The sequence below is a fragment of the Ochlerotatus camptorhynchus genome, unplaced genomic scaffold (genome assembly GCF_037179485.1).
Source record: "Ochlerotatus camptorhynchus isolate MF236.1 unplaced genomic scaffold, CSIRO-AGI_Acam_v1.1 ptg000282l, whole genome shotgun sequence".
In the NCBI taxonomy this organism is placed as follows: Eukaryota; Metazoa; Arthropoda; class Insecta; order Diptera; family Culicidae; genus Ochlerotatus; species Ochlerotatus camptorhynchus.
This window is the reverse complement of record NW_027040771.1, coordinates 2,841,437-2,902,384: the sequence shown is the minus strand read 5'-3', so window position 1 is coordinate 2,902,384 and position 60,948 is coordinate 2,841,437. Positions and strand designations below refer to the sequence as shown.

At 39.6% G+C, this 60,948-nt stretch overlaps 2 protein-coding genes across 2 annotated transcripts; both read left to right on the top strand.

The window, feature by feature from the left end:
• Nucleotides 1–19,722: 19,722 nt before the first annotated feature.
• NdufV3 (NADH:ubiquinone oxidoreductase subunit V3) lies at nt 19,723–20,212 on the top strand. The gene has a single exon (XM_065228118.1). It carries the CDS (start codon nt 19,815–19,817, stop codon nt 20,124–20,126), a length of 312 nt encoding a protein of 103 aa, XP_065084190.1. The 5' UTR covers nt 19,723–19,814; the 3' UTR covers nt 20,127–20,212.
• Nucleotides 20,213–20,654: 442 nt separating this feature from the next.
• LOC135706503 (protein FAM177A1) lies at nt 20,655–26,631 on the top strand. The gene is made up of 2 exons (XM_065228117.1): nt 20,655–20,962; nt 26,024–26,631. The coding sequence occupies exons 1-2, from the start codon at nt 20,759–20,761 to the stop codon at nt 26,381–26,383; spliced, it is 564 nt and encodes a 187-aa protein (XP_065084189.1). The 5' UTR covers nt 20,655–20,758; the 3' UTR covers nt 26,384–26,631.
• The last annotated feature ends 34,317 nt before the right edge of the window (nt 26,632–60,948 follow it).

Here is a 60,948-nt window from a genome sequence, read left to right as displayed (position 1 = left end):
GAATTAAATGGAAGATAACCTTTTTTGCTGTTTTACGTAGCATTCCGCCAACAACCCAATTTCATTACTTCATATTTTATTACGTTTCGCAATGATTTCGATGCGTTTCATTTCCAGTGGCTGGGGTTTTGGAAAAATTCTTTAGAGAGAGTGAATCTTTTTTCCATGCTTACTTTTATGCTTGTGCCAGCTCCGCAAATCATCAATTACTATTAGAGATTTGCATCTTACTGATACCGGTGGTATTGGAAACTCTTTCGCTCGAAAGCATAACATATTACAAGCACATCATGATGCGCGCTTGGATATGTGATTGTTTTCTCAAATGTTTCTGTTGCGTATAAAGTGGTAATGATTGAAAATCGGAGCAATCACAAACAATCGCAATATAATGATGATGACTTCGAGGATGTTATCGTCTTTCCTCGGCTGATCATCAAAGTTCGCGTTGACATCTGTCATGCTGACACCTGTCAGTTAATGAGCCCTGATGGTGAAGTTGGCGGGGAACTCCCAACAGTTTCAAAGTGCACTCAAAAGATGGCACTGAGATCACATAAGGGTGGTCATTATATGACTTGTATGAGGATGATTAGTGGGATATCTTGTTAATAAGATATCTTTGCTTTTGCTCAACACAATAAAAACAACCATAAACAAACAACAATATCCATCGCTTAAAACACGCAGTACACTCAGTTTTTCAACTTTCCTTTCGCAAATATAAACAATTAACAACGCCATTGACGTCAACATTGATTCCGGCATCACCGCCAGCCAGATTGATGCGATCCCTCTGTCCTTTTTATTGCACGATTGCTACTGTCAAATCGACCAATCAGAAACTGGCTCGGATTTGACAGTAAATTGGCTCGAAATCGCTATCCCATTGTCAAGTCCATGGTGTTTTGTTTCTCTCACCCAGTTAAAGTTTTATAGAACTGGCTCGACACATTCCTTGATTCTAGTAAATTGAATATATTAGCTAGTGATTTTAATAATAATTGCCGTGACAACTTTATTTCGAATCGTTTGAAGCGTTTAGCTGATTTTTTCGATTTGAAACAAATGGTAGATGAATATACACGAGATATACGCGTATTTCCACACTGAACGAATTTGACATATTCGTGTTATGTGGAAGTCTAATAAATTTGCGCTATAAGATAATCCATTGAAAATGATATGATTGAAAATGTGTCAGGTAAATTCTATATGAATATCTGATACATTTACAATGCTGATAATTTGGTAACTTTTATATGATCGTCATATGATAAATGAAAATCGATCAAATTATAATAATTAACTGAAATGGATTTGAAACCCATAAGCATAAGCTATACTTTTCACCACAATATAATATATGTGTCATAAATCAATCGAAGTAAAGTTTATGTGAAAATAACATGAAATTTACTTCTTCTTTTGACACATACATTTAATCGATTTCTAAAAATAAATTCGAAAAATAAACATCAGGCAGTGGGGGAGCTTTCACAGTTGTGCCTTTTTTTTATTGTAGCTGATTTGGGATTCGATCAAGATCTGTTGAGGTGTGATGCTTTCGGTGTCTGTGCTCGATTCCACTGGGCCACGGCTGACTTCAAGATTGAGCTCGTTCAAATAGCATGAAGTAAGAACAGCTCTCCCGACATGGAATGTAGTGCAACTTAATGCTCGTTTTGCTAGACTGGAGACAAATAGCACTGACAAATTTATGGTTCGTTTCGGTGGTGTGGTTTGTTCAAATCTCTCTTAATGCACCTGTGTGCAATAAATCAACGACTAAATTATATGATTTGATAGAACTGGCTCATGAAGTTCGAATACTACTTAGGGCTGGAATCTGAATTAGCCGTGTAGAAGCCAATTAGAATCATAGCAAAGTAAATATTACAGTAGAATCATTTTTTTTTCAATCTCAATACATTCTTTTCTGGAACCAATTATCATATGAAACAATAACAAACAAATATTATTCAATACAGTATCATTGTTGTTAGTAGTATTTAGTTCAACTAATCATTTTAATGAGTGTATGTTAACATCGTTGAAAATTGTTTCAATAATTTATAAAGAACAATCATGTAAGATGTATTTTATTAGGAGCGATATTCATCCCAGAAAAAAACATGCAAAAACAAATGCTTGCTGTTGGATTTCTTAAAAGGCATTTCTATATGACTATTTAATGATTGGGATAGATCTGTTTACAATCTTTAAACGTCAAAAATCAAAGCAAGCTATTACAATGAGATATACATGTTTTCCTATACTGCAAAGTTAAATGACAGTCCAATAGTTTCTACATGTCTATTTACACGCGACATATCAACAAACGTCAAAAATCAGTAAAAGCAACTCCAATAAAATATACATGATTATCTTATAAGATATATATTTTAGTGAGCAATATTCATCATGAAAACAGGTATATTTTACTGAATTTTCTCATAGTGCAAACTTATATGATTTTCCATTAGTTTCTAGATGTCTGTTCCCACCCATGACATATCAACAGTTTTTCACCATGAAATATATACGACAATATTCATATACATCTTACCTATCGCTAACCACGTTCGAAGCAAAGTTTTATCAAGTACTAAGTATGTGAAATTACGATATAAATCATTCCATATCGCAGTCATAGTTTTTAAGTGATAATCCGATGGAATCTATCAATCATCACATAGAATGGATAAATCTGCTGACATTGCTATGTTATAAGATGGATCCAATAAACGGTACATGTCGATTTGTTTCACAGTCGAACTTTAAAAGCTGTTGTTTTTTTTTCTCAAATCTCAAATGGTTTTAAGAAATGATTCCTTTTTTATTTAACGATGAGCAGCTCTATCTACAGGGAGCCTTACTGATTTTGAACAAGCAATAATCGTTTGTTTGCATTTTGTAATTAGAGCATCTCAATCCTCAGAAAATTCTCTACCTAATTCTGAATAAATTTTGTAACTAGCTTTTTTTTTAAAGATTTTGAATATTTCATCATCAGTTAAATCTCAGACATACGAATCAAAATTAAATTTTAGAAGTTAAAATTTCATAATTTTCTAAAATTCTGATTACATCGTAATAATGGTAATAGCAAGTACTGAATTTTCCGTAAAATAACAGCTTGACGGTGAATGACTAAAACTCAGTCAAATAGAGTACCGGGTTTAAAGTATGCATTATGTTTCCATTTACTGATCTCAACCGTAAATCAACTAGCTTGCGCCTTGCGTCCGAACTTGTTTGGAAATCTCTGTGTGATAATAGAAAATCTTTGTGAAAATTTATGCACTCCTGCATTTTGATTTTGAAGTTGAACAATTCCCTAACATTGCCTGTTGTTGAGCTCCAAACATGGACACGCAATCTGGCACACGAAGAAATCTACCAACCAGCTGAACCACCAGGAAGCGCTAAACATGTTAATCTCAGTCCCCAAATAAAAATTGTGAAAAATTAGAAACATTTTAACACAAACGAAGTGACAGACGGAGCGGCTCGAAAACTTTGGTGACGCACCTGCTATTGCAATTTTTCAGTGTACCACATGGCAACACCACTACTACTGGATTGTACCACATGGCAACACTACTAATGGATTGTACCATAGAGGTAACTCTAAGACTAGTAGGTCCCGAAGAAATGTGCTCAACTTTTTGGCTCAGCTCTGGTACTATCTTCGGTCCCAAGCTAATCGATTCACCCCTCGAAACATAGGAAAATCGAATAACCCCTAATTTTATCTGTCAAACTTTCATAGCGAATCAAAACAAACATTGTGTAGTACTAGAATTTTGACTAGAATGGGGTGCGTTAATCGATTTGCTTGGGACCAATAGGCTAGTCAAGTAGTGAGCCAATTTAAAATCGTTAGTTTCGTATTGATTGTTGATTGTACCACATGGCAACACTAAATGTACTAGAATGTTTTGGTTCTATCTCTTTCACTCTACTCTAAACTGAAATGCATAAAAAAATGACAAAATGATACACTCTTTGCAAACTGTCAAAGATCATATTGCACACAAAATCAACTATGTTCAAATCAAAACAAAAATACTAGTCCATCTGGTGGCTGATGGCACAAGCTACTAAGAAAATTCTATTACAGCGAACCACATTATTTTAATTGATTTCTTCACCAGTTAGTCGTCTGTCACTTCGTTTGTGATTTTAATCCTACCCATCATATGAAACCCAAAAAGAAATCATTACTGCCAGTAATAAACTTTTTTTGATGAATTTAATGACTTATTCATCAAAATACTGACATAAAATACTGAATCAGCAATTTCTTTACTGACTTAAACAGTAATTTTTGACAGTTCAGAGATTCTGGGATTTACGGAGTTTTCAGTTAAATTAAAAACTACTGGGTTGATTGCTGAAAACTCAGCTGTTTGAAAACCCACTAAAAATTTTACCGACTTCGGTAATCTAAGCTCTGTGTGCATGTGGGCTACAGCTCGCTGCCTGCGGGCAGGCTTTCGTTGTGTACTGAAGAACAATGTTCAACGCTACGTACCGAAAGCACTGCTGCAGCTGCTGCTGATGATGACCGACCGGACAGCACCACACACGGTGCTTGAATATGCACCGTTTGGCGAGACCGGATGGAATTCAATTTTAAAATCTGTGTTAGAGAAAGCGCTTTTTGCAGGCAATCGGTGATAGTTTTGATGACCATTGCAACAGTTGGGCATTTGTGTAATTTTCAATAGTGACCTATTGAAAATTGATAGTGTGTTCATTTTAGCAGAAAAATTTCCAATCGATTGGCTTGTTTAGAATTAAAATCCATCCGTTATTGACAGAGTTATATCATAGAGGTAACTCTAAGACCACTGGGTCCCGAAGAAAATCATTATTATTTTTGGCTCACTCAGTACCAGAACAACGGTCCCAAGCAGTCCCAAGCTATTTCACTCACCCCTGCATGTTCTGCATGAATCCACACACCCCTGATGTTATCTGTCAAACTTTCATAGCGAATCAAAACAAACATAGTGTAGTAATAGAATTTCAACTAGAATAGGGTACGTTAATCGTTTGCTTGGGACCAATAGGCTACTAAAGTGGTGAGCCAATTTAAAATCGTTAGTTTCGTATTGATTGTTGGTTATATCATAGAGGTAACTCTAAGACCACTGGGTCCCGAAGAAAATCATTATTATTTTTGGCTCACTCAGTACCAGAACAACGGTCCCAAGCAGTCCCAAGCTATTTCACTCACCCCTGCATGTTCTGCATGAATCCACACACCCCTGATGTTATCTGTCAAACTTTCATAGCGAATCAAAACAAACATAGTGTAGTAATAGAATTTCAACTAGAATAGGGTACGTTAATCGTTTGCTTGGGACCAATAGGCTACAAAAGTGGTGAGCCAATTTAAAATCGTTAGTTTCGTATTGATTGTTGGTTATATGTGGTCAAAACCGAGGTCAAAACTTAACCACTTTTCGTAACGTGGTCGATTTTGGTTTTTAGACAATTCTACGTCAAAAATTTCGAGTAGTCTACAAAGGTTTGCGTGCGTGCGTATTACGGATATAGAGGACTGAATTTAACATTTGATAAAAAAATGCAACTTTGAAGTTTATTTCGAAGATACCTTGAGTTAGTAGTAGTAGTGGCAAATGTCGGGGGTTCGTGACCATTCCTGACATTGCTGAAAATTATGATAGCATCAGATTGCGGGGTTGCTAGTGCATAGGATGCTTTGTTGATTGTTCATTACCTCTTGATCGCTTGCAACACTTATGAATATTTGAGGTAGACAAAAAGGCGAACTAAGAGGGGGACTCGTAAGTTTTTTTTTTCACATTTATATCGCTGTGAAGCAACTGCAAACTCTGTTGGAAATTTATATCTGTAATTGTAACCAGTTCGTTTTTGTTTGCTAACCTGGTGTCATACTTAATAATCTTAAAGACTACAGTGGATTGCGTGTTGATAGCAACCTGACAGAAATAATACAAAGAGACGCGCATCGGGAAACGTGGATCGAACAGGTTGAAGAAGACCTGCAAATGGCGTATCTGGCGACATGCAGCTTGAATCGAGTGGAATGGAGTTGGCTTCTTCGTACAGCACAGGACACCCGGTCCTTAGCCTGAATATGGTGCAGTAGTAAGATCTTTCATCTGGTTTCGAGTTTTGTAAACACTTTATTGTTCCAAAATAAAATAAATTTACATGATCGGAAAAACTCAAATCTCATGCATGAGTTTATTCGCCTATGAATTTTGCCTTACAGAATTCAACCATAGAGGTAACTCTAAGACCACTGGGTCCCGAAGAAAATCATTATTATTTTTGGCTCACTCAGTACCAGAACAACGGTCCCAAGCAGTCCCAAGCTATTTCACTCACCCCTGCATGTTCTGCATGAATCCACACACCCCTGATGTTATCTGTCAAACTTTCATAGCGAATCAAAACAAACATAGTGTAGTAATAGAATTTCAACTAGAATAGGGTACGTTAATCGTTTGCTTGGGACCAATAGGCTACTAAAGTGGTGAGCCAATTTAAAATCGTTAGTTTCGTATTGATTGTTGATTCAACTGCGCAAAATTCATCGATGAGTTTTCAGGTAAAAAAATAATAATCAATTATCGACTTCTTGCCGCAAGATTTCACCAATACAACGTTGCTAGTGTAGCCGTATAAAATCGATTTGTTTATTATTTTCAACCACGAAATCAGCTGTCAAAGTGTTCAACTTGACAGCGGTTTGTTTTTTTTTTATTTTGAACCAGTAAAACGCTTGTATTAGTGAAACTGCTCACTTATACCAACAATCAATACGAAACTAACGATTTTAAATTGGCTCACCACTTTAGTAGCCTATTGGTCCCAAGCAAACGATTAACGTACCCTATTCTAGTTGAAATTCTATTACTACACTATGTTTGTTTTGATTCGCTATGAAAGTTTGACAGATAACATCAGGGGTGTGTGGATTCATGCAGAACATGCAGGGGTGAGTGAAATAGCTTGGGACTGCTTGGGACCGTTGTTCTGGTACTGAGTGAGCCAAAAATAATAATGATTTTCTTCGGGACCCAGTGGTCTTAGAGTTACCTCTATGCTTATACTAGCGGTGGTAGAGAACTCTATTGTTTTATATTTTGACGATTGTTATTACTGATGTTTTAACCATATGCCATATGGAAAACTAACACAGCATGCATGAGCATTACACTAATATACAATTTGAAATTTTCAATTCAGACGGTTCCAAGTCAGTCAAGCCCAATGACATTTATATAAGGTCTGGGCCAACATGCAGCTTGCTGGTGTTAGAAGCAAAAATGTTGTAAACATTGCTGGACATCTGCGAACAGATAGATATACGTCACTGCCGACATACTGAGAACAGATAGAAATACGTCACTGCCAACAGCTGTTTCGTGTAAAAAGATAAACATTGCAATATAATACGAACACCACTAACCATTTGCACATTTCACTAACACCCCAACAAACAATTTGAGCTGAATAATAGCTGAATAAGCCATTTTTTAGCTGAAGAAGCATATTTTTGCCTGAATAAGCTCTTATTCTGAATGCAATGTTTGTTGGGACCCCGAATAGAAATTGTAATGTAGGAAACATCAGCAGACATCTTCAATACATTAAATTTTAACGTGTATTGCTGTAACCTTAATGTATTCAGACTTCAGTGTGACGTCCAAGTACATAAAAAATACATTAGCCTCAAACGTTACATCAGAATCAAACGTCTTGACGATGTAAAATTTGACATCAGAATACATCCAATGATAACAGAACCTAACGTTACATTAGAATCAAACATCATCACGATGTAATTTGTTGCACGCATAAAACATCAGAATACATCCAATGACAACAGAACCTAACGTTACATTAGAATCAAACTTCATCACGATGTATTATGCGTGTAACCGAATAAACCGAATACGGATCCCGATGGGAAAACCGAATACGGGTCCCAATGGGGAAACCGAATACGGATCCCGATGGGGATTCCGTAGACGGATCCCGACGGGGAAACCGAATACGGATCCCGATGGGGAAACCGAATACGGATCCCGACGAGGGGGACGACTCTATCTACGATGCAAAAAAGATTGTGTTTTGCTGTGGCTAGCTGCACGCACGCTGAGTAGATAGAAAGAAGATTGATGACGATTCTGAAGATTTCCTGCAAAAAATTGATGAGCGATGCAAGTAGATGCGACAAATGAAAGAAGATTGTTCGAAGATTGATTCGCTAGTGTGAGATTTGTTGACCATCTAAACTTGAGATTTAGATGTGTCGCCCCCCTCGGATCCCGATGGGAAAACCGAATACGGGTCCCAATGGGGAAACCGAATACGGATCCCGATGGGGAAACCGAATACGTATCCTGATGGGGAAACCGAATACGGATCCCCATGGAGTAACCGAATACGTATCCCGATGGGAAAACCGAATACGGGTCCCAATGGGGAAACCGAATACGTATCCTGATGGGGAAACCGAATACGGATCCCGATGGGAAAACTGAATACGGGTCCCAATGGGGAAACCGAATACGGATCCCCATGGAGTAACCGAATACGTATGCCGATGGGAAAACCGAATACGGGTCCCAATGGGGAAACCGAATACGGATCCCCATGGAGTAACCGAATACGTATGCCGATGGGAAAACCGAATACGGGTCCCAATGGGGAAACCGAATACGGATCCCGATGGGGATTCCGTAGACGGATCCCGATGGGGATTCCGTAGACAGATCCCGATGGGGAAACCGAATACGGATCCTGATGGGGAAACCGAATACATATCCTGATGGGGAAACCGAATACATATCCCTATGGGGAAACCGAATACGTATCCATTAGTTTTCGTTTCGTGTGGAAAACCTGGAATTGGGTTGTATAATTTCGAAAAACAAACAAATTTTTATACATCATCTGAACGAGCTTCGTTTTCTGATCACAAATATATTTTTATCGTTCCCATAGACATTCATCTTGATTTGTAAACCAAGATTTAAATTGTCGATAAATTGCATTAGATGACATTAATATCCTTTTGAATGACAGTTCGCTCTATGGCGAGGGCCGCTAAAATGGTGATGTTTGTAAATGTAATAAAACTGATTTATCATAGTTCACGAGGGAGACGACTCTATCTACGATGCAAAAAAGATTGTGTTTTGCTGTGGCTAGCTGCGCGCACGCTGAGTAGATAGAAAGAAGATTGATGACGATTCTGAAGATTTCCTGTAAAAAGATGATGAGCGGTGCAAGTAGATGCGACAAATGAAAGAAGATTTTTCGAAGATTGATTCGCTTGTGTGAGATTTGTTGAGCATCTAAACTTGAGATTTAGATGTGTCGCCGCCCTCGATAGTTCATGTGAACCAAAATTTATGAAATTTTGGATTTAGGTTCCATTTTTAAACCATTTTTTCAACCTATTAATATTGGATTCAGAGAGCCGCAATAATGGCGGTAAGCTCCAACTCGGATTAACTTTTAATACCGTCCCTGTTTGGATGATCTACGAATTGTTTGCATAGCATCGTGTTGAATAACTCTGATGTCGACATCAAAGCAGCCGGACATTCTTGATCGGGATTTAATCCGAGGATAATACCGATTGGAGCTTACAGCTTAATGAATAATTCGCTGATTGCGACTCTCTGAAAACTAAATGCACAGGTTTCATACGTCAAACTCATCCTTTGCAACGTCCTCTTGTAACTTAAAAATACAAAATGTCGTAGGGTAGAGAACTACTTTGGCCTAATCGCCCGTTTTGGGCCTATCGAGCAGAAAACTTTAATAGAAATCCATTATTTCAGAGTTCGTCAATTCAATTATGCATTTGGTACGATACTTTAGTTAATAAGCTACGGAACGAAGTCAATGAGAACACGTGATATGAAGGGTTGCACCCATTATTCCCAAAAACAAAAGAAGCGCTCCGACCGAATCAATTTTTATCTTCATTCTTTATTCTTTATTTCCATTTCGTCAAGCCAGTGTATACTACATACAATGATTATTACAATGTTTAATCTTCATCCGATAGGCGGAAGTGAATTCATTGGCGTTTCAATGGCGTTTCAATGCGCTAGGACGAGTTTAGAATCCGTAGGCCGAGTTTGGTGTCAAGAAGCAGTGTTAGACTTTTGACAATATCTCAACGATTGGTTTCTCTTTATCAAATCTTACGGTACATACGGAAAGGTAAATAAATTTGGAAGCCATCAGTAATAATAACATTCCGTTTGGTGCTAAACTACGCTAGATAAAGAAGGACTAAGTGCGGGTTGTGCTTAATAGGCCGAAAATGGGGTAGTTAACCCTATAATGACTTCATAATTCCGAAAAAAAACATGTTTCCGGGTGGAATAAGTTTCATCAAGCCTTATGATGGTACACAAGATGGGTCGAAAGTTTATATAAAATTTAAAGTGTGGTTCGCAATCAGGGAAAGACTGAGATTTAAGAATTCTAATGTAAATTTTTCATAAATAATGCCAATTTAGAATTCTGTACTATCTAATAACTATTTCTTCGAACTTTTAGGCAGTTTGGATAACAATTTAGCCAACGTATAAGATTCTTACCACAGACAAACAGACATAACACATTGAATATTTCTCACTGTAAAACATCGTCGTTAAAACATTACCGCCCTCTGTTGAGTACACTGTGGTGGGTAGTACGCTGAACAGATGGCGGTAGTGTGGAAACGTCAAACGCAAGGGAATTGACTATGCGCGCCACAGGTGGCGGTACTACCAACTAAGATACTTTTAAATTGACCGATAAATGCTTGTTCGATGAACATCTTGCGAGTGTTATGTCTGTTTGTCTGTATACTTACTTTACTTTTGCTGATCCGACGTCCCTCGGAACCTAACCTGTATAACAAGTTGCGCCAACTAACTCGGTCCCTGGCTGCTTGTCTCCAATTTCTCGAGCGTCCCACACAGGCATACCAAAAGTACCGCCTCATGACAGTATTCCAACGGCTGTCGCTTTCTTTTTCCTACGACAGCCTTGAGATTGAGCTATAAGCGACAGCCCACAGTGAGGCTGTTATACGACATGCAACGTTGCCGTCTTGTGCAGTACACGACAGCTCGTTCTTAGTCATGTATTTTGTTCGTTCGGCTATGACAGCCTCGGATGGTCATTCGTAACGTTCCTCGTACATACAACAAGCAGTCCGTCAAACTGCCGATTCGTTGCTGCTGGCTTTGAAATTTTGTTTGTATGTCGTAAGACTGCTACTACACTACCAGTGTGGCGCCGGAGCTCGTTCGGTTGATATCACGTTCGTGCTGCCCATTGCAAAATTTTCATCCGATATTTTTTTAAAAACGCACGGTCTCCGGCGAAAAATATAAGCCTACCCGACACCAACCTGACTTCTACCAAACCCCAACCCGATGTTGGCCCGACATTGACCAGACATAAACACATAATTGACCCGACATCGACCCGACATTTGACCGACGTCGACCGTAAATTGACCTTACATTGATCCGACATCGGGCCGACATATCTGTTCGGGATCATTCTTCTGGATTTCTTCCATACTCTACTGCCGTATATTAATTGTATATAATGTCTCGTGACAGCCTTTTCGTGACAGCCACTTGGGTAAGCTGAGGGATGTCGTCGGTTTGTGAAGGCTGTTATTGAAGAGGGTTTCGGATGGACCAGGAGGAATAAAACGATTAACAACGCGATTTACAAGAAGCGATAAAAAGGATAATGTGTATTCTCTCGTGTTTTGTTTACAAGTGATGAAAAATGAATAATGAACACCAGCAAAAGAAACTACAGTGGTGTAGGAAAAAGAGGGGCACCAAAGGTGCAGTGGTTGCCATCTCAACACCCCTGCTCAACCACAGCATCGTCCTAGTCCTAGCAACGATCGTAGATGCTTGAATGGTGAGGGCGGAAGTCCCTTCGTCATAATATCAGCCTGTTGCTCCGATGTTCCGACGAATTTAATCTTCAGTACGCCCTGGTGTATCAAGTCCTTCAAAAAATGATATTTGGTGTCAACGTGTTTTAGTCTGCCATGATCACGACAGTCCTCGGCGATACGAATGGTAGACTGATTGTCTTCATGAACCACTATCGGCTCATCGATCTTCTGGCCCAGATCCCGTAGCAAGCGTATCAGCCACAGCGTGTGACAAGCTGCTGTGCACAACGCCGACAACTCGGCCTCGGTCGATGATAATGACACGGTGTGCTGCTTCCGTGTTATCCAGCTTATAGTGCAACCGAACAACTTGAAGATGCAACCGGTTACGGAACGACGATCAACCAAATCGTTAGCCCAATCTGAATCCGAATATACTTCCAACACTGGCGAACACTCATCATCCCGGAAGATCAGTCCAACATCCAGAGTCTCCTTGACGTATCTTAACATCCGTTTGAGGTGAACCCAATGATTCTCGTTCGGACAAGACTGGAACTGACTAAAGTAGTTCACGGCTACTGAAAGATCCGGTCTCGTCGTTAGCGAAGCGTACATTAAGCAGCCAACGAGCTCGCGGTACGGCTTCGACGTCCTCTGTTCTTCGATTCCTCGCGTCAGCTTCAACCGATTCTCCAAAGGCGTGGATATCGGCTTGCTGTCATTCATCTCGAAACGTTGCAGCAAGTTTTCGAAATAGTTGCGCTGATGAATCCGCATGATCCCGTTCGGCGCATCTCGTTCCACGGAAATTCCCAAGAACTGCTTTACTTCTCCTGCATCCGTCATCTCAAATTCCGCCGAAAATCCACGCTTCACAGCTTCCAAGACTTTCAGAGACGAGCTGGCCATCAAAATGTCGTCCACGTAGAGCACAACGATGACTTTGTTTTCCCCTTCGCCTCGTACGTAAAGACACTGGTCGTTCTCGCTGCGGACGAAACCCATCTTCACTATGAATGTGTGGAACCGTTCATTCCACGCGCGGGACGCTTGCTTCAAGCCATACAAGGAACGATTAAGACGACAAACGAGGCCTTTCCCCTGCTCAAACCCATCTGGCTGAGCCATGTAAATCTCCTCGTTGAGTTCTCCGTTCAAGAACGCAGTCTTGACATCCATTTGGTGTAGATGCATGCGTTCCTTATTCGCCAAGACCAAAACAGCTCGAAGGGTATCCAGCTTCGCCACTGGAGAATACGTCTCGGAATAGTCGAACCCTCTCTTCTGGCTAAAGCCCCTAGCCACGAGTCTGGCCTTGTACCGGTCGCCCGCTTCGCCGCTTCCATGCTTCACTCGAAAGACCTATTTGCAGGTAATCGCAGTTCGGCCTTCAGGAAGTCGCGTCAGCGTCCAGGTGTTGTTGCGCTTCAACGAATCCATCTCATCTTCAATCGCCTCCTTCCAGCGACCCCAGTCTTCGCGCTTCCGCAGATCAGCAATCGTGCTCGGAATATTATCGATATAGTTCAAAGCACTCAATGCGAATCCCGCGTACTCGACATCGAAATCGTCGTGCCATTTTGGTGGTTGCCGGTTACGTACCGGCCGATTTCCATCAACTAGCGTAGACTCCTCCACCGGCTCTGCTTCTGCATTCGAATTCGCATCTTCCTCAGCTGGATCTTCCGAAAAGCTTCCGAATTCATCATCCGATCCTTCTTCATCCGATTCTTCTTCATCCGTTTCAGCGTTCCGACTTTCCAGATCCTCATCCAGTTCTTCGTTCCGGCTGCGAGGCAAAAACAAGAATTCGCCCTCGGGGTTTGCCCGGCCCTCGGTCCGGCCATCAACCTTCGATGGTGCTTCGGTCTCCACAAACACCACGTCTCGAGCCACAACGATTGCTTCCTTCTTCGGGTCCCATACCCGATAGCCATTCGGAGAGTAGCCAACGAAGATGCCTTGCCACGATTTCGGATCCAATTTCCTCCGCAGCTCTTTCGGAATGTGAGTAAACACTCGACATCCGAATACTCGAAGTTTCGAAATATCCGGCTTTCGCGACTCCCACAATTCGAACGGAGTTCGGTTCGAATCAAGCGCACTGGTCGGGCTCCTGTTGATCAGGTACGCAGCCGTCTGGACCGCCTGACCCCAGAAAACCTTGCTTATTCCCGAATCCTGCAGCATCGCTCTCGCTTTCTCGACAAGGGTCCTGTTCATGCGCTCGCTAACCCCATTTTGCTCCGGGGTGTACGGCACAGTGAACTCTTGCTGGATCCCTTTCGACCTACAGAACTGTTTGAAACGCTTTCCGCAGTACTCACCACCGTTGTCGCTTCTCAAGCGGGAAATCCTCCTCTCGAACTTGGCCGTCACCATGGCTTCATACGCCACGAAACACTCCAGCACCTCATTCTTTGACTCCATCAAGTACACGGCGGTAAAGTGGCTCCAGTCGTCGATGAAGGTCACGAAGTATTTCGATCCATACAGCCCTGCTGGCGTAACCGGTCCACATACGTCCGAGTGGACCAGCTCGAGCACTCGCGACGAACGCTTTTCACCGCGCGACGAAAACGGTTGCCGGGTTTGCTTCCCTTCGACACAGGGTCCACACACGATCATGTCACTTTTCTTATCCGGGTTCAGTTTTAAACCCACTACCGATCCGTTCCGAGCAAGAACTTTGAGATTCTTCTCACTGATGTGGCCGAACCGGCGGTGCCACAACTTGAAGTCTTTGCTGATTCGACCGCACGAAAGCAACGATGTCTCACACGCACTTTGGTCCAACGAGTAAAAATCCAGTTCATAAAGCTTGTCCCGGCGCGCACCACAAGCTACCAGTTCGGAGTTGTTGAAGATTTTAGCTTTGCCGTCTTCGAACACTACCCGCATGCCAGCTTTTTCCACCTTCAACACCTAGAACAAATTGCACCGTAGCTGCGGAACGTACAGCACATCGTTGACAGTGCAATCGATCGACTTCCCGTCCACCACCGATACCACTTTCACCGTACCGGACTGTTTCGCGACGATCGATTCGCCGTCCTTGGCCACAGCGATCTCTACCGGCTTCTTCAACGGACGTAGCTCGGAAAATAACTCCCGGTCGCGCACTAGGTGGTCAGACGCACCGGAATCAATGAACCACCTTGTCTTCTGCGGTTCCATCCCGCCACTCACGCCAACAAAACTGACACCATTTCAGTCGGAGCTTTCCGCAACGTTCGCCTTCGTTTTCTGGTGACCACTCGGACCGGAACTCTTCTTCTTCTTTTCCGGACACTCGGCCATCTTGTGGCCTTCCTTCTTACAATAGAAGCACTTCAGTTTCTTCGGTTGCTTCACTCCCGACTTCGTACCGGAAAACGCCGCAGTATCACTTTTCGCGGTAAACAATTCCATATCTGCTCCCTTCTGCTTGGTCTCTTCGTCCAACAGCCGGCACTTGACGAACTCCATCGTCAGATTGTCCTCCGGCATCGTCTCAAGAGCAGTCACAACAGTAGCGAAATTCGGTCCAAGCGTCAGTAACAAGTGGCACACTACGTCCAAATCATCCATCACAGCACCTGTGCCGCGGTACTCCCGAACCAGTCTATCGAACCGCAAAAAATGCTCTTAGAGTTGCCCACCTTCGAAACGCATACCAAGTATCTTCCGTTTGATGTGCATCCGGCTGGCAATGCTCTTCCGCTCGAACACTCTCTTCAGCGCGTCCCAAACCTCCTTGGGGGTACGCTTGTCCTGGACATACTCCAGCTGGGAGTCGTGGATCCTCGATATCAGGAGAGATTTACACTTCTTCTCCTGCTTGGCCCGTTTCTCACGGGCGGCCGCCTTCTGCTTCTTCACTTCTGCATTATCACCGGCTTCTTCTTTGATTTCAGCAATATCAGCCAACTCCCGCTCGACGCAGTTGAGCAAGTCGTACTCCTCAAGCAGCACCGTCACGCGAAATTTCCACGCCGAATAATTGCTTCCGTCGAACAACGCCAGATGATACCGATCGTTCTGTATTTCCTCCACCATCGTAACACCGTTACACTTTACTCGGTTCCCGACACTTCCGAAGCGACCTGGGCCCACAACCTAAAGAGGGTTTCGGATGGACCAGGAGGAATAAAACGATTAACAACGCGATTTACAAGAAGCGATAAAAAGGTTAATGTGTATTCTCTCGTGTTTTGTTTACAAGTGATGAAAAATGAATAATGAACACCAGCAAAAGAAACTACAGTGGTGTAGGAAAAAGAGGGGCACCAAAGGTGCAGTGGTTGCCATCTCAACAGTTATGACGACAGAAACATTGAGAACCTGGTCATAAAGAATTGTATAAATACAGCCCATTCGGTTCACTACGTTCCAAGCACGATGATTTTAGCAAAGCGGGTATAGATGCGACTGTTCTAATACAGCTTTCATTCGTTGGTGCGTGCGCTGTTGCCAATACACTTCGAATTCAGGTCTGAACGTACGGTAGCAAGCGGTAGTAAATCACACAATGCAACAGTCAATTCAGGTATAAACCAACTGTCGCGAGGAGGCTGTACTTTTTGGAAGCCTGGTCCCACACTTCCTACATCTTACTCCACTTGGTCTAACCACATAGCACGCTGTGCTTTTCTGCGTCTTGTACCGGCCGGATTTGAGGAAAACACCATTTTTGCGGGATTGTTGTCCCGCCCATTGTACCCTTCCACTTTTAGCGACTTTCTGGATATTGGGTTCGCCATAAAGTTACGCCAGTTCGTGGTTCATTCCTAAATAGAGCTGGAACTAGGGCGTAACAGCTTTTGTGATCAATGACTTCTCTCGATGATTTCTCGGAAGTTATGGCTCTCCCAGGCGAATCGACATCACCATCGATTAGAGAAAGACTTCTACTACCCGATGGATATGTTGGTTTGTGTAGGCGTGTCTTGAATTCCGAGAAATCAACAAGAGAAGTCATTGTTTACAAAGGCTGTTACGCCCAAATTCCAGCTCTATCTAGATTCTCCTACTCCATTCACCATTTTCATATACCCTCTGCCAAAGATGGTCCTAAGCACGCGTCGTTCGAAAACTCCCAGTGCTCCTCGAGCATTGTCCATTGTCATATTTTTCATGCACAATAATTTTGTTTATTATATATTTGCAGTTCGTTTGCAGCAATTTTTGGAGCGATCCGTGAAGGGGAAGGCTTGCCACTTGTATATCCGAACAGTGGACCAAACAAGCCAGCAACCCCGTCCAAAGTGTCATGCATTATTGACAAATTGGCACAGTCCAGTGTGCAGTGGGTCGATTTAAAGGGAGATCTGGAGGCGCAGCGATCACATTGTCATGATTGTCTGGTAGTTCACTCAAAAATGCTATAACAATCACCAAGCTCGCTGTAATGTCACCAAGTGCCTCGTCACCCACGAATAGGCGTCTATGTCAGTGGTCTAATAACTCTTAGCGCGCTAATGGCATAGTTCCCCTGCCGCATAGAGAGTTGCCACAATGCTATTAGGTTAGCTAAGGTCAGTTAACTGACTGGTGGGAAACGGGAGCTTAAGCAATGGCTATTCTTTATGCATTTAAGAGATAGTCTACCAGAATGGATGACTTTTTTTTGTACAATTTTATGTTTTCTGCTGGTTTCGGTTGTGCAAAACATGAGAATTAACTTTTTCAATACTTTCAATTGTACAAAGCATTAGAGCTAGAAACAAGATCTTTTAAACACTACGCACCTTAACTGGTAGTTTGCTAAAAAAAATGCTGCAACAATCGTCAAGCTCGCTGTAATGTCACCAAGTGCCTCGTCACCTACAAATTGGCGCCTATGTCAGTGGTCTAACAACTCTTAGCGCGCTAATAGAGATTGCTAAAGTATGATTGTGTAAGTGATTTGTTTTCATCGGGAAAATTTTCCGCTATGAAGTTTTTTTTCCCGATGAAAACATTTTGCGTATACGTATACTTGACGCACACTACGTACGACAAACGTCAGCAATCTCTATGGCATAGTTCCCCTGCCGCATAGAGAGTTGCCGCAATGATATTAGGTTAGCTAAGGTCAGTTAACTGACTGGTGGGAAACGGGAGCTTCAGCATTGACTGTTATGTACGCATTTTTATGATGTAATCTAACAACAATGGTGTGTAGTGTTTACACGATCATGTTTCTAATTCTAATGTGTTGTAAATATAATTGAAAGCATTTGAAAAGTAAGATTCTAGTGTTTTGTATATCTAAAAACATTAGTAAACATCTACATATGAAAACATTCAAACAACGTTTACTTTAAAAGTTTTGTACACCTGAAAACATCAGAGAACAACAAACACGAAGTACAATTGAAAAAATCCGAACAACGATTAGTTCTAACGTTGTGTACATCCGAAAACATCCAAAAAAGTTTGGTTCCAGCATCGGGAGGCATCTACGTTAGAAAACATCAGAATACATTTACATATAAAAACATCCGAACAACGTTTAATTCTAACGTTTTTTACATCCGAAAACAACCGAAAAACGTTTGATTTTAACATCAGGAAACCTCTACATAAGAAAACATCAGAAAACGTTTACATATAAAAACATCCGAAAAACGTTTAGTTCTAACGTTTTTTACATCTGAAAACATCCAAAAACGTTTGTTTCTAACATCAGGAAACATCTACATTAGAAAACATCAGAAAACGTTTACATTTAAAAACATCCGAACAACGTTTAGTTCTAACGTTTTGTACATCTGAAAACATCCTTAAAACGTTTGGTTCTAATGTCAATAGATTGAAATTTTTGACGTCAGACCGACATAAGAATGGCAAAATTTTGTTCCAAAATTTCTGATGTATACACCATGTTACATTGCTTAAATACAACTAAATCATAATGTTTCCTAATGTTTGACATCAGGCATACATTTGATTTCGATGCTGATGTAGACATCAAAATCAAACGTTGGGCTAATGTAAATTTCTATTCGGGACCAATAAGCCCTTTGGCCCAGACCTTATATAAACGTCATTGAGTCAAGCCGACCAAAATTGTAACTCATTTGGTAATAAACTGACTTGGCACGAACCATTTGAAGTTTATATAGAATTTACTATGGGAATCTAAACTTTTTGTTCATCGTGTTCTAGCCTTTTTGTATATTGCTTAGCTACAACTTTGCGGAAGATACATTTGTTGTTATCTGCAGTGTGATATAGCAGCCATGATTATTGTGATCTATGCTACGAAGCAGAAACACCAATGTTGCCTTCTTGATTGAGCATAATCATAAGACATCAGTGACTTGAATCATTAATAACTTTCGTTCCTTAAATTTAATAGAAAAGTGATGTTGCACCAATTTGTAGCTGATAAAATTCCTGCAAGTACACACTTAATTTTTTTACTGAGATTGGCACCACCGAGCAGCTCGGCATTTTATTTTGCTTGATCTCAGTGAAAAACTTGCCGATATTCAGCTAGCAAAGCGAAGTTTTGCTGATATCTCAGTAAAAATAAATGCCGAGCTGCTCGGTGGTGCCATTTTCGGCAAACAACTAAGTGTGTATCTGATGTATTCTGTTCGGTCGGTGGAGGCGAACCAGCCCAAGGCTGAAAGCCTCCCTAATAACGATAAATAATAATATTCTGTTCGGTATGTCCAAAGTAGTGCCTGCCCTACTCGAGATAAATTGCGTATTAGCTTAAAGGGCCCATCTCATAAATTCAACAACATTACTTCTTCGTTCACGCCGTTCAGTGCGCAAGAGCTGATGTATATAGGCCTTTGACAGCTCAGTTGCAGTGATTGAATAACCGCTGCTTTATTTTCTTTTTAGGTGGTTATCGGAACACGGTTCCAACGAGACTGGAAAGAAAATGATCCGCCAAATCCTGCTGAAAAACGACATCCTCGTCCGGCTGGTGGCTGCCCGTGCCTACAGTCAACCTCCAACGGCTGGAAAACCCGGTGCGGCCACCCAGGCCGGTGCACCAAAACCACTCAGTGGCGACGTTCCAGGGCTGAGTAGCAAGTGCGTTCACAGCAAGTCGGGACCCATCGGTCCGGGTGCTGCCCACGATGCCGACTACAAGGTTCCGGAGTACTATTGCTACGACAAGAACAGTTACTTTGAGGCCGAAATCGAAATGGAGAAATTCCGGTTGCCGCAACCGTCTGCCAAGCAGTGAATCGATGCCGAACAGTAGCAGTGAGAAGTGTTACGGAGGTTAACGTGTATATAGAATAGAAAAATAAAACTGAAAGTTGATGAAAATTATGGTTTTCTCGTTATTATTGTGTTCTTTATCTGTTTACTATTAAATAAAGCCAGATCATTTTAAATGTCATTCAATAGAGTATTTTTAAGGATCTTTATGCGGATATGTATCATACAATGAGAATGCGGTTGAAAATAAATTCATGTATAAAATCACGTTGGAATTTGAAAAATTATTCATAAATTTAGCCTAAATGTTTTCAGCCAAATTAAGTAATTCCCACAAAATTAAATAACTCAGTTAGAACTTCTGAAACAACTCACATTTCCTTTCATTTCTGTTCTTGTCAAATTTTGACACATACATATTTGACATCTCCACATAATGAGATCGTTGCACCATAGTTTCCAAACAATAACAAAAGTAATATACGGAGAAAACGACGTCGCAGGATATATTGCAATTTGCAAGTCGTGTCCTTGGAGGGTCTAGTCAATCAGCTTTGCTATCAAAAGTTGGAAGCATTTATATTTAAAAAAACGAGTTTTGTGCATTTAAGAACACATAGGTATCATCAGCAAACGAAACATATTTGGGCAAAGATGACCAAAGTGGACATACCGATGAAGAATAAGGTTGAAGCGTCGGCCAATTTCATCCAAAATGAAAAAGACGTAGAGGTCCAGGTGCGAGCTCCGAAAAGGGTGTTGCATTTCAGCGATGGAACAATGGAGGAATTCAGTGACGATGAGAAGGACAAGGTGGATGCTGCTGGATCGGAGGGAGGAGTGAAAGATGTCGATGAGGTAGGGATAATCATGTGTGGTTTTGAGAAAATCTCTTACTTAATGATGAATTTTCGTTCAAGACGAATGATTCATAGCAACCATCAAGGTTGTTTATTTATTTTTCAACATGAAAATTAGTTGAGTGGTAATCCACTAGGGGGATGGGATGGAGAAGAGTGTTACGGTTTAAGTCTCGGGAGCATTGTAATGAACTGTGTATTCTTATTGGAAATATTAAAGTTGTAATTCCTTGCCTCACTGAAAACGGTCCTACTCAGAAACTGAGTAGTTTAGTTTAGTTTTCTTTATTAACGAGACTTTCAGCCTTGGGCTGGTTCGTCTCGTAGGAAACTGAGTAACTTTTACTAATTCATATGGTTAAATTTCAAAATATGTAAGCTACTCATGCTCTGAGTGACCTACACACTAAGATTTTATTTCCGTGTTCGGTACATTTTACCGAAATCAGAACAGCTGAACGTTCGGTAAAACTTTGACCTTCATTTTAAAGGCTCTTGAATTTGAAAATAATTTCAAAACATGTTCAACTAAATGATCAAATCTTGTCATTTAAGTGGATATTTAGTATCAAAGTAGCTGAAAAGTAATTGAATTGAATTGCATAAATTTTACCGAACAGTTCAGCTGTTCAGATTTCGGTAAAAATTACCGAAGTCGGTGATAATTTCCAAAAGTGTACGTCTTTAGAAATTTCTCCTGTGTGCTGTTGCATCATAATTCTTGATTATACTTCTTGCATGGCCTTAATTTTCTGCACAGATTGGGCGATTGCATGATTTTCAAAAGATTGTAAAATATCAAAATTAAAAATCTGAAGCAAAGCCTCTGAAAACAGTTCATCCGAAGAAAAAAAAGGTTGCTTATGAACAATAATTATTTAAGGAGAATATTAAGCAAAGCTACTTTGTGTTTTGAGGGTAGCAAATCTCATCGTTCAGTAGCTTTGCAAACTAGCTCAGAGAGTGAGTCACTTTTACTCAGTTATGAGTAACTGTTAGTCACTCGTATGGAGAAATTTATAAAAGCATAGGTCACTCAGAGCGTGAGTAGTCTACGGTTTTAGAAATTTCTCCATACGAATGAATAAAAGGGACTCACTCGTTGAGTAAGATTAGTTTTCAGTGTTCTGAGTGACCTACACACTTAGATTTTTCTGCCGAGATTGGCAACACCGAGCAGCTCGACATTTTATTTTGCTGGATCTCAGTGAAAAATTTGCAAACTGCGTGTGCATTAAACGGATGTATGTATGAATGTTCAGATGGTGGCTATTGGTGGACATTTCATGCTATGGTTTAATTCTGTGGATATGTACAATTTTTCAACTCAATACAGGGATGAGCCAGCCAAAGGCTGAAAGTCTATTTAAAAAGAAACTTGAACCAGCTCAGAATAACAAAGATCTTGTGATCTTTAAAAAACTCAACGCTTTTAAAGATGATCTATTGCTAAGAGAGCTATTGAACAATTGCTGAAACATTCCTTGATCTTATTCATAACTCAAAAACATAGTATGTTTCACCAACTTCGGTAATAGTTTGAACTGTTCGGAAAATTTCAGGCATCTTGATTAATTAACTTAAAAAATTCAAAACCATGCAAACTCCTTTATGATATAGCTGACACATGCAAGTTCCACTTCGAATTCTGGCACTAAGCTCTGCTTGTTGACAGTCATGAGCCTCGGTTTTGAAATTGGAAACAAGAAAAGCTTCGACCAAGGGTTCTGGTGCATTATCAAATATCAGTATTGATTGGTGAGAAGGCGTGTATTTGGAGAGATCCCAGAATTTTTCAAATTACTAGGAACATCACGTTTGAAAGAGGATTCTTGTGAGACCTATATTTTGACTGATGAGTAACATTTGAAAAGAGCTTATCAGCTTTTGTAAACAAAACTTGTAACATCCTTTTCACACGAACTGAACTTTACCCACATTCCTTTATCTTTTTGACTACAGTCACCCCAGTATTATGGGTTACCCACAATTATGGGCACTTTCTTTAGATTAACACGCAGAACTGACTGACCCATAATAGTGACTAGCTGGCCCATCATACTGGGATCTGGGATGACTGTATTTCTTGGTTTTATAAGTCTTAATATCCTTATGAAGATGCTCTTCACAATTGACAATGTTTTATCCCAAGTAACATTGCAGGTTTTATCGAGGTTTTATAGCATTCTACAAGTCCAAATCATGGTCTACAGAACCCTCATAAAACCAAAATTGTTATTTGGGTAGCCACGAGATTTTACAGTGAAAAATATTCAATAAAACATAACTGTTTGGAGTTGGTTGGAAATGCTAACATGAAGCTTTTTTAGTGTGATGATTTATTAGCTAGAGAATGATCTTTAGAAGAGGGTAGGTGGATAGTTCCGTTAGAGTACGGCAGTATGAAAATTGAATAGAAGTTGAAAATGAGCGAAGGACCATTAATGCGACAGTTTTTGAAGATAGACGCACATTTTTGCCTAACCCGTACGATGTACGCGGGGACTTGAAGTATGTCTCCAAGTCCACAGGCTGTTTGTCTGTGATAAAAGTATCCTAAACTAAATAAATTAAATATTGCTAAATTATCGGTGCATTTCATATAGGGAAAAAGTTGGCTTCGGCAATACCTTAACCTATTATCGTCAGGGGGGTAAACAAAGTCCTAGAGCACTCAAATTTGGCCAATAGTTTCTCTGAAACACAATGTATCCATATGCCAAAATTGAGCTCTCAAGGACGCTGTTTACCCCCTGACGATAATAGGATAAGGTATTGCCGAAGCCAACTTTTCCCCTATTTTGTTCTTTTCTGTGTGAATTAATAATAGTCAAATTTTAAGTTTATGTGCATTGATGTACAAGTTGTGCAAGGTACATCTTAGTTGCAAATTTATTGAAATCTTGAAGATAGGTGAAATGGAAGTAATGTCGGCCTAAATGCGACTAATTTGGGCCCATACATAAAATCAGCAATCGCCGAAATTTTCAATAGCGACCAAAAATATCCATTAGTAACGTCCCAATGACGCGTTCATCTAGATAAAATTGATAATAACAGATTTTTAGCGATGGGCCCAATCTTAGATCCATAGGACATCATTAGAGCCATTTCCCCTATATAGCTAATTAAGAGAATGATGTCCAATTCCAATTCCATAATTCTCGCGTAACATTTGAAAACTGCCTATCCTCGTTGATTGATTATCGTCATCGACTTTCTCTTTGGTTTACCACGGCAACATAAACGAATTTCTCGCTAAGGGTACGGTCAGGGAAGACGCGATTCGCGACCAATTCAAAAGAATCTTATTATTTATTATTATTCCTTGCGTGAGTCGCATCGCGTCTCGTCGCGTGTCGTTCGACAGAAGATGATGTTAGCTTGCGCCTGAATCAACACACTGAATGGTAAATTCATTTGCAGTAGGATTATTCGCGAAAGAGAAAATCGATGAAGAGAATCGATCAACAATGATAGGCCCTTTTCTCGCCTTGCGTGAGAATTATCAAAATCTCAGAAGTTTGTCATTCAAATTGTGTGAAATTTGAAGAACTATTTAATTTGATATTCAAAGGTTTTGGTGATGGTATGATTTTAGCTGGTTCTATTGTTTTGACACCCACTGTATCGCAATTAATTATATGATTTGAGTAGTAGCTATACTGAAGATCCGCGAGATGTCGCCCCTTCAGTGGTAGGAAAATCATTTTTGCAGTATGGAGAATATCAGAAAATCCACGATATGTGACTAAACATGCTTTCACAGAAGGAAACAAATAAACGAGTGTTTACCTTATCACCATAGTAATGTTCTCGTGCAATTTTTGTGCATCTAAAACTGCCCATAAAGACGATAATGAATAAAATCTGAAAATTCTCATGCATTTCCAAATGGTTTCCTACCATTCCCATACATTCGAAGTGACTGGCCCTCTAGATGTGGATGATGTCAAAAACAACCAAACATAATTAATTGATCATGTTTTGATGTATTTGATATCATCCACATCCATAGGGCCAGTCACTTCGAAATTATGTGAATGGTAGGAAACCATTTGGAAATGCATGAAAATTTTCAGTTTTTATTCATTATCGTCTTTATGGGCAATTTTAGAGGCACAAAAATTGCACGAGTACATTACTATGGTGATAAGGTAAACACTCGTTTATTTGTTTCCTTATGTAAAAGCATGTTAAGTTACAAATCGCGGATTTTCTGATATTCTCCATGCTGCAAAAATGATTTTCCTATCACCTAAGGGGCGACATCTCTCGGATCTTCAGTATAGCTACTACTCAAATCATATAATTAATTGAAGACAAGGTTGGTAGAGTCCTTGAATGGCTGTGTCATGACTGATTTTCCATGTAAAATCAGCCATGATTGTGGCCATTTGTGGATTGTATTAACTTGTCCTTAATTAAAGTTACAATTCTAGATAGAGCTGGAATTAGGGCGTAACAGCTTTTGTAAACAATGACTTCTATAAATGATTTCTAGGAATTCAAGGCACTCCCACGCTGACCAAGAAAACCATCGGATAGGGAAAGTCTTTCCCTACCCGATGAGGATATTGGTTTGCGTGGGCGAGCCTTGAATTTCAAGAAATCATCAAGAGATGTCATTGTTTACAAAAGCTGTTAGGCCCTAATTCCAGCTCTATCTAGAATTTATCCTAGTAGACGAGCCTGAGATTGAACCCACGGTAGCGAGCAGAAGTAGAAACTCGACGTACTCCCTGAAACCGTTCCCTTCACGATCGACAGATATAGATGTTTTTTTTTTTTTTTTTTTTTTTTTAAATCAGATTGATAGTCTGAAGTTATTTCAAGAAAAATAATTCTTTAAATTAAAACCAACAATTCTAACAAACGCTTAAGCAGATGAAATTTCAGTTAAATTTGTCTTAATTTGGTGATGTTATCTGAGTGCGTGATGGAAATCAGAACTTTTTCGGCCATATTTACTCCCATAACTACAGACTTCAAAAATGTCCAAATGAAGTTTTGCCAAACATCTATATTTCTAACTCATCCTCTTACCTCTTCCAAACAGTCCAAAATGAACTGGAGCGACTGGATGTTGCACAAAACGTGCAGATTGGGCAGCTCGGTTCTGGCAGGGTGCGATTACGTTGGTGAAGGCCTAGCTTCGTTTCTCGGCATCACTACACCCAAATACAGTTTCGAAATCGAAGAATTCAAACGAATGCAAGCGGAGCAAAATGCGGAAGATCATGCGATCAAGAATTTTGTCGAGCAAAATCGACCGACCAGTGGAGCCGGCGGAGCTGGTGAGCCATCGGAGGAGAGCAGACCAACTGCAACGACGATGGCGCTCACGACGACCAATTCCGTTGAACAGAACGCGGTAGGCACGCGCGTTGGAATTACCAATGACATTGAAAAATACTAATTTTATAACTTATTTTTAATGCTGAGTAGATTTAATTTAAGACACCAAATGAGCACACATTTAAGTCAGTTGTAATCATTTAGTTATAAGGAAACAGAATGTAGAAATTATATATTTATCGAAAAATGAATATATGAAGGACAGAGCAATTTGCTGGCAAGCTGAGCATGATATGTTTTTCAGATGAAATATTGTAAATTATCTTTGATATGAGTATAATAAAGTTTTATTGACTACTTATGAAGCATTATTTTATGATTCAGTTCAAGCAAAAGCCATGATTTTCGTCAATCTTATCATTTCTTCATTCACGAATCTAAATACTAGGTTGACCACGCTATACTGGAAAGTTCGGCGTTTCTCAGGGGTTCACGTCGTATACACACTAAGCTTTTGTTTCCGGGTTCGGTAAATTTTACTGAAATCAGAACAGCTGAACGTTCGGTAAAACTTTGACCTTCATTTTAAAGGCTATTGAATTTGAAGATGTTTCAAAACATGTTCAACCTTGTTTAAATGATCAAATCTTGTCATATTAGTGGAGATTAAGTGTCAAAGTAGCTGAAAAACAATTGAATTAAATTGCATAAATTTTACCGAACAGAGCTATTCAGATTTCGGAAAAAAAAAATTACCGAAGTCGGCGATAATGTCTAAGTGTGCATACGCATACATTAACAATCGTGAACTTTTTGAGATTTCATAACGTACATATCACCGTTATAACTGAAACGTTCCTTAATCCTTATTTCATTTATCAAAAATATATCTTGGTGGAGCCGGTGGTGGCGTTGTAATCATATTTGTTCGTAGACGTATCAAACATCATATTCTTTCTTCTGTAGAATCAAAATTTGGACAACTTGCTGCCTATTTGGCATTCCAATGCGTAGGCCAGAAAATTTATTTCAGAACTTACCCGTCATGATTTTAATGCAAAACATTGCTCATGGAATAATGCTCAAAGCAATTCCAATGGCAATATTCTGTTTGATGATTGCACTATGCAGGTTATTGCACTATTCAATATCAAAACAACCCAACATGCTGTTCTTCAGCAAGAAATCCTTCAACTATTGATTTGGTCTTAATTGATTCATGTCAACTTTGTAGCCAATTGGTTACCAATGCCCTATTTTGGCTCTGATCACCTTCCAGTAACTTTTGAAATATCCTAAGAAATAATTTCTAACAACAGCTCTACTTTCAATTACCATTGAGCTGATTGGAAGCAATATCAAACATTTATGGAATATAACTTTAATCCAAATATTCCTTTGCAAACCAGAGATGACGTTAATTATGCTCGTGACGCAATAAACAATCACAAACATTGCTTCCTTAAACAGTAATGCTGTTTACGCTTGGATTGTCAGGTGAAGAAAAGTTAAATCAGAGACACTTTTATGCATTTATTAAACTATTATTCAACTGCGGGAAATTTAACCCGAAAACAGAACGGAAGACAGTATTGGTTGTTTCTTTAGTTATTGTTTTCATTTTTCTGACGAAGCATGCATCACACACATATATAGATTTTTATTACATACATATCCCAAGCAACACACAAGTTCTATAACAGTTTATATAAGCCTTTTATAACTGAATATGGTGGTAAAGAAGTTTACTCAACAAAATTGCATAGAGTTGTTACTTGGGATACATGTCGTTGCATGAGATTCGAACTATGTACCTTCGAATCAGCTATCCTAGAATACATCATATGGGCAGCTCAATAATCAATAAAAGCTTGCTTGAAAATGAATACCTATCAGCACTCCCGGTTGCAACTCTACAGCTATATCTCTTTCAACGTGCAATGGGAATGATCAATTCATTCATCGTTGTTTTAAATTAGACCAATTACACCACTTCACCTCTCCAATTTCCAAGGAAAGAATGATGGGTTATATTTTCAACTAGATCAGTAAATTCATTGTCTTGAGTGATGCGATCGATGATTGCAATTTAAATTAATTAGGTGAATGACACAAATAAAAAAAGGGTTGAGCTTGGGATTGAACTCGCGAACAGCAACATTGTAAAGCAATGCAATGAAATCTAATAATGGAGCTAGAAAACATTAGACGTCGATAATAAAGCATGTTATTAAATCAATTAAAAGGTGTCAAATTAAAGCGTCGATGTATGTGCAAATTGCACTTATTTAGTTTATTATTAAATCAAACTTCTGGTGTTGAATTAAGAAGACAGTCAACGATTTTAATGAGTAAATTAATCAGATCAGAGCAAACAGCGGAACAATGCATTGCAATGGTACAACTATCGATCTCAATGAGCTTTTTTCAGCTCATAATTCGCCAACCCGTTTTCTTCAGCATTGTTCACTGTACAGCAATTATTAAAAATATACGTTTATTTGTGACTCTGCCTTGTTTTTTTGGGGGAATCTCTGATACTACTTCTATAGTTGATACAAGAGCTGCCTGAGTACCAAAATGCGAGGTTAAATTCGATTCAATTATAATGGACGACGATCTTCAGTTCTTGATCCGTCTGAAAAATGTCCGTAGGAGGCAAAATTACACTCTAAAAGATTTTCGAAGAGATTCCAACAGCCGAGTAGTTCTGCAATTCGTTTTCCTGAGATTCAGTGAAACAATTGCCGAGACTCAGCTAACAAATAACATTTTGCTGAGATATCAGCTAACAAACAGTTATTATGTAGACATATCAGCAAAAGTAAATGCCGAGGTATTCGGCTATTGGAGATTTTACCGAGCTAGATTAAGTGTGTAAAAAACACGCGATTCTGTCATGAAAGTTGTCTGGCGGGATTTGCAAAAACAAATTAAAAAGCGATTTTCTGCCCTGAAGAACAAAACTTTTAAAATAATGTTTCGAGATTAGACCCGAGTTCCAAACAATTTTGGAAAACAACAAAAATTAAAAAAAAATCCAGCGTTTAAAGATGGTGGAAAGATTTTGGTCACAAATTCGGAAAATGGTCAGAAACTTGCTAAACAGTTGGAGAATTCCCATAATTTCAGTTTGAATTTTATTAGTCTTATTGAAAATCAGGTTGCTCGGAATAATCGGAATATTTTATTTAGGGAAAATATTTTTGAAGATTCCTGGGAACTTTATTTGAACGAAGTAAGCTACAACTGAAAAAAAAAATATATTGAAATATGAAAGCACCAAGTGAGGATGGAATTTTCTCTATCCGCATCAAAAAACTCCCAGAGAGTATTGTATTTCTTGGTAATATTATTTCACAGATGTTTTCATTTGGCATACTTTCCTGATAAATAGAAAAATGCAAAAGTTGTGCCAATAATAATGAACCAGCTGAAGCTTCTAGCTACCGTCCAAAAGAAAATTTGCTTTCTTCAATATTTTAAATAAAATGATGCTTCACATCAATACGAATGTGCAGATGAGCAGTTTGGATTTCTCATGGGCATTCAACTACTCATCAACTCATCAAGAGTTGCAAATTTAATTCGTTCAAACAAATCTGAAGGCTGCTCAACTGGAGTTGCTCTTCTAGACATAGAAAAAGCATTCGACAGTGTTTGGCATGAAGCTAAATTGAAGAAGTTTAATTTTCCGCTCTATACCTATTATGAAATTAGTTCAACATTATTTAACTGACAGAACTCTGCAGGTAAATTATTAAAATTCCAAATATGATCGACTACATGTTAGAAGAGCTGGAGTTCCTCAGGGTTGCATTCATGGGCCTATATTGTATAACTTCGGACCTGCCTGATTTGCCTCAGGGTTGCCACAAATCTTTGTTCGCCGATGACACATGTATTTCCGCTAAAGGAAGAAGTATTCGTGTTATTTGCAGCAGACTTCAGAAAAGTTTAGGTATTTTCTCTTCCTCTTTGAAGAAATGGAAGATTTCTGCTTACGCTTCCAAAACTCCACTTATAATATTCTCACATGAGACTAGAGCTCCATTTTCGAAACTTAGTAGTTTAGTCATATAGTCACTCTGAACGGAGCTCCAATTTCTTGGTCTAGTCAAGTGAAATATACTAAACTTGACCAAAAATTAACGCATCCAAGCCAAATGTAACAATGTAATGTATTACTTGTAAGCTAAGACCACAGTTAAAACATTTCGGATTAGATTTAGTTTTCACCAGTAGACATAACCAGTTAAAATCATTGTTAGGATCCACTAAAGACCCAATTAATGTTTTAGGTAAAGCAGGTGTATATAAAATAAGTTGTAATTATTGTAACAAACAAACAACGGAATTCAACTTTACTCAACAGTGATTAAGGACATGGCTTTTCAAGTTACTACCTAGGACTCATCAACGAGTAAGCAGCGGAGTACCTAGTTTTTCTTCAGTCGAGTATTAGTACAAGACACTGAAGAAGTCTGCACATTGTAGACGAAATACGCGTATCTGTCAAGGATAAGCAAATAAGGTAGTGGAATTAAATGGAAATTACTAATCCTTCTCTCTCTCTCTTTATACAGGTATTCCACTAAGACGCCCACATTGATCAGGATACCACAAATCCAATTTTTTGGAAAGTAAGACTCGCAAAGCGATCCTACAATCTCGTTCTAATCGACAGGTAGGAAACGCTCCACGTTCCCGATTGTGGTATATAGAGTGGAATATTAATGAATAAAAATTATAACTTTATATGAAGGTAAAAAAAATAATTGCGCAATGAAACACTCAATTTGAGAAAAATATCGTTGGTGTGAAATATCGTGAGGGGAAATCCCCGCACAGCTAGCAGCCAATAGAGAAACGGATGAAAATAACGTAGGGTATAAATACGGGCTATCTTAGCTCGTAGAAGGTAGGCAGTACCAGCGTACTGAGCTGCCTAACCTGAAGACCAATTGCAACCGTTTGAATAAAATCATCCAAGCCAGGATGATGGATCTCAGAAATATCGATTTTGCAAACAAGATTCGCTCTCTCCCAGATTGTGCTAAGCCATTCTGGAAAATGGCAAAGATTTTAAAAAATAAGCCGAGGTCCATCCCTCCCCTTTTCTCTCCTAATCAGAATTCGGTTCCATCTTTACTCATAACCCCAGTGGAAAAGGCCAATGCAGTATTGGAGGCAATGTCTAGAGTCGCTGCCACCCCCCGTAGTTGTCCCTGACGAAAGAAGAATATCGGCTGATGAGGTGATAGCAGCGATTAGATCAACCAAGAACATGAAGGCCGCTGGTGTCGATGGAGTGGTCAACCTCGAGTTGAAAAACATGAGTGTTGACTTCTTCGAGCACTTTGCAGCGGTCTTCAATATGTGTTTGGTGCTTGGCTACTTCCCTGGACATTCCAATCCACAAGCCTGGCAAAGACCCTACCAGTGCCAAAAGCTATCGGCCATCTATCTTGTCCTCCATCTCGAAGCTATTCAAAAAGTTGATACTCAGCCGTCTGCTGGTGTTTTCAAATGATAATAACATCTTTCTCAAAGAGCAAATCAGGTTTAGGAAAGTCTGTTTCAAATACATCTGCCATGGCATTTTTGGACGTTGAGAAGGCGTTCGACAATGTCTGTTATGATGGCCTAGTGTACAAGCTGCATCGATACAACTTCCCGATCTTCCTTGTCAAGATCATCAAAAACTACTTGTCGGGCAGATCATTCCAGGTCCTCTTAAACAATTCACCTTCTGATACGTTCAACGTTGATGCTAGGGTTCCCCAGGGTAGCCTCCTTGGTCCTATCCTCTTCAACATCTTTACGTCAGATGTTCCTCCCCTTCCGGGTGGTGGTATTTTGTCAATGTTTGCGGATGTCACTGCCATCATCTATAAGGGTCGACTGATCCGAGCTCTGACGAAAAAAACTCAAATCAGGCCTGGATGTTCTGTCAGACTATTTCAAAATCTGGAAGATTTGTATCAATGCAGCTTAAACACAGATCCACACTCCAATTCACCTCGGCTTGTCCTGCCTGGTAACTTAAATGTCCACTATGATAATACTTCCATTGAAAGGTCAAGTGAAGTCATCTACCTTGGTCTCACCCTTGATAACAAGTTGCTGTTCCGTTCTCATGTGGACAAATCATCCACCAAGTGCAACATCTTGATTAGGTCGCTCTATCAACAGAAAGTCCACCCTTTCCATTAAAAACAAGCTTGCCGTCTACAAGCAAATCATCCGCCCCACCATTGAGTACGGAACGCCCATCTGGGAGAGCTGTACTAAGTGCCATCACCTCAAACTCCAAAGGATCCAGAACAAGATCCTTTGGATGATCCTCAAGAGTCCCCCGCGGACTCGAAATTCTGAGATCCACCGCCTGACTGGTCTTCAGACACTGGAGGAGCGGAGTATGCTCATCCTCGAAAGGTTCAGAGACGCCTGTCTGAGATCACAGCACGAAATCATACGCGATCTTGCAAATTAGGTTAAATTATTCATATTTAGGTAGGTTATCAAATTATTTCTTTCAATTCAACCAAAAATGAACCCCAAGGGGCTATTCTGCAGACTAGTTGAAAAACGTGAATGCGTAAATTAGAATAACAAATTAAAAAAAGATTAGCCTGATAGGATAATCAATTAAAATGTTAAAACAATGTAAACCATAAATAACAGAAATAAACATAATTACTACTTTACTCGTAGAAAGTATTCTTGTGACGAATTTTGGAGGTGACGGACCACCAGCAGCAGCATAAACAGCAGGAGCAGCAGGAGAAACAGCAGTAGCAGCAGAATCAGCAGCAGCAATATAAGCAGCTGCACCCGTGGGAGCTGCATCGCTAATTCGTGTAGCAGTGGCCGAGGCTGGAAACCTCGGTCCGGTCACGACACCGACCAGGTACAAATTCCTCTGCTGTTAACAACGGTCAGCGAGGAACAAATTCTACATTCGTACCCGTAGGCACAAATATCACCCCTGCTTCAAATTCTTCATCCATACCTCGCTGCTTACAATGTTCAGCGAGTAAATTGAGCTACCTATGCTGCTCTTGCAGCGGGTATAAATAAAAATACTCAAAATTTTGACTTAGGAATCATTACTGTTCATAAAATGGAATTTTTACAGAAATCATTAATTGACATGATTACTGATATGCTTAAATCTAACTCCATGTTTGATGCTATTCAAACTGGAGTAAAATTTTCGAACAATATCGTCATGACTTTGAAATTCAGTAATGGATTTAAATTATTAAATATTTTGAATTGGAATATTATTGGAATTAGATTAGTACTTAACCAAAAATTAACTTTTAAAGATCATATTGAGGGAATTCAAGCCAAATGTAACAAATATATAAAATGTTTGTATCCTCTTATATATAAACAGGAAATCCAAACTTTGCCTGACGAATAAACTTTTAAGCCGGCGCCGGTGGTGTAGTGGTAAACGTGACTGCTTTCTAACACCCCGATGGGTCTGGGTTCAATCCCAGCCGAGGTCGGTGGGATTTTTCTGAGGCATAAAAATCTCTGGTCACGTCTTCCTTCGGAAGGGAAGTAAAGCTGTTGGTCCCGGCCCATGTGTGTTGAATGGGTGCGATATCCTACGCAGGTGTGGCAGCTGCCTTCCTGCACATTCGATTGTCGTCAATGGATGGCAATCGATGTCCGTCGGTGATTGGCACTAGATTGCGGAACAGAGACCGACGTTAAATAAAGGAAAGAAGAAGAATAAACTTTTAATATTTAAACAAGTTTTTCGACTGGTTATGCTTTACGCTGTGCCAATATGGTCTAGTTATTGAACTACCTTTATACTTAGATAAGATTTAGTTTTAGTATTTAGTTTTAATATGTCAATTGTTATACTGACATGCAGGTATAGAAAACCTGTTTAAAATAATGAATTACCAAGGCAGAAACAATGTAAAAATACTTAGATATTTATCAAAACAATTAAGGCTGGTAAGTTACTGTAGCAACTGGAGCACCTAGGTTAAAATTAAATGTAATTTATTTTGAATTTGAAACAAATAAAAAAACGGGCCATTCCAAGCCAAGTGTCGGAGGCACGTGAAATTGACCTCTTCCGATTTGGATCAAATTGGGAGGAGATGTTTATTTTGGTCTAACTTTTATGAACCCACATTTTTGTGTCGATCGAAGCACCCCTCGGCCCTGGGGAGCATTTTCTATTTTTCGTGATTTTCAAGAAAGCACTACCTTCTTTTATCAATATAATCGGGACAAATAAAGCGACAATTATCATTAAAGAATATTATTATGAGAAAATTAGACAAGGAATCTAAGTATTCAGTTATTATGTTTGTACAGTGTTGCCAAATATTTTATTTTTGCATTTAAAATCTAGAAACGCAAATTTCTCGGATTGAGTATATTTAGATTTTCATTCTGACAGCACCATCGTGTTTCCCATCCTTTTGCGTATTTACTGAGATACAGCATTTTGAGACAAGGAATGCTTAATATTATGAGAAAAAAAAACGTTTTCTTCAATTTTATTTTCACCCGCTCTTTTAAGTAAAAGAACTCATTTTGCTCGCCTACTATTTTTAATGATTTTTTTTTGCAATTCTGCATCATGAAACCTATTTTTTTGTCATGTGGTAGAGTAACGTAACGGCCAACATTTCCTAAATCAAATAATAGTGCGCAAAGGTAAGTTTTGCTCATTGAAAAGCGTGCGCAAAAATAACTTTTGCGCACACTTTTGAGTATTGCCGTACCTCTCGTCTACCAACCGAGAGCTTGAAAACTTTTTTCAGTAATATTTCATAACCTACTGGATCAGTTAGTTTTGGTCATACACGTGGACGTTCATATGCAGTTAATCTTGAAACAGTGATCTTTACAGATAGAAATAATGAAATTTCAAAAGAGTATTTTTCAAAACTCGTGCTGACAAATCTTCATTTTGAAATTTGCTGCATAAATAACTATTTGCAAGAAAACATGAACTTGTGAAACCAAAAATCACAGTGCTACCAAATTCAAGTTTAATTTTCCAACTAAAACTATAATGGGATTTTTTGAGAATATATCTGAATTCAATATTTAATTTGATAAGACCATCGTGTTCCATAGTCTTTTTACATAAGATAAATTAACAACAAAAGTTTCAAGTATAGCTGCTGTGATGAAGAATTTAGGAAGAAAAAGAAAAAAAAACATTATAAGGAAGAAAGTTATTAGTCTCATATGGAATTTTGTAAATTTTGAGATAACAACGATATGCAGTAGCATTTTGAATTTCATATTATGTCAGCCATTCCATAGTAAAACGATATAGTGGTTCTCAGAATTTTGTAAAAATTGGTAGTTTTGTTGTTTTCGCAAAATAACGGGTGTTCAATAAAAAATGAGAATGATTTCAGTGCCGTCCTAACTCCTAACTTTTGATCCACTTGACCCCATGACCAACTTGGTCATCTCAGAGAGAAAGCAGTAGGGTGGTTGTTGCGTGCTGTACCAACATCAGCATTGTTGACGGCTACACCCGTCTTGAGTTGTTACATTCAAAGTGTTTTTATGTTACTTCATACGCGAAGTTTGCAATTTTCAGTGTTGGTTGGAAATGCTATCTAACATGAAGCTTCAGTCTGATAATTTATTAGCTACAGCATGGTCTTAGAAGAGGGTAGGTAGATAGTTCCGTTAGAGTACAGCAGTATGCAAATTGAATAGAAGTTGAAAATGAGCGAAGGGTCATTAATGCGACAGTACAAGTCAAACGCACACATCTTTGCCTAACCCGTACGATGTACGCGGAGGTGATTGTGTTAGATAGCATTTTAAACCAACTCTGAAAATCGTAAACTTCGCGTATGAAGTAACATAAAAAAAACACTTTGAATGTAACAAGTCAAGGCGGGAGTAGCCGTCAGCAATGCTGATGATTGTATAGCACGCAACAACCACCCTACTGCTTTCTCTCTGAGATGACCAAGTTGGTCATCACGAGAGGAGCAACACATTAGTTGGGTAAAGAAGAATTGCATTATAACATCCATAGACTGAAAATGCTTTCGGAAACGTAGGGCTTTAGGTAGTGGTGAAACGCCGCTAGTACTATTCCACAGCCGCAGACAGTATATTAGCAAGACAAGCGCACACTTTTTTGCCTGTAGATTTGAAAACATACTTCAAATCTCCACGTACATCGTACGGGTTAGACAAAGAAGTGTGCGTTTGACTTGTACTGTCGCATTAATGGCCCTTCACTCATTTTCAATTTTCATACTGCGGTACTCTAACGGAACTATCTAACGGGTGTTCAATAAAAAATGAGAATTTTTTCAGTCATGTAGCTAGTAGAAAAATGTTTTTTTTTCAACGAATTTAGTTTTTTTTTATTAAAAACATAATGTTTATTCTTTAAAAAAACGTCAATGAATATTGGAGAAGGGGCCCTGGTCAGCCATACGACGCAACTTAGTCGCGATGCTCTCACAAGAGCGCTGGACGGCACTGAAATCACGGAACAAATGTGAAGAAAATTTAGTTCTTTTAATTGATCGATCATCTATTATGTTAACTTTTTCCGTTTTTGATTTGTAGGCGTACTAAATTTGTAGTATTTTTTTCTTAGAGAAAGTTGATGAAGAGAATCGATCAAAATCACTTGCACTCCTGCTTGCAAGTTTAGTTACAAGATTACAACTCTGGAGAGCATTTTGTGTGGTCGTTGGGGGCATGTGGTTCTGAATATGGACCAACAGGCAGATAAATTCTATTCTTACTTTTTACTGTAATAAGCTTGTTGGCCCAGAAAAGGGCCGTTTTGTTGCCAAAGTTGGTGATGAAACTGTAAAGAGTTCATAAAACAGCAAAAGGGTTTATCTTCCATTTAATTCCACTTAATTAATTTTGGTATCCATGACAGATACGTATTTCAACTACAATGTGCAGTCTTCATCAGTGTCATTCCCACTAAAGAACTTATCAAAATCTAACCCCCTTAAGTACTCATCCCCTAGGTAAAAAAGTCAAGATCATAGGTATAAAAATCATTCTTCATTCATTACTTCATTATGATGGCTACCAAGCCTTTGGGGATTTTCCTTATTAGAGATTTGTGTAGATTTTTCTCCTTTAGCTTACTTAAATCTTTGGTTTTTATTAGTTAGGTAGGTTCCGATTCAACACATTGTAGTTTCATTTTTATACCTATGATCTTGACTTTTTTACCTAGGGGATGAGTACTTAAGGGGGTTAGATTTTGATAAGTTCTTTAGTGGGAATGACACTGATGAAGACTGCACATTGTAGTTGAAATACGTATCTGTCATGGATACCAAAATTAATTAAGTGGAATTAAATGGAAGATAAACCCTTTTGCTGTTTTATTTAGCATTCCGCTAACAACCCAATTTCATTACTTCATTGTAAAGAGTTCGTCTGTTGCTTCAAACCGTAGACGACATCGATGGCCGCTGGCGTGTTCAGTATAGATGACAGCATCACGGATCACATTTTCCAAGAACACCTTCAGCACACCTCGTGTTTTCTCGTAGATCAGACCGGAAACACGTTTGACACCGCCACGGTGAGCCAGACGACTGCTTTTGCTGCTTCTGTTGCCTGTTCACCACGACGTCCGAAGCGAAAATGAGTTGAGGCTAGACAGCAGCGCTCTTTTATTTTTTTTGTTGGGATTTGAACCACTGCGACCATTAAACTGATCTCTTTTATATCTTTTCAGGTTAAAGCAGAATGATGCGCAAACAAGTGGTACTCGATTATGACGACTGCGTTTGGGAACAACGTTTATTTCATGAAAACAGTGAAAAAATTATCACTCTTTATTTGTACTTTGGATAATGCTTGACATTACCACTTTTTCAATAGTTTTTTGTTAAAAATCATCAGTTGGAAGCATTGCGTAGACATATTTTTGATCGATTGGTGATAAAATGATTGAAATTGATCCAGGGGCAGCTGAGTTATTAATGTTCAAAATCTTTCATAATTTGGTTTCATGTTCCATTTTAGGTTTTCACAAAGTGTACTCCAGTATAGAAATTAAAGACGTAGTCCTACGTAAAAAAAAATGATCATGACATTTTTACCTAGGTACTAGATTTGTGTAAGTCTTTAGTGGGATTGACACTGTTGAAAACTGCACATTTGCTGTTTCAAAGCATTCCACTAACAACCACTAAGTTTAAACTTATTAAGTTGATTGTGCTTCAAGAAATAACAGAATGAAAAAGGGTAGTCAAATAAGAAGTGATTTACAAAAAATGCTCAAACTTCTTACCAAGAGCCACAATTTATACTGATAATCTTTGAATGCTTGATAAACCAACAATTTTTTTAAAAATTTTCATGTTTCAACTAAAAAGTTAGAGCTCTTTGAAATTTCATGAAGAGACAAACAATCACTGTCTTTTATTTAATATGTTCAGTACTGTAGACAGTTATGTTTGAACTCTGATTTGAATTTCAGGGATAATTTAGGAAAATATACTTAATGTTAACCCATTATATGCCAAAGAACAGATTCAGGAAGATACAATATTCTAAAAGTATCCTAATTCCTTATCAAAGTGGAGACAATTTTCTATATCCATGGAACTGCATGGTTTGGCATTTAAGGGGGATTTCCGGTTCAATTGACCTAAGCTTTGGATTTTTTTCCAGGGAACTGGTAAGAGTTAGAGACCTGAGTTTTTTGTCAAATCTTTATTCATTATTGCTCTACAACTGGGAATTTTTTCAAGTCCAAAAATCCAAAATGGCGTCCAATATGGCGGCTGCCCGGCGGGTACTTCCCAAAACTGCGAGCAGCCTAGAGGTCGCAAATCGTCACCTAGAAAGAAAATCGGCTCAGTTTCTTGAAGAGTATAGTTCAGAGAATGGAATGAACTAGAATCTTTGAAAAATCTAAAAATTTGACAAAATGGAGGGCATTTGAAAAAAAAAGTCATTTACCTAGTTACCGCCATTTTGTCAAATTTTGAGATTTTTCAAAGATTCTAGTTCATTCCATTCTCTGCACTATACTCTTCAAGAAACTGAGCCGATTTTCTTTCTAGGTGACGATTTGCGACCTCTAGGCTGCTCGCAGTTTTGGGAAGTACCCGCGGGGCAGCCGCCATATTGGACGCCATTTTGGATTTTTGGACTTGAAAAAATTCCCAGTTGTAGAGCAAGCATAAATAAAGATTTGACAAAAAACTCAGGTCCCTAACTCTTACCAGTTCCCTGGAAAAAAAAATCCAAAGTTTAGGTCAATTGAACCGGAAATCCCCCTTAATACTGCAAATATATAAATCATGATATATCAATGTCTATATATTAAAAAAAATTGCATTTCCACAATCCTTAATTCAATTGTGAATATCATATAGGGTAGAGTACTACTTCGGCATAATAGCCCATTTTGAGCCTATCGAGCAGAAAACTTCAAATAAATCCATGATTTCAGAGTTAACAAGTCAATTATGCGTTTGGTACGATACTTTAGTTAATAAGCTACCGAACGAAGTCAATGAGAACGCGTGATATGAAGGCTTGCACCCATTATTCCCAAAAACAAAAGAAGCGCTCCGACCGATTCAATTTTTATCTTCATCCGGTAGGCCGAAGTGAATTCATTGGCGTTTCAATGGCGTTTCAATGCGTTAGGCCGAGTTTAGAATCCGTAGGCCGAGTTTGGCGTCAAGAAGCAGTGTTAGACTTTTGACAATATCTCAACGATTGGTTTCTCTTTATCAAATCTTACGGTACATACGGAAAGGTAAATAAATTTGGAAGCCATCAGTAATAATAACATTCCGTTTGGTGCTAAACTGCACTAGATTAAGAAAGACTAAGTGCGGGTTGTGCTTAATAGGCCGGAAATGGGCTAGTTAACCCTATAAGTATAATGATATTATGTTCAAAGGAAAGCAGATACATTTTCCAACCCGATAAACACTTGGACCAGATCGGGGATTATCTCCGCTTCCTCCGGTGTGGTATGTCATGTCTGGTAATTACTAACTTTTATTTATTTTCACAGGTATATCACATTTTTCTAGAGAAAACAACATTCGGTTGGTAGTTCATTTACTATCAACATTCTCAATTTCCTTCATTACTGAAATGCATACAATAACTTGATCAGAATAAAGACCAACTTAATTTTAATTCGGAAGATAACAACTTTGCATACACTAGTCGAACTTCACATCGAAAACTTTGGACCGAAAAATGCCACTCAGGGTAAAAAGGCAAACACACAAAGAGATTGAATGTAAGCCGTGTGGTAGAAAATCAATAATTAAATTAATGATTTTTACCTCGCTCATGTCCCATCCAGATCTCAACCCAGTTCACGTTTCGTGGAATGTATCAAATGTGTTACCCCCTGTCAGCGAAGGTTCTCCGAAAAATGCTTTTGTCATGTGGCTCTCGATGAGCATCGAAGGATCCGGTGTGACCATCCTCTTGCCGCGCGAGGGTCCAACGAAGCGGGGGATGATTTTCCATCAGCATTCGGTTGAGCAGCTTACAACACAACCATCCCGCACCACGGACGACTATATGTATTTACATACTCTGTAATGGTTGGTGCTCGTTTATCAAAATCCCACATACTATGTACGTGCCAGAATGACGTGAAAGTTGGGTAGGGGGAGGAAGCCAGTAGCCCTTTGGCGAACCCCAAAATCTCCATGGCCACAATTACGAAAGACCGAGTCCCGAATTGGAGACTGAATGGAACCTGTTATAGTAAAGTTCATGTATGCTGTAGCCACGTTGCTGTTGCCTACCACACATCTCGCGCTGTCTCGTTCTGGTAAATTCCGTTGAGGACTTTTCGGCACATAATAAATTATGTGCGGCGGCACCCTTCGCTCATTCACCGTGGGGAAATGGTATACATAAGCCGAAAATGAAAGGATATTTGATCCTTTTATATTTATGTGTATTCAATACACACGAGCGGGCGGCGACGACGACAACGCGTGGTACGGGTAGTTAGGATTAGGGTGGCAGTCGGAGACACCGGTTGTCCTGTTCTGGCATTCACATGTGTCTCCTTGCACAGATTCATCTTCACCCTCATACATCCCAGCTGAAGCATACGGTGTATGGATAGTAGCTACACAGGCGATCGAGAAAATATCGATATTTGCGGTCCGTCAGACTCCTTGTTCGTCTGTACTCTCGCACATACGCTTATCGAATGTGAATGTTGCTCAGCTATGCGAACCGTTGCCGGTGTCTTGCACCCTACCTACTGACTGAGTGCCTACCGACGGATCGCTGCGAGTGACGGCAGGAATGGGTCGTGCATGTTGTACGGTTTATTGGTTTGTGTGGTACTTACTTATCTGGAGGGGAGAGTTCGGCGAGGTTTAGGGCCGGTGGACAGTGTGCTAGAAAAATTAATTTTGGTCAATATATTTTTGGACTAGTAAGGTAGGGTTAAATAAATGAGCTAGTTTTCCAGTCGAGCATTAGTACAATACATTGAAGAAGTCTGTAGTGTGTAGATGAAATACGCGTATCTGTCAGGGTAAACACATATGGTAGTGGAATTAAATGGACATTATCAATCCTTCTCTCAGGTATTATTAAATTTGAAAGAATTGGGATTTTAAGCAGATGGTATAAACAAATCCTCAGAGTAGCTTTGGTTGGAGTAACATTTTCATTAAGAATCAAATGAAAAACGAATTGCTTAGAATGACATTTTTATAATTTTTTTACTTATAAAAATATCGCTTAATTTTTGGTGATTTAACGTGACTGCTTTTGGGTTAACATTGCCTCATTCGGATATTCAATAGGCCTAATGAATGCACCATCAACTTGACCGTTGAAACAAGCGTTGATTTTTATACTTTCGTTGTACTTTACGCCATAGATTAGTTCACACCCAAAACAGTCAGTACTATGTACCCACCCTGGTCCAACGCCACTCTTAAACGCCTGAAATCGGTTAAAAGGCCTGCTCCCAAAATGCTCTAAAAGAACAGTAACTCGTGCATACGGTCATATTACCAACCGGTGGAAGCTAGCGATTTTAAATAGGGTCACTACTTGACCAGCCTATTGGTCCCAAGTACATCTATAAGCGAACCACATTCTAGTCGAAATTCTAGTACTACACTATGTTTGTTTTGATTCGCTATGAAAGTTTGACAGATAAAATGAATGGTTCGTTGTTCCGTCCATAAGGAACAATCGCTTGACTCTCATCAGTTGTCTGAAGGTGCACCTAATGTACCTTCACGCCCTGCCATTGGTCCTCATCCACACATAACACTTCTTACTGTGGAATAAGCTTGCGCTCGTTTGAAATGTTCTTCAAATCCCGGTCCTGATGGTATACCATCCATCGTTTTAAAAAGGTGTTGTTATGGAATTTTGTACCCTTTGACAACTATTTTCAACCGCTCTATATTATCTGGATCTTTCCCGAATTTCTGAAAGAAATCATTCGTTTTTCTAGTGTCAAAAAGGCGAAGTCTCAAACTACAGTGGAATCGCCGCAAAACTCGAACGTCTTTTGCAACTAGTTTACTAGGTTGGCTTAGTTCCTACCTGTTTGGTCGTTCAATATTGTCAGTGGAAATTTGAAATACTATATCAGAACCATTCTTTGTCACATCTGGTGTTCCACAGGGCAGTCTTTTCGGACCTTTCTTATTCTTGCTGTACCTGAATGACTTACTTAAATGTTTTAAGCTCTCGTATGCTGATGACTTCATACTGTACTGGCAAGAAGATACACATTTCCTTCAGCGGAAACTGGACAATTTTTCCAAATGGTGCTCAACAAATCGTATGGCTTTGAATGCTGACTAATGCTCAGTGATTTCTTTTGCTCGTAAATGCTCCGTAGACTTATTTCAGTTCAGGTTTGAATGCCTTTGGATACGGTTGTGTTTTAAGTTTGTTCTCTGTTTTGTGCGTGCGTTCGCATTCATAGTTTTCGGTTGCATTTGCCGGATTAGCGCTGGCACTCTGCCTCCCAGACGGTTATACGTGTGTGATTGGTGGTTTTCTCGCTTTCCGAGAAGTTTTAGAATTGAGAAAGAAAATATGATTCATCATGTTTGCAAGCAACATAAGATTTGACGCTATCTGCGTTGTTTGATTTTTTCTCCCGGACCAGAAATTTGTGGCATTGCGAGTGATAATTTTAATTTTAGTTCATTCACGCGATGATGATGTTGGTTCACTCGCAACTATTTTTGAAAAAAAAAATTAAGTATGTTCGATCGAAAGTGTACCAAAAGTGCTCCTAAACGTGTTTCGCAGTTGGATGTGGTGAAATTCGTGCTTTCCCGGTTTATTGTGGAAATTCCGTATCATAAAATTGCCCACCGATTCCTTTTTTTGCCGTTCGACGACGACGGGTGTGCTTTCGCGAGAGTGACGTTTATTGGATCCGTTTCTTTGCACGGATGTTTTTTTGTAACTAGCGTAAGTGTGCCTGCGATTGCCTCCCGGGATGCCCGGGTGAGATCTTTCCTTTATTTTTCTCGTGATCCCATTTATTGTTAGTCATGTTAGTTATACATCACACTTTACACTTTACATTTACATCCTTACATTATTAGTCATAAGAGATAAACATATATATTTGCTTAATACAATCTTAAAATTTCAGTGTTACATCCACTTGATATTGTGAGCTGCATCTTATTATATGTAAAATAATTATTATTTTCATTGCAGAATATCAACTATTTTGTATATAAATTTATATTCAATATTTCATATTTAATGTTTTGATATATTTCATTTCTTCATTACAGATATTTTCATTATATAAATAAATACTGGGTTGGGAGGAAGCATCAGGGTATCATTTGACCTGGGACTGGACGATGGAGTGGTATGACAACCGGAGTCTATCATTTTCTTTATACTACCGATTCGATTGTGGTGGTGTGAATTCTACTTCAACAGTTTCAGTGAGATTGACGCGCCCTTCGTTGCAAACCATCCTGTAGGAAGCTTAATAAGTATTTCGAATTGTGTTATTCGATTTGTTGGATCGTAACGTTGGAAGGAGATTCTTAAATTCCCGTGGATTTCGTGTAAGTGTCTCTGCTTGCGGGTCCGCACCTCCGTTTTTGGCGTTTCATACAGCGATTCAGATCGGTAGCTCAAATTGATCTTGCTATTAAGTAGAGCTGCATACAAGACAAGATCTTTGAAGGGATGGTGGCTACCTTACATACATACATACATACATACATACATACATACATACATACATACATACATACAAATGCTCCGTAGACTTATTTGATTACACTATCGCTAGTACATACAGCTTGAATATATATTGAAGTATATGAATTTTACTTGAATATATAGTTAAGGATTTGTGTATTCTTTAGATACAATATTAACTTTTAAAGATCATGTAGGATATATAACCTCCAAAGCATCAAAATGCCTGGATTCCATTTTTCGTGCAGCAAAACAATTCTCAAATATTTATTGCTAAAAGACCCTGTATCGCTCTACATTAGAGTATGCAGTTGTTGTATGGGCTCCATACTATCAAAACAGTATACAACAATTAGAGGTAATTCAACTCAAGTTTGTCCGATTGCCTTGGCACGATCCTTTCAACCTCCCTTTTTTTTCTCTGTTCGGGACCTAACACTACTGCGACCGGTAAATTGATCTATTGTAGTATATCCCGTGTCCTTAGTTTAGTGCATGTCGTATTACTCCATCACTATTGAGAAATGATGAAGTATTCGATTTTTTTACAGTTGCCACTCTTGCATTTATCGCAAGGATCCGACTCTAATTGAAAGGTTCCGCTATTTATACCCTTCGGAGTGTTGAAACACCCTCCAAAGGCGCGCCCCTTTGTCAGTCAAAATTGAATTCCTTAGCAATTCAATTGAATGCATCAGAACCCTAGTCTTAACCACTTCAAACTAGGGAACAACGAAGAGAAGATTAGGAATCACATAGATGAAGACAACTAACTCATTTTTGCCTTGTTTCAAGATCATCCTCGGTAGACAAAGCCGAGTCTTGTCACTATCAACAAGGCATAAAAAGTAACAAGGACTAAGATGTGTTCCTTGGATTACTGAAAAATCCTGTTCCCCTAGTTTGAAATAGTCAGGACTAGGAATCGGTGGTAGATCTTACATCCCGTAACGTACCACGAAAAGATGATCTACCCACGTTACGGGGCCTCCCTAGTTATGAAGATCGTTGTAAACTAATCGGCCTCGATCTTCTCGAGAGCCGTAGGAACGTAAATAAGGCTTCTTTTGTTTCTGACATTTTTTACCTCTCACATAGATTACCCTGCTGTTATAGTTGAGTTGAATTTCAATATTCGTCGGAGGGTACGGGATCACATTTTTTTTTTCGAATTCCTACGTTCCGCACTAATTATGGCTATAATGAGACTATTAGTAGTATGTGTTGTGTGTTCAATCGTTCTGTTATAATGTCTTCGATTTTCCCTTGTCTCGTTCGATTAATAAAAGTAAGCTGCGTGAATTGCTCCAGTAGGTTAGTATCGATAGTTGTTAAATTTTGAATGATAAGAATTTTTGTCTAGTTTTAAGAAAAAAATGTATCATTTGAATTGTTATCTGTTGATGCTAAAAGATAAGAAGGTTTTTCGCCCATTTGAGAAAAAATGCTTTGAAGTAAGCTCTACTCAAATGGGCTTTTCCCTGTTCCGAATGAAGAATAATCAATGGGGAGCGCACCCCCTTTCCTCAAATACGACGAAACGCCATCCGAACCATTTGTTTACATCAAAATGAGGATCAAATACAGGGACTTTTAGGATCCTTTAACCATATGATCTACAAAAGATCTTCAGACACATAATCCTACCTGCTGTCACCGGAGAGTCACGTCGATTTTCTTCTGTATTCGATTCAGGTTTGCTTTGCACAAACACTTTAAGAACAATACATGATGCCTCGCCAATTGTCGAATTAAGTCAGACCCCGCTTCTTTGAGACCAACACGATATTGCAGAATCAGTGATGTAACTTTTATGTGGATCGCATGGGTTCAGCTTTGGGCATCATTGCTGAAATGCTGGAACCTTGTTTGGTTTAATACTTCGGAAAGCAGCTTCTGTCTCTTGCGGAGCCTCGCCCTTGGCGTATCATGTCGGAATATTGATGGCTGGTTGGCCGTCAAAATTTGGAGAAAAATATACGAAGTACGGCTCCACTCAGACGTCGTGAGACATCATGTACAGGAGGCGGATATCATAAGTTATTGCAGCTTTCTTCCCTTTGTTGGCCAGGGAATCCACCCACTCTCGCTTGCACGTCTGTGAGAGCGCTTGACTTCTTTTTTTAAATGCAAAATATTGTTGATGGGCTTCGTTATTGGCTCCTCTGGTTATCGCTCGCTTTATAACGGAATTTGCTTCTCTGCGGTCTTCGATTTTTCTCCAGATTTCATCCGTGAGTCCCTCCTTTCTCTCCCAGACAGAGTTTCATAATATCAGTTTCAATCGACAAAATCGATGTGACGAAGAGACTACTTGCTTTCTTTTTCTGTTGAAATCGAGCAGATTCGCATCATTCTAGCACCTCAATCGATGAACTTGCGGACTTAACTCAACGGGAATTCTTGCTTTTTTTCGGATTTTTTTAAAGTAATTGTATTTTATTGAATTGGAGACTCAGAGTCGGTTGATTTCAAATCAGAGAAGTCGGAATCAGAGTCGGAGTCGATCGATTTTCAGCCGACTCCAAAGCCCTGCGTTTTCGGATGCTGTAGTTTTTCAAAGAAACTACAACCCACCTTGGTATAAAGTACATACTCCCTTGTTTGTACAGAAGATAGTACCCACAATTGTCATTCAGTTCCCTCTAATTAAAAAAAGGATGCGGGTCAAATTTGTATGCAATCAACTTGTTATAAACTTAAAAATTCTAAATATAATGGATACTGGTTTTTCAGTTTAATGTGTGGATCATAACGCTAGGATGTTTTATGTCCATTGTAGGATCTCTCCTCCTGCATTGAAACGTTGAAGATTATAAAACTGTTATCAGCACTTTATCTTGAATACTGAAAATTCGTATCAAATTAATTAATTATTCAAGATCTTTAAGCTTCCCCGAGGTCTAGGAGCTGTCTGTAGTAGGCAAAGATGATTGTGAAAACTAAGTAGGCGTTCGACAATAAATCTTGCAGTTGGATCGTACCTCTTGAGCAAGACAGTTGTGATTCCATTAGCATTGTTACATTGGCGAAGAGGATAATCGGAGCGCGTGGAACAACGACGGAGACGAAACGGAACGGAACGAGGATATCGATGGTAAATATTAAATAAGTTATATAATTAGCCCAGCCAATATTGGAAACGGTTCGGTCTAAGCGAAGGGAAAATTTCCAGACCGTTTGGTAATTAAATCAAGAGCAAACAAAGGGAACAATGTTCTAGTCCGTTGTGCTTACAGCGAAACCCAGGATGACGCAGGGAATCTTTATTCAAGTCCGTGCACCTGGGCAATAAGTGAAGAGAACTAGCAGTTCTAGCGCGCATATGAGAAACACAGGGAAGTAGTAGTGTCATTCCAGTCTGTTCTCAACATGAAGCGAAGGGGATCCAAGAAAAATCCTAGTCGGCAAATGAAAATGAGGGGATGACATCCTAGTTCATTTTCAATGACGTAGGATGTGCAGAAGTGGCCCTAGTCCGTCAGAAGATCAAATGTAGGAGAAAAATTCTCAGTCCATTTGGCACCGGATTCGGTGAACAAATCAAGCAGATGATAATGGATCAGATTGTGTACGCTACGAATGGAGACGACAAGCTGAGAGCTAAATATCTCGAAGCTGACACGTCACTGGAGGAGTTACTTAAAATTGGGCGAACTTACGAGTCTGTGAAGTCACAAATTCACGAACTTCAGGAAGTACAGGGTGCGTGACGAATTTTTGCAGTAAATTTCAAATAGTAATTTCTCATGCTTGTGCATCATGATTTAGATATATTTGGCAGCACTGGATAGCTTATACTGTTAGGTGTAAGATTTAAACAAACAATGTTGAGTAAACGTAAAGATGTCGAAACAAGAGAGCAATCTGTCAGCTGTTGTCGCTTTGTTGCGCGCCGGAGTATGCATGAAAGAAATAATTCGGTCGGTAAATGTGTCTGAAAGAACAGTGTATAATATTAAAAAAGGCTTGGGAAAGTGATAAGACGGAGCACCTGCTCATACTGCTAATAAAGCACAGGAATGGCTTACGGAAAATATTTCGTAAATTTGTGAGGAAGAAATTTGGCCCCCAAGCAGTCCAGATATCAATCCGTTGGATTATTTTGTATAGGGCTTCGTACAACGGGATACCAATAGAACCCCTCAGACGAGGCTCGGTAGCTCAGTGGTTACCGTTTCTGCTTACTGAGCAGAAGGTCCGGGATTTCAATCCCAGGCCCGTCCCTTTCCTTGAAATTTTTCACTTTGCCTTATTCTATACCCACTAGATTTTAATGAAAACAAATTCTTCTTTAACACCGATCGCATCACTTACCACAGTGTGGGTTCTGATCTAAAAATAGAAATTGGATGAGTGCGCGCGCGTGTGTGTGTGTGTGTTTGTGTATTATAATCGTTCTACCAAAAAACGATTCCTGCGTGTGCGTGTGCAACCTTTCTCCACATCCAACATCCCAGTGATTTCTCATGGAAGCGCAGAGGATTTCTCGGTTTCCTTCACAGCGAGTACCACGTCAACACATTCCTTCCCATTCCCTAGTTGACCTGCATTCGAACACGGCCGGCGCTGGTATTGCTAAATATTAGATCTCCAGTTCTTACACATTGAGGATGAATGTTAGTCCCAAACATCATCTGTTGGTTCTCTGTGTAATTGCAGCTGATCTGGTAATAACAGAGCAGCAACCGTGGGCGGTCAATCTGATTTCTGATTTCTGATTTCGGGATACCAATAGAACCCCTCACACCACACTTAAGTCGCTAAAAGCTAAAATCAAGGCAGTGATGACATCTATGGATCGAAACATTTTAAAACGTGCATACTGCAGTTTCCGGAAGCGTCTAACTACAGTCGTCGAAAGGGAAGGCAATTTTTTTGAATAAATTTACTTACAACTTCCATATGTTACGAAAGAAAATAAATCGCACAAAATTCATTGCTAGAATAAATAACTGGTGTATTTTTTCTCAAATATGCCATTTACTGCAAAAATTCGTCACGCACCCTGTACACGTGTCGAACCAACCAGAGGAATTGAATGTCGTAAGCAAGAAACAAACACTATGCAAGAGGTGTTCCGGAGACCATTTGCAAAATGATCGGCAATGTCCTGCCCGAAACTCGCGCTGCAACCTATGCAGGAAGGTGGGGCATTATGCGCGGTGCTGCCATGGATCCAGGAGAGAACATAGCAAATTTGAACGAAGAGACAAGACTGCATTCAATTCCTGAGATGATCGGAAGAAATTCCACCGAAAGCTGAAATTCGTACGTGAGGTGGATGACGTAACCAACAACGTTGAGGTCCGTGAATTGTTCCATCTTAGTGGAAAGCGAAGCGTGGTAGGTGCTGTAGGCGGAGTAAACATCAAGTTTGTTGTGGATACCGGAGCTGACGAGGACGTGCTTAGTGAAAACGATCTATTTGATTACTTGTTAGCTTACCGGAACACACCATATTCCACAACAAATGTGTTTCCTGCTAAGTTGATGGTTGGCAGAACTTTGAAGGATAAAATTCCTGAATTGAAGCATACAGAGGAACATGTGAGCATGGAGGAAATGAAGAATTTGTACAACAGTAAGAAGGAGAGAGGAAAGTGTTATGACGACCAAAGAAGGAGATCGAAATACTCTACGATTGATGTTGGCGATCATGTTGTTCTGAAGAATGTAATAAAAAGGAATAAGCTGACAACTAATTTCAACCCACATGTTTATGCCTACCGTAGCTCAAAGTTAAACGAGACGAGATTTTACGCGACTGTTAAAATTCAGTATTTTTGCTGTGTACAATTTCTTTGAGATAAATTGAACTTTCCTGATGCTCTCTCAATTCTCCTGAAGTTTTTTTTTACTGCCCGGAAATAAAAAGAGCTGTCATACAAATTTTTAAACTTCTCTGACGTCTCTGGACATCTGTATAGTTCCAAAATATGGCTGTAGATTTATTAACTTTTTAGGAGTTTTCTGCATATCCCTGAAATTCTTGGAGCTTTATAAAAAAAAGGTGCTGTCTTTACTAACTTTTACAGATCTTTAAATTTCTGATGATATTCTTGGAGTTGCCCTGACTTTAACGAAACTGTCCTTAAGATCTCTAAACTTTCCAATGTTTTCTGCACTTGCTACCTCTGTGAAATATTCTAAACTTCCCACATGTTCTCGGAACCATCATTAATATTTGAAACTTCTAGAAGGTTATCGCTATTTTCCTGAGTTTGATGGAACTGCCCTTATGTTATCGATACTTGCCTTTGAACTTTCTTTAAGTTCCTGCATGTTCTTTTGATAATCATTGAACTGCTATGAGTTCTCAGAACAGCTCTGAAGCTATTCGATCTTCCTCTAAATTCTTGGACACATTTTTTTTCTGATTTTAATAGTACGAACATATTGTTTTCAATTATTTTAATTAAACTTCCCTCAACTTTCCTGACGTTCTTGGGACTCATAACTTTTATAAAGCTTCATGGACTTTGTTCTTGGAACATCTGAAAATTTCTGGTATTTGTTCGCAAAATTTAATCGATTCGGATCTTCGGATGTTTTTGAAAATGTCCCACAATGTTTCGGATGCCGATGAAACTATCTTGAAGTTGTCAGAACATTTCCCAAGATTACCTAAAAAATTGTGCCCTTACCTGAAGTTCTGTGGAGTTTTTTTTTATTTATATTATAGTTCCTGAAATTTTCTTGAAGTTAATGGAACTGTCGTGAGTTCTCTGATCTTCATCTAAGTTCACAAAATATTCATGAAGATCATGGAGCTGCCTCGAAGTTCTCGGAACTTACCCTTAAATATCTGTGAACTTCATGATGGTTTGGAATGTTCTACAGTTCTGTCGGAACTTTCTTGAAGTTTTTGAAATTTCTCTGAATGTTTCGGGTATTCCATTGAGTTCTTGGAATATCATTGGAATTTTTAGAAAATGGTACAAAGAGCTCTGAGCTCTCCTGATTTTTTTTTCTGAACTACACTGAAATTCTCAGAACTTCTATGAAAGGGAGATTTTTTTTTTCGTTGATTTGTTTTCCGTCGATCTTGTTTTCCGTGCAGAGCACCAATGCTACCGACGGTCTGCAATGGGAAATTATCATAGCAGGCGTTGACGATGGGACGTTGTCGAGTTGCTGAATAGCAACTATCGTGGTAACTCACTGATTACCTGTCGATCTGCCAAATTTGGATAGACGTCTGCATTGAATTGTCTCATATAATAATATTCCGCCCACTATATCACAAGAAATTGAGAGTAGCTGAGTGGAATGGAGATAAGTTAAGCATTGGGTACAGGACCAAGTCTTCCCTGGGTGGAGCCAAAAGATGAGCGCACTAGAATCATCAAGTTGCCATAAGGCATGGAATGAGACTATTGCATGGCTGGGTAGTCAAAGTCTTCCATTTGTTAGTCATTTCAGGTGGATTAGAACAGGTTTAGGTGGGCGTTGGCCAGATTTGGATTTTTCAGATGTAATCCTGGATAGGACCCTGTCATTGAACGTCGCGTGAAAGCGAGGGGTGCGACACATCTAAATCTCGATTTTAAATGGTCGAAAAATCTCACACTAGCGAATCAATCTCCGAAAAATCTTTTTTCGTCTCTTGCATCTAAACCCATCTACTTGCATTGCTCTCCACCTTTTTGCAAGAAATCTTGAAAATCGTAATCAATCGTGTTTCTATCTATTAAGCGCGAGTGCATTTCACAACAGCAAAGCAAAAAAATTCCTGTATCTTAGATAGAGTCACCCCCCTCGCGTCTAAGTGGAACTTAATGAAGGCCTAAGTACTTTTTCGTAGTTTTTAGTTTTCGGATTTGAAAGATCGTCGGTTACAGTGGCCTGCTTACTGAGCAGAAAAACGCGGTCCCAGGTCCTTACATATCAAAGAGATTTATGGTAAAATCACTTGTGTATCGTGTATTTTGCGAAACTCGTTGTTGTCGTTCCGGGTTTGAATGGATACACAAATTTGAGCAACGGTATTATGTGATATGAGGGGCTCGGTGGCCTAAGAGCAACCGTTTTTGCTTACTGAGCAGAACATCATGAGTCTAATCTCAGGCCCATCCACATTCAAGATTCGTCAATCGTTTTATTTGTTAATATGACTACATGGTAATAACAGCAACTCGGTGATTAAAAAGGTGCTCGTCTGCCTAGTGGCAAACGTTTTTGCTTACTGAGCAGAAGACCGTGGGTTTAGTCCCAAGCTCCTTCGCGTTATATGATCGTTAGGACATCAATTCAGCTTATCGTTTACCAAAACGAACCCTGCTGCAAACCCAACCCTCTTATCCAACATCCCAGTGATTCCTCGTGGAAGTGCAGAGGTGTTCTCGGCTTCCATCAAAGCGAGTGTCATGTCAATACAATCCTTCCCATTCCTTTTTTGACCTGTGTTCGGGCGCGGCCGGCGCTGGTATTGTCTAATTTAAGATCACCAGTTTTTACACATTGAGGATGATTGCTAGTCCCAAGCATCGTCTATTGGTTCTCTGTGTAATTACAGCTGATCTGGCAGTAACAGAGTAGCAACCGTGGGCGGTCAATCAAGCTCAAGCTCAAGCTCAAGCTCAGAGCACCAATGCTACCGACGCCAGGGAGGTAGTTCCTACACATGGACTTTACCTATCGACCCATAAACTCATGAACCGGGGACCAACGGCTTTACTTCCCGTGATCAGAGATTTTATGCCTCAGAACATCCCGGATTAAACCCAGGCCTGCCCCGTAACGTGGGTAGATCACCTTTTCGTGGTACGTTACGGGATGTAAGATCTACCACCGATTCCTAGTCCTAACTTCTTTAAACTAGGGGAACAGGATTTTTCAGTAATCAAAGGAACACATCTTAGTCCTTGTTACTTTTTATGCCTTGTTGATAGTGATAAGTCCTCGGGTTGCCTGGACCGAGGATGATCTTGAAACAAGGAAAAAATGAGTTAGTTAGTCTTCACCTATGTGATTCTTAATCTTCTAATCGTTGTTCCCTAGTTTGAAGTGGTTAAGACTAGGGTTCTGATGCATGGTCATTATCGGTGTCATAGCTTGTTTTTGTTGTGAAGGAATCCAATTTGACTGACAAAGGGGCGCGCCTTTGGAGGGTGTTCCAACTCCGAAGGGTATAAATAGCGGAACCTTTCAGTTAGAATCGATTCCTTGCGATGAAGACAAGAGAATGACAACTGTATCAAAACCGAATACTTCATCATTTCTCAATAGTGATGGAGTAATACGATATGCACTAAACTAAGGACACGGGATATACTACAATAGATCAAATTACTGGTCGCAGTGGTGTTATGTCCCGAACAGAGGAAAAAAGGTAGAAGGGTCTGTGCCTAGGGGCACGAACGGAAGCTTGACGTAGGACCGCTAGTGGACGGAACAAATGTGAACTTAACTCTTTCCGTTTTTTTATTTTTAAGCGTATCAAATTTGTAGTATTTATTTCCAAGAGAAAGTTGATGAAGAGAATCCAAGGGACTGTCAACTTGAGCATTTTCGATTCATCTACCCGACTTTGAAAGGTGTATTTTGATTTGTTTTTTATTTAGGAATTTTTATGTTTTGTGCATTTTGGTATTAAAGTGTATTCAATTCACCCCTCACAGGATTTCTTTCCGAATTATATGAATGGGGCGGGGCGGAAAGTATCGTTTGTGCAGAATATGTAAAAAACGAGGGACTTCGAGAGATTGAACTCGTGAGAGCTAATTTTCTCACAAATTTTATTTTATTGCGCATTATTCCCACTTCTCTCAAATTCTATATGGATTTTTAACACTTCCTACCAGCGTGTTCTGGATAATGGTCGGACGATGATTAATCTCACCAATACATTCGGGCCTACAATTCCACACCTTATATAGAGACTAGGTTGAGCCTTGATAGCTAGCTGCTTGCGGGAACTGATGACCTTGACAAATGTCCAATTAATACTCTTAACACATTTATGGTGGTCCTGAAACAGACCATTCTGTAGTGATGGTTGAGTAATGCTGAGCACGACGAGCTACTGATTCCGATCCTAGCCTAGCGGTGGGACTTCTTCCTCCTTCTCTATGGTTGCTCATATGAGCTCTGCAGCTCGCTGCTTGCAGGCAGCCTTTCGTTGTTGTTGTTGTTGAAAGCACTCCTGCTGCTGCTGCTGCTGCTGCTACTACTGCTGCTGCTGGACTGGACACGACCACTTACGGTGACTGAATGAGCACCGTTCAGTGGGACCGCATCGAATTCGATTTTTAAGTCTGTGTTAGGGAATGCGCTGTTTTCAGACATTCGGTGATAATTTTGATCACCATTGCAGCAGTTGGACATTTGTTATTTTTCAATAGTGACCTATTGAAAATTAATTAAGTGTTCATTTTAGCAGATTGGTAGATAAATTTCCAATCGTTTGGCTTGTTTAGAATTAAAATTGGTCGAAACCTGACCTCTTTTCATAATGCTGTGCATTTTGGTTTTTTGAAATTGAGTGGATTCTATAGATCCTGTGGAGATCTATCTAGCCCTGATGTATGTGTTGGTAGAGGGAAAAATGTAAACTTTGCGGGAGACGATGTCTTAATACTCGAAAGCAATGTTGTGAAATATGAAGTAAAACAAATCCTAGCTAGTTCTGCATGATGATTTTGTTTGATTTTATTTATTTGTAAAGTCGTCGGGAAATACCAGCTGGCGATTTGTTTTTTAAGATAACTCCTTACTTGAAAACTGGCAAAAACTCACAAACAAGCTGCTTTTTCGTGGTATACAGTGTGACAATTCAATAATCAATAAATTATCTCAACATTTAGTGGCAAAGCATTCATAAATTTTGGTAACATACAAAAAATTCTTTTATCCACATTAAATTTCATATGTAAGTGCCGATTTAAACAATCTTTTCGACGTCACTATAAGGGTGATTGATTAAACGAAAGAAACGAATCGTGCGGAATGAAAGCCGAGGAAAAACTAATTGCACCAATATATTCAGGCCTACAATTCCACACCTTCTATAGACAGGTTGCGCCTTGATAGCTAGCTGCTTGCGGGAACTGATGACCTTGACCAATGTCCAAATAATACTCTTTAACAAATATTTGGTGGCCCTGAAAAGGACCGTTTTGAAGTGATGGTTGAGTAATTCTGAGCTGGGTGTTCAACACGGATGAGGCTGTCGAGCTGTATGTCGTTTGGAGCGAGGGTGATACGCTTGGCATAGATGACCGACCCGCAGCGACTCACGAAGAGCTACTGATTCCGATCCATAGCATAGCGGTGCAGCTTCTTCCTCCTTTGATGGTTGCTTATGTGGGCTCTGCAGCTCGCTGCTTGCAGGCAGCCTTTCGTTGTTACTGGAGAACAATTTTCAAAGCAACACGCCGAAAGCACTGCTACTGCTGCTACTGCTGCTACTAATTTCGACGACCGAACACCACTACACAGTGGTGTGGTCGTTGGGAGCGAATGTTCTGAGTATGGCGATGAGTGTGCAAAAAATTACGCAATTCCATCCTCCCTATTCGCACGCGCCCGAGGATCGGAGGCGAATGCCACTTCGACTTGTTTCGTCTACTTACTAATCTCTGACGACTGTGCTGGGGAAGCAGCATATGCATGTAGGTAAGTGGTGGATTTGTTAGTTAATTCGACACTTTTGGACAATGCTGGACATTTACCAGTTTTTCAATAGTTTCTTGTTGAAAATCAACATTCGGAAGCATTGTTATCGATGCGTAGCCATATTTCTGATCGATTGGTGATAAAATTATTGAAATTGGACCAGGGGCAGCTGAGTTATTAACGTTCAAAATCTTTCTTAATTTGTTACATGTTCCATTTTCGGTTTTCACAAAGTGTACCCCCATATAGAAATCAAAGACGTAGTCCTACGTCAAAAAAAAACCCAGGCCTGCTGGGGTGAGAGGTTATCACGTTTACCACTACACCACCGGCACCGCTAGGGAGAATTATAAGTTAGTATGGGAAATTATTATTCATTTGCTCGCAAATAAATCAAAAATTAGCTCAATTATTAATAAATGAGTTAGTTGTCTTCATCTATGTGATTCCTAATCTTCTATTCGTTGTTCCCTAGTTTGAGTTGGTTAAGACTAGGGTTCTGATGCATGGTCATTATCGGTGTCATACCTTAATTTTGTTGCTAAGGAATCCAATTTTGATTGACAAAGGGGCGCGCTTTTGGAGGGTGTTTCAACACTCCGAAGGGTATAAATAGCGGGACCATTCAATTAGAGTCGGATCCTTGCGATAAATGCAAGAGTGGCAACTGTAAAAAATTGAACACTTCATCATTTCTCAATAGTGATGGAGTAATACAACATGCACTAAACTAAGGACACGGGATATACTACAATAGATCAATTTACTGGTCGCAGTAGTGTTAGGTCCCGAACAGACGAAAAAAAGGGGGGGGAGGGGACTCTCAGATTTAGTGACAAGCAATGCATTAGGTATAAGAAAACCGTGACGATAGGGGGTGGGGGGAGAGGGGGTCAATTTTTCCTCGATTTAGCGTGACATAATTAAAGCATGGGCCCTAATTTGAAACTCACTGGAGACGTAAATCAATTATTGACGTGATAATGTAGCGTTATATTGGAAATCTAATATGAAGTATGTCAGATATTTTTGAACACTAGATTTCCTCTCATTTTTTATTCCTCACGAATTACCCACAGTGCAAGCAGCATCCGTACACGGTAAGAAAAAAGTACCCAAAAGAATGTTCTTTTCACTCAACTCAGCACTATAGTGCAGGAAGCCATAAGTAGGGAAAGCGGGTCAAAGTAGATTTCATTTACTTGTGCGAAATTCGTATGGAATTGTCCACTCGCTTTCTACCCAAAAGCAAGTTAGTTGTACTCAAAAGTATGTGAATATGATTATACTCAGCGTTGGGTTCCCACACTTTACGACCCCTGTTGGGTGGTTTTGTTCATCCGATTTTGACAACATTAGAAGGAAAGACCCAGACAAACAAGTTAAAAGTAGGTAATAGTAACGGCCGTTGGGTAATTTTTTCTTACCGTGTACAACACTATAAGTGAATGCAAAGGATATAACCATCTAAATGAAGTGACCGTCTACAGTGTGCACCGGTGATTTACTAACTTGCTAACCGTTCACATGTATATGTGTATGTGTGCATGAAGTACATTCAGATACCATTCATGCCTCCTTCTCCCTTCCACCGACACGCTAAGGCGAACGAAGCACATAAATTTCCACCCACCCTCCATATGAGCTATCCTGTGGTTTTAGCGTGCGGACATCATAGGTACCTACATGTGGGACGGTATTCCCTAATCGATATCCTTTCAGCGTTTCTTGTCGGTATGCATGTTCGCATACCACCCGTTGTCGGTTGCCATGGTGTTGGTGAGTTCCTGCGACTCAAAGACACGCCCTTATATTTCACGGCACAACCACAAGCATTCGATGAAACACAACAGATGGCACTCATTTTCCGGTCGAGCGATGCAACATGTTTCGTTGTCGTAGCGCGTGAATAATGTCGCGTTGGTGTTAATGAACGATGCAAGGTGCGTTTATAAGCATAATATTTTCTTTTTGCTCCATTTTCTCGCACAATCCAGAAGGGAGAAGGGAGAAAGACGAAACGTGCACTTTTTAATTCCTCACGGCGTTTGGGAAAAAAAGTCGGAAAATCGCATCAACTGTCGGCGTTTTCCACCACCAGTGGATGATTGAAGAAAACGAGAGTGAAAGTTTGTAACCTTGAGAGTTTTTCTTCTTCTTTCAGACTCTGTCGCCTAGACGAGGGCATGGGGAGAAGACACTTTACATTTTTTCCCTCTGCATTTCTCTATCATCTATTTAGCTTTCCCATCGAGGAGCGTCTCATTTACAGTTCACCACGCTGGTGCAGTGCTCTGGAAAGGTTCTTGGCGCCTTTTTTTTTTCACTATGTTAAGGATTCGCGCCTTTATTAATTTAGCTGCTGCCATGGTGGTGGGTGGATGAAATAATGCTTTTACGTGGAAATAAAAAAAAAGCACCGTGAAAAAGTCGGTCGTCGCGACGTGCTACTTTACCGTGGCATTGAAGCTGAGGAGGAGTCGGTATATTTACTTTTTTTTATAGCTATGAAGTGGAGGCTTTTGTTTTGGTTCTCCTGTTCGCAATGCTTTTACAGTGCGATTCATCCATTTGCGTCAATTATGGAGGCCAATTTACAAGTCGGTAAATAATAGGATTTGACAATGCTGAGTAAAATTGGGAATCATTGTTAATGTGTATTGTTCTATTAACATGAAGGTACTGTTGCATTCTAAATGTTATCATTTAAGGAATTGTCGGAATGCTTATAAATAAATCCATATATCATTATAAAATATTAATGGAAATATGCCTAAAGCCCCGCGACATCCAATTAGGAAGGTATTCCGTATCAATTATTGGAAAAGTGAAGAGTAGCCATCTTGTGGTATAAAGTTTTTGTTATAAAGAAGGTGCTTTGAGCAATAAATATAGAAAGATTTTATTAGTGACTCCGTATGAGCAAGTCTCTACTTAGAGTCTAGCTTTTAGTTCACTAGTTAGGCAGTATTATCACCTCTTGGTGCTCCTTTTATACATGTGCTCAAAATAGGACAACAGAGCACAGCCTTCAATCAAATTTGTTTTAGTCTATATTTGGAGCGATCATAAAGTACTGCTATTATTCAAATTCAATGGTTGCATCACATTGAGGTGATACAATAAAGCATCCACACATTACCAGCTGGCTGATTTACACTGGCACTTAAAATTTTCTAATCAGTAAATCGCTGACATTGCGATTTCAAGCATGAAATTTACTTCTTCATATTTAAAGTTAAATTTATTGTATTTTTTTCTGATAACTAATATACTCAAGATAATTTGAAGTGGCATCAGAGCAAAGGGTTCCATACCGCATAACCTTAACTTCTATGCAATGAACCTATTTACATTGACTTTTAATAATACAACGACTGGTTGATAACGTGAGATACCTTACCTTATTATAACAAGTTGATGGTAGTGGCGCCGGTGGCGTAGTGGTAAGCATGATAAACTCTCACCCCAGCAGTCCTGGGTTCAATTCCAGTCGGCACCGCCGGGATGTTCTAAGGTATAACATCTTTGATCACGCCTTCCTTCAGAAGGGAATGGCTTTGTCCCCGGTTCATGAGTTGATGGGTCGATAGCTAGGGTCCAGGTGTGGTAGCTGCCTTCCTGACGTCGGTAGCATTGGTGCTAAGCACGGAAAACAAGATCGACAGAAAACAAACCAAAGGAAAAAAAACAATTTGATGGTATTTGTTGCAATGTGTTGAAATCAACATGCAAAAGCGATAAAAAATTAAATAAGAATAATGAAAGCTATCGATGCCACAACAGTCTGCTTATACATATGTTAGTGCCACATCTAGCATATCTTCCGGGATAGCTACTGGTGGCAGTAGTTTTCTTTTCTTTCAAACAAATTTAAACCACATACATAAAATCAGAGAAATTTTCAGTGCTGATAGATGCAAAAAATCTACGTGACAACTCGCTGCTACACGAACATTCCCGTCTGACACACAGTAGGGCACCGCTCGACAAAGTGACAGCATAAATGCAAGAGCAAAGAAGAGGGAAATTTGCCCGATGCTCAACCATCGCATAATAACCGCGGAAAAAAAGTGCACTCAACACGTCAGCTGATTTTTCTATTCGACGCCGTCACCGAGTGCAAATTCTCACTTTTATTTTCAGCTCGTGAACGTAAGCCCTTCTTGGGTGGCAGCACGCGCCAAGTTGTGCAGTCCCAGCAGGCAGCGTCGAGGCGTCGCATCCCACCATCGACAATGATGGTTGCACTAAAACAGAGCAAAAGCACATTTTCGCAGTTTTTCTCCCCGACGGTTTTACGGCGATTTTCACTTGTTTGTAAGATCGTGTGTGTGTTTTTTTCAAGCTTCCACATTGAGGTGGGTCGATCATTTTAACGTTATTTTAAAATTCATGATATTCTATTCCCAAAATAGCGTTCTGTGCCATGTGTTCGACTCAATATTTTGTGCAACGGGAATAGGGAAAATGTTTGTTACTACATATTCGATGATGACAGCTATGAAAATGTAATATTAACACGATGAAATCCTCTTTAAACGTTGGAAAAATAGTTGGAGATGCTTAACGTCAAATATCAGACTTATAGTGGTCATTTTATACGATACATGAGGAGACGAAATCGTTATCGAGTTGAAAGTTCCGTTAGAGTACGGCAGTGTGAAAATTGTATATAGAGAGTAGAAAGCGAGTAAAGGTCAATTTTGAGGAAGGCACGAATCGGGTTGATCATCTCCTTTACCAAACTCCCCTGTTGGGGAGGGATGGTGATGTGTAGCTCCCCCGCCACCATTGGAAAAATGCTCTTTTACTGCTTAGCTACTCAGATTTACTGTCCTGTCT

Bases quoted from the DNA above. Each gene is read 5' to 3' on its own strand.
- NdufV3 (XM_065228118.1), top strand. From the start codon at position 19,815: ATGATCCGCCAAATCCTGCTGAAAAACGACATCCTCGTCCGGCTGGTG.
- LOC135706503 (XM_065228117.1), top strand. From the start codon at position 20,759: ATGACCAAAGTGGACATACCGATGAAGAATAAGGTTGAAGCGTCGGCC. The intron at 20,963-26,023 runs GTAGGGATAATC...TCTTCCAAACAG, and splicing joins GAGTGAAAGATGTCGATGAG to TCCAAAATGAACTGGAGCGA.